The sequence below is a fragment of the Camelus dromedarius genome, chromosome 20 (assembly GCF_036321535.1).
Source record: "Camelus dromedarius isolate mCamDro1 chromosome 20, mCamDro1.pat, whole genome shotgun sequence".
Lineage (NCBI taxonomy): Eukaryota > Metazoa > Chordata > Mammalia > Artiodactyla > Camelidae > Camelus > Camelus dromedarius.
In genome coordinates, this window is record NC_087455.1 from 1,491,547 (window position 1) to 1,559,750 (window position 68,204).

The 68,204-nt window shown below is 60.1% G+C and overlaps 2 protein-coding genes across 10 annotated transcripts in view; one reads left to right on the forward strand and one right to left on the reverse strand.

The window, feature by feature from the left end:
• The first annotated feature begins 7,886 nt into the window (after nucleotides 1-7,886).
• On the forward strand, nucleotides 7,887-39,324 carry LOC116149014 (maestro heat-like repeat family member 5). Its single transcript, XM_064476648.1, has 24 exons — nucleotides 7,887-8,046; nucleotides 9,260-9,408; nucleotides 9,827-9,861; nucleotides 10,399-10,519; nucleotides 11,117-11,233; nucleotides 11,613-11,732; nucleotides 12,189-12,335; nucleotides 13,029-13,151; nucleotides 13,238-13,314; nucleotides 13,942-14,097; nucleotides 19,505-19,799; nucleotides 20,428-20,532; nucleotides 25,576-25,725; nucleotides 26,426-26,580; nucleotides 27,629-27,905; nucleotides 27,983-28,167; nucleotides 28,503-28,640; nucleotides 28,846-28,957; nucleotides 29,202-29,345; nucleotides 29,870-30,046; nucleotides 31,272-31,427; nucleotides 33,392-33,514; nucleotides 38,646-38,748; nucleotides 38,897-39,324. The coding sequence occupies exons 1-24, from the start codon at nucleotides 7,887-7,889 to the stop codon at nucleotides 39,322-39,324; spliced, it is 3,753 nt and encodes a 1,250-aa protein (XP_064332718.1).
• An 11,769-nt stretch (nucleotides 39,325-51,093) lies between these two features.
• ADGRB1 (adhesion G protein-coupled receptor B1) overlaps nucleotides 51,094-68,204 on the reverse strand; it is a 79,292-nt gene continuing 62,181 nt past the window's right edge. For 2 of the 9 annotated variants that reach the window (XM_064476779.1, XM_064476780.1), the window contains exons 24-32: nucleotides 66,863-66,948; nucleotides 64,843-64,941; nucleotides 61,561-61,732; nucleotides 58,257-58,352; nucleotides 56,623-56,677; nucleotides 53,859-54,565; nucleotides 52,726-52,761; nucleotides 52,439-52,543; nucleotides 51,094-51,893 (exon numbers count right to left, since the gene is read on the reverse strand). In XM_064476779.1, coding sequence (XP_064332849.1) covers nucleotides 51,693-51,893; nucleotides 52,439-52,543; nucleotides 52,726-52,761; nucleotides 53,859-54,565; nucleotides 56,623-56,677; nucleotides 58,257-58,352; nucleotides 61,561-61,732; nucleotides 64,843-64,941; nucleotides 66,863-66,948 — 1,557 coding nt within the window. In that variant the 3' untranslated portion in view covers nucleotides 51,094-51,692. Of the gene's footprint in view, nucleotides 51,894-52,438; nucleotides 52,544-52,725; nucleotides 52,762-53,858; nucleotides 54,566-56,622; nucleotides 56,678-58,256; nucleotides 58,353-61,560; nucleotides 61,733-61,853; nucleotides 62,222-64,842; nucleotides 64,942-66,862; nucleotides 66,949-68,204 lie in introns of those variants that run through there. The other 7 variants (XM_064476782.1, XM_064476781.1, XM_064476783.1 and 4 more) reach the window with 7 other exon arrangements.

Here is a 68,204-nt window from a genome sequence, read left to right on the forward strand (position 1 = left end):
GCCGCCAAGATGGGATCTTTTTGAAACTTGAGTTCCTGGCAGCCTCCGCCATCCTGCCTGCCCCAGCTCCCCCAGTGAGGACCATGGGCTGCGAGGAGCAGAATAGTCAGTTAGGGTGAGCACGGTGGGACCTTGGGCAGAGCCGGCACCCCGTGAAGGGAGCAGGCTGGACCCCCAGGCCCCCAGCGTCTGCAGGGACCGCGGCTCGGTGACCAAGGGCTCTCATCCTTCAGGGACTTCCTCGGTCCCCAGGACGCCTCTGGGTCCGGGTGGCCGTGCCCCCGTGCCACTCTCCCCAGTGCTAGACCTAGATTTCCATATACCCGACTCCAGCTGTCCCAGCTCGTGGCGACAGGCGCACACGGAGGGGTCAGAGCCCAGCTCTGGGGCAGGAGATCTTGGCGACATGGGGGGTGAGAGGCTCTCCTCCGGCCTCCCTGCGCCCTTCAGTCTGTCTTTGCCCCTCGTCTTGCCCCAAGCTGCCCAAAGATGGAGCCTCTTTCCAGAAACACTAGGTCCACCCCGGCTTCTCCCTTGCAGGGGTGCAGTGCCTCCTGCCCGGGCACTCAGAAGTGCTTGTCCTTTGCTGGCCACAGCGTGGCTTGTCCCCACCCCTCAGCATACTTGTCCTGCCACCCGCTCACCTCTGGGTTGCACCAGCGCAGCCTCTGAGACACCCCTGCCCCGCCGCTGACATGGAGCGGGCCACGCTGCCCCTCACGCCTGCCCTCCATCTGCCCTCTGCCTGCCCTCCACTCACTCCCTCTGCTCCTCTCACGTCACCTCCCTGAGAGCTCCAGGCTCCTCTGTCCCTCTCCTGCCTCCCCAAGGAAGCCTTCCTGGGCTGCGCCAGCTCTGTGCTTGCCCCATGGCGAGGGCTGTCCCCAGCTTGCCCAGACCTCTGGATCCTTTATCCCTGGTCCCCACCATAGGAACCTGGACTCTCCTAAGAATCACCCCTTATGCCCTGGTTACCCACCAACATCTGTCACCTCCATCCCAGGGTCCCTGAGCCTCCATTTCCCCTACTTCCCCTCCCTTCCTCCTCTCAGGACCCATTCATCCACGTTGGTTGAGGGTGTAGGGCAGAGCTGTCTGGGAGCCCGGGGGGCAGATACGGCCTTCTTCTTGGCCTTGGAAGGGGGACTGAGCTAAGCAGGGGTGGAGCCTCTGCAGGGCTTGGGGGCTTTAAGCCCCTCAGGGCTCAGCTGGCTAGTCAGGCCCCTGGGTGGGGACTTGGCAGGGGGAAACTTCTAAACTCTCCTCCAGGAAGGGGCCCCAGTGCCTCCTCTGATTAGAACTAGGGCTGCACCCTTTGATTCAGACTCCCCACCCCCTGCCCTGAACCAGCCACCGGGCAACTTGCTTTGCCTTAGAAGGGCTGCTCCTGCCCGCGTCCTGGCCTGGTGCTCAGAGATTCAGAGCACAGGTCCCCAGTCCCCACGTATCACCAGGGCCCTCAGCTCAGCCCCTGTCTCAGGTGGCCTCTGTCAGCATGGAAATGACACCAGCCTCCAGGAGCCCCAAGGACTGGGGTGCTGATTCCGATCTGGAACCACCAAAGATCACGCTTCCTTCGGGGTCATGTGGCCCCACTGTGGCCTGGGAGGTCTAGCTGCATCCCGCTGAGATCTGGGGGGGGTGTCGGGGGTCTTCACGAGTCCCCCATGACACACCCCCAGGCCCATCCGGAGGCGCCTGACAATGGCGAATGGTCATGCCACCAGATCCAAAGGGTTTGCGGATATCGGGAAACCTGTGTGTCCCTGCAGTGTCCCAGAGCCTGGACTGGGCTGCTTCGGGGTCCTCTAGCCTCCCCCAAATACCCACAGAGGTCACAGTGAGCCCACGGGGCCTCATCTGGGAGCAAAGGGCCCGCATGGAGAGAGTGGACAGCAAAACACCTCCACCCTGAGGGCTGCAGCCTTCAAAACAGCCCCCACATTGCTGCCACACCCCTGGAAGCCACGTGCCGGGTCTCTCCCTGAACAGACTGGGGGCCGCGGCCCACGCCTCCCATCCTCCCTGAGCCTGGAGTTCACCTCCCCAGGCTGCTGCCGGCGTGGGGGACACTTATTGTGGAAACCTCCCAAGTGACCCTCCCGTGGGCTCCCTCGGGGCCACGTCTCATGTGCCTCTCGCTGGCAGCCACGGGGCCCAAGAGTCCAGGTCATTCTTCTCCGCTTCCTTCTTTGTCCACTGGCCTCCCTCAGCCTTGAGCCACCTACAGGGCCACCTCCACGCGGCCCCTCTGCCCTCGGACAGGTAGGGCCCCTGTTTCATCTCAGCCATGTACAGCTCTGAGGTTTTCTCAGCCCCCAGAATCAGAGAGCCCCTCTGCTGGGCAGAGGTTCCCTCCACAGCGTCTGGACACCAGTTAGGAGCCGCGGTCACTCTCTGTGGACAGGCAGAGGGTTTGCAGAGAAGCTACCCCTTCAGACTGCAACAAAGAAGGCGAGGAGGCATAGACCCTATTAGGGAGCTGCCCTGTCCTGGGAGGAATTGTCATGAGCCCCAGGGAGGCAGCTGCCTGGGAGGAGGGGCCTTTCAGTCTCAGAGCTGTCAGGGGTGCGGGGCAGGGAGGAGGGTTTCCCCTAATTTTCCAGATCCCTCAGGGAGTACACGCAGGGACGGGGCTATTTCTGCCAAGGCCCCTCCCCAGGAGGTGGCAGTTGGTGTAGCCATGCCCCCAATTGCCCTCCACGGTTTGACTGGTGGAGATGCCACCAGTCCTGAGGGAAGCAGCTGCTTTTCTGCTCTTGGGCTCTTGGAAGCCTGAGCCCTGGGTCAGGGAGGCGAGGGAGGGGCCATGCACCCTGGAAGGACCCAGCAAGCCCAAACCCATGGAATGAATGCAGGCAGGCAGCACCCAGTGCCGGCGGTGGGGACATGCGTCCAGACCCTCCTGCTGGCCCACAAGAGCGGGTGGGGCTCCAGGGAGAGGAGCCAGGGTGGGGGACTGTCCTCGAGCCACCACTTTCTTGGGGACCTGTCTGTGTGCAGGGGTCCTTGCAGCCTCCAGACGGTCCTTCTGGGCCCCAGAGAAGCAAACTCGGGGCCACACCCCTGGAAGTCCCCTCAACTGTCATGAGCAGCGGTTGGAAGATGGAATTCTTAGGCTGGGGTGGCTGTTGGGAAGCAGGAGCGGTGACTTCAGGAGCCCTGGGACAGGAATTGACTCACAGAGGGGTCTTTTGGGAGGTACCCCCCTACCCTCACCACCTGAAGTCCCCACGCCAGCCCCCGCCCCTTAGGCTGGGGAGGGGCTGGTGCTGGTGGGGAGAGGTTGGCCGGGGAGGACACCAGCCCCTCTGGCCGAAGGCAAGCTCACTGACCATCGGGTCTCCCAGCATCGCCAGGCCCCTACACCAGCTGCCCTTTTGGGCTGCTTTGCTCAGAGTGACACCCGCTTGCTGCCGCTGGTGATTTTTCACGGTGGCCTCAGTCTTTCCACTTCAGCTCTCCTCAGTGGGCCCTCCTGCCCTCCAGACAGCCTTGAGGGCCCCATACACTGCTCCCGGCCAGAGCTGCTGGGCTTCAGGTCATGCGGCCTGACTTGGCTCCGACCCTGTGAGCTCACAAAAGTCCTCAGGACCTCCCTGGCTGAGTTTAGTCATGGACTGGGCTTCCTCAGAAGATACATTCCTCGCTGGCCTGGTGGCTGCCAGCATCAAGCCGAATGTCCAGGGCCTTACGGACCCAAGCAGCCTGCGGGGTCCTGAGCGACCTCGGGGCATGCCTCTTCCCCTCAGATGTCCACACGGTGGGCAGTGAGCTTGCCTTTGGCCAGAGGGGCTGGTGTCCTCCCTGGCCAACCTCTCCCCACCAGCAACAGCCCCTCCCCAGCCTAAGGCCGCTCCATCCTCTCCTCAGGATCCCCAAGGCCGCCAGACCCTCCAGACCTCAGAGCCGGCAGAGCCCGCACCCTGTGCCGGCCCCCCCGTCCGGCCCCCCGCCCACCCCTCCCCGGGACTAAGGTAGCTACTTGTCTTCTCCTTTTTTCCTTAAACTTCACGTCATCTTTGGTTTTAAATAAGCTTTCTTTCTTTTTTTTTTTTTTTCTGATAAGGGTAATCCATGCTCATTGCAGACAAGTTTGAAATTTTTGAAAAGGGCACAGGAAAAAATAAATCACCCAAATCCCCAAACCCAGAGGGAACTCTGCGTTGTGCGTTAGAACCATATGCCTTTTACATTGCAAGCGGGGTCCCCAGCCGCTTCCCATGTCCTTAGTCTTCAGAAGCATGGTTTCTAGCTGCTGCCCATCCCTCCTGTGTTCTTGAACCTGCGTGGCTATTTGAAATTCGTGAAGAATCCTGGAGCAGTGCGTTTCTTACGCATTTCTTATTTCTTCCAGTGATTCAGTTCCCAGAAAAGGGGTTCTGGGCCAACTTGTGTGTGCTCCTGGGGTCTTACCAGAGGCTCCCCCTCTTGGGGCTGCTGTCTTCTATAACCTTTTAAACAATCTTTACTTACGAACAACAGCTTCTGTACCAATTTCTCTGCTTAGCCTGGAGTGCATTTCTGAGTCCTCTCCTCTGGCTCCTGACCCGCGTGTCAGGGGAGCCTCTTCCCTGCTGGGAAACTTCAGCCAATGGGAAACAGACTGAAAGGACACCGTAAAGGAAGTTAAAGGGAACCCCAGGCTTGGGGGGATGGGGAAGGCAGAAGGTGGGGGTGCCAGGGGCAGCAGGGCAGGAATGCTCCAGGCATTAGGGTAGCTTGTGCAAAGGCCCCGTGGCAGGGGCAGTGGCTGGAACTGCAAAGAAGGCCTTTGTGGCCCTTTGTGGGGGGCAGGCAGCAGGGGGGCCAGCAGCAGACAAGGCTTCAGGGTCGGCAGAGTCCACGGGGTTGGGTGGCTCCTTCCCGAGAGCAGAGGGGAGCTGGGAGGGTGGGCCGCTGCACCGCGCAGTGGCGGTCAGAGGGCAGGGCCTTGCAGGTGGAGGAGGCGCACGGGGTGGGGGCAGTGAGCAGCAGGGGAGCACGAGGCGCCCACGCTCTCCCCTCCCCCAGCTGCTTTCCCAGCTGACCTCTGCCCTCTGGCCTAATTATCCTCATTGGGGTTTGATTACCCTGGGCCACTCTCACATCACCTCCTTGGCTTCACTGTCCCCTTCCCTGATTTTGGTCTTGCCTCGCCTCCTCTAGGAAGCTCCCCTCAGACTCTCTCCCACTGTCACTTCCAACAGCCTTGCCCCACCCTAGGCTTGAAAAGAATGACAAGGCCTTTCTAGCCTCCATGAAAATGGTTTTCGGGACCAGTTTACAGATGAGGGGGTTCAACCTCCGGAGAAAACTGTCTCCTCTAAACAGGGCAACAGCCCCCAAGTCACAGGCAATAACCAGCGTGCTGGTCACGAGGGTCTTTGTGGAGGCGAGTGCTTCTGTGGCGGCAGTGAGGGGCAGGGGGTGCTGAGGGGACACTGGGAGGGTGGAGCCCACTGGGCGGCGATGGCCCAGAAGAGCCGAGCTGGCACCAGAGGGAGGAGTCGCGGCTCAGGGGAGGTGGGGAGGTGTGCAGGGGAGAGAGGACAGGGTGGGCAGGGCCTGGCCCATGGTGGGGCCATCTTTGACAGGCTTGGAGTGTGAGCCCTGAAGGGATGGGGACCTAGAGGGTCTGGGCAAGAAGGGCAGGTCAGATGTCTGGGTTTGGAGGACGGTTGGTTGCCCGTGAGGCCGGATGGAAGGCCAGGCTGGGCCGGGTGCTCACCAGACATTTGTCGAGTGAGGGAAGAAAGGTGGGAGGGGGAAGGGGACCTGCGAGGCTGGCAGGAGGTCCTGAGACACAGGTCAGGTGCATCAAACCATCAAACCGGGGACCCTGAGGACTGGGGTGGCCCCCACCCACCCAGGGCACCGGGCAGGGAGGGTGTGGGAGTCTGGAGGCTCTCGCTGCACACCCCCTCCCAGCACGCAGTGGCACCCCCAGGCATTTGCACTCTGGAGAAGGGAGCCGTGTAGGGCAGTAGGGAAGCAGACAGCTCCTGCCCCCTGCCGCACACTGGGACCAAGCCACTGGGGGAAATGGAGAGGGACGGAGACAAGAGAGAGAACAGGGCACTGGAGCTGAGAAGTCAGGGCCAAGAACTGATGGGGCAGGGAGGTTAGGAGATGCGTGAGGGCTCTTCTGGGGGCCTGTGGAGAGAGGGGGGCTGTGGAGTGGGCTGAATGGACAGCTCTGGGGAGTCCTTAGGAATTAAGGTTGGAAGTGAGAAGGGAGCAGGGGGGTCAGGAGGCCAGGGCCCTGGAGTGGCTGATGGTCAAGGAGCTGCCATCTCCCAGGGGAGGAACTGCGGGGTCAGCGCACTGAGGGAGGTACACCTGTGTTGAGTCTGCAGCTTCTACCTGGGTCCAGCTCAGCAGGGAACCTGTGGGGCCTCCAGGTGGCCACCAAGCCAAGACTGGTAGCAATGTGGTCACTTGGAGTCTCGTTAGAAATGCAGATTCTGGCCTGTCCCAGACTTGGCAAATTAGAAAGTGCAATGGACGAAAGGTCCCTGCCAACCCCTCATGGGCAGGGATGGACAGTCTGGGAGGAGGGAGGACAGAGGAGGGCCCCCAGGTTTCCCTGGGGCCACATGGCCTCCCAGAGCATGTGACCCATCCACCTGGGTCCAAGAGCTGGGTCCAAGAAGGGCAGTTAGGACGCCTGGGCTCTGACCCAGTGGGTCCTCTGGAAGCTTCAGGAGCTCCTTTGGCCAGTCCTCGCGGACCCACACGGCTGGCAGCCTCACGTGGGGGCCGTGCCTGAGCTGTGGATGTGAGGGTGGGGGCGGGGGGTTGCTGCCATGTAGACTCTGGACTTGGGATCACTGGGCCTCTGGGGTGGGGGACGGGGGGCACAGGCTGGGGCCGAGGAGCCTTGGAGGACCTTGAATGTCAGCCCAAGTTAGGAGCCACCTCCTTCCCTCCTTCCCCAGGTCCCGCAGAGGCCTCGGAGCTGCTGGCTGACTGTGGGGGGCCTGGTAAGAATGGAGTGACTGACTCTGGGCGGTCAGGAAGGTTTGAGGTGACTGACTGAGGTGGGGGCCCCGGGTGGCTGGCCCCGTCCTTGTCCCAGGACCTCCTCCCAGGAAGTGCCGCTGTCCATGGTAGCCGCACCCAGCGATGGCTCCCACCGTCCCTCCTGGTGGTCCACCCGCCTCTCATCAGAGGAGCAAGAGCTGGACACTGGTGAGCAGGGCTGGGGTGGGGCCGCGGGGAGGCCCGCCGAGCCGGCTTGGGGCTCGGAGCAGCTGCGCCCTTCCAGGCCTTGGCGCTCCGATCGGCACTCACTTCTGTGTCAGCAGGAGGACGCTGTGATCTTATGTCAGCTCCACCACATCCTGCCCTCTGGGACTCTCTCCTAATACTGCATGGGGGCGGCAGACAGAAACTTCTGGAAGGGCTTCAGTGATGGCTTCAGTGATCCACCAGGGACCAGGGCCACCCCAGTGGGCTCTCACAAAGCAGGCGAGGTTGGCTTTGGGGGCCTTGCTCTCCCCCGTCCCCATTTCAGCACAATGAAGGCCACCGCTGTCCTTGCACCCAGGATGTGAGCCCAGGGGCCTGACACGCAGGCTGTGAGACACCTTGTCCTCCCCCTGTGCTGCCTTCGTCCTGGAGCCTCACCCGCCAAGAAGGAGGCACAGGGTGGAGTCACCCACAGACCTCGGTGGTAGGCACAGAGCCTCCCCAGGAGCCTAGCAAGCACAAGCATTTTGTATTTATTTGGGTTCCAGTGCCTGTCAGGCAGTAGGTTCTCAGCAAGATTCCACTGACAGAGTGAGTGGACGGATGGATGGACGACGGTGTGGGGGGGGACTCCAGCCTGCAGCAGGTTAGAGCCGCCAGTGAGGCCACCTAACAAGCCGTCTTAAGCCCGGGTCTCGCACTCGCGGCGGGACATGGCCCTGGCTGTGGTGGCAGCTGGGGGCTCCCCAGAGCAGACCCTCGTCTCGGCCAGCAAGGGCTTGGGCTTGGGCGTGGGGCACCCTCAGGTGCACAGGACAGAGAGCCCCAAGGCTCTGGGGCTGGCCTGTGAGAGTGGGGGCCTGCAGGAGGTAGGTGATGCTGGCCCCACACCCACCTGCAGTGCCCGACAGGCGGGCCCACACTGCCCCCGGCCACCTGACCCAGTGCCAGACTCGCTTCTGTGCCCATGGGACATGGGCTTCACAGCCATTTTTTTGGGGGGGTGGTCAAAGGAGTACTGATTATCTTTGTGAAACTGTGGGACAATTTGGAAACTGGTCCTCACTGTTATCATAAAGCTTCCAGGCATCATTCTGTCCATGAGAGAGAAATCTTGTTATCTGCACAGTTTGAACTGCTTTTTGTTTGCATTTGAGAGCCTTTGCTAACTTATCTTTCAAAGAGGACGAATCGCCACCTCCCTCACCACCAGCAGCATGACCATGTCTTTCTTCACCATCTTGTTCATCTTTGTCTCACTGACATGAAAGATCTCATCTCCTGGTTTCAGTTTGCGTTTCTTTCATCACGGGTGAGGGGACCATCTTCTGGTTAATTACTGTCCGATGGGGCTTCTGCTGGAAGCCGCCTCTTCATCCCTTCTGCCTGTGTTTGAATCGATGGCGCAAGTCCTTACTGACCGGCTTACAGGCAGGAGACTTCTGTGTGTTGATGGTAAACTTTCACTGAAGAAGATGCAGGTATTTTTTTCAGTGTCTGGTTGGTGGCAATGCTTGCTTGTACGCCAAGTCCATGTCTCTAGCTCTAAAAGTTCCCTCCCTTTGGTTTCTGCTTTGTGCTGTATTTAGAAAGCTTCTCTCTGTCCCAGGATTCAGAATACAAAACCCACGGTCTTCTCTACGTTTACGGTTGTAGTTTGGAAATTCAAATATCATAATTGTCTGCTCTTACTTTGGTGCAAGGAGCAGGGTTGGGATACAGGTTAACTTTTGGTCCCAAATGATGAGCAGTCCCTCGGCACCCCCTCTCCCCTTTGCCCACAATGTCACGTCTCTGTTGTGCACCATGTCCCCCTGTCCCAGGCTGCGCTCTGACTAGCCACCGCACCTCTAGACTGAGTCCCAGCATCCAAAGAGGCCTCTGTGCTCGGGGGGCTGTTTTCTGAGTTGCCCAGCTGCGTTCACACGTCCCCCCACCGCAGACGGCCTGGGCAGAAAGCAGCCGGCTGCTGTGACCTCGGGGCCCAGCAGGAGCTGGGGCCGGGAGGCCTGGGCTCCCCCCCGGGGCTCCCCGCACAGGGCCGCAGGGGTCCCGCACGGCTTCTCTGCTTCTCCGTCCTCTGCAGACCTCTTGGGCAGGGCGGTGGCGCACAGGCCCCTGAGTGGCAGCCCGCCCTGGGAGGAAGAGCTCGTCAGCAAAATTAAGACCTTATCGGCCTTGGAGAAGAGCCTGGTGCTGGAGGCCGTCCGCCACTGCGTCCAACAGGACAGCCAGGTGGGGCCCTGAGGGGGGCCTCCTGGGGCCTCAGGGCCCACTCCCCGAAGCCCCTGACCTCCTGGATGTGTGGCGTAAGGTTCCCAAAGGTAGGAGGGAGTCGGGGCACTAGTGGAGAGCAGTTGGGTACACAGCCCGACACATCAGTGTCCGTCAGCCAGGTGAGGGCCTGGGCATCACCCACCCCATGGGCCCCCGAGGACTGGGCGGCACTGGCCCACCTCTGCGGGATGCAGGAGACTCCCCAGCTCAGGCCTCCCGTGACTGACCACCAGCTGGTGTGGGGGACCTGCCCCAGCTCCTCCCTGATGCCCTGTGTGCTCCGGCACTCTGTCCAGTGTGAAGCCCTGAGCCACCGCTGGAGTTAGTTGAGCCCCCGGGTGAGGTGGGCGCTGTCTTGGCTCCTCTCCTGTTGCAGGTTCTCTGGGGGTTTGGGGCTGAAGGACAGGACCAGTGAGGAGGGATCAGAGCAGGGCATGTGAACTTACAGAGGGAGAAAGTCTCCAAGCGCGTAGCTCGACTCACTCTCAGGGGCCGGGAACCTGGTTGACAGCCCACCATGCATGGCAGATCCTGGCTCCAGGGTGTGGAGAGCTGTCCAGTCATGGGAACTGTCTATGCAAAGGCCCTGAGGCCACAGAGCAGCACAAAAGGGTTGGGGAGCACTCTTAGGAGATACTACGGGGCCAGGCTGGGCTCCCAGCCAAGTTAAAGGATTCAGCCTCTGTCCTATGGGTAGTGGGGTGCCAGGGGTCAAGTAGGGGTGAGTGTGGTCAGAGTCACACTTAGAACAAGCCCCCTGCTGGGCTGCTTGAGGGGTGGCACCCTGACCCTCTCATCGCCCTTTTGGAGAATGGGCTGTGTGCTCTCTGCCCGCCCACGGGGCGGCAGCCTCCCCTGAAGATTCCCAGTGGACTTGGGCCTCCAGCTCCCTCTCCTCACCCTGGTGGGCCCTGTCTGTCCTGTGCCCTCTGGGCTCTGTCCCGCCAGCCTGGGGGGCAGGCGGGGCCAAGCACTGACACTGCTTATCGGGAAGGAGAAGGTGCCTGAAGCCAGCATCCCGAATCTCCTGAAGCCCTTCAACCTGGACCTCAAGTCACCTCTGGAGAAGGTCAGTGCCTGGGCAGGGCTGCCAGGGCTTCCCATGGGGGTCTCTCAGACCCTTCCCCTCCCCAAGTGACAAACATGGCCCAGAATGTCCTAGAAAAGCAAGAGGAGGCTCTGCTCACAGCTTTGATGCTCCAGGACACTCACACCCGGTAGGCGGGCAGGCGAGAGGCAGGGTCTGGCAGGGACAAGGGCCTCGGGGGCGCCAGCTCCCCTCTGCACTGGCTACATGCCTGCTGGGCCATCCCGAGCCCCAGGGGTAGAGCCGTGGTCGGTGGCCAGGACAGCAGTGCCTGCGCCCTGGGCCTTACCCCCTATTGCGGGAGACACATGAGATGCTGATGTCAGTGACGAGAACCAGGAAACGCCCCCGTTCAAGGCGTGTTGCCCAACACGGAAAGTACACATTTTCATCAGGAGGGAAATAACGGGGATTCTTGGAGACTCTGAATGCAGGCTCCACACCCCTCTGAATTGTGGTTGGCGTGCAGAGGAGCCCGGAGCTGGGCGGGGCGGGAAGGGTGGTGTCGCCAGAGGGGCGGCACAGGGCGTCCCCGTGCCCCTAGCCCGGCCCCACACAGACCGCTCTGTCCCGCCCCAGACCCCCCTCTTCCACTTGTACGGGCTGATCCTCCGGGAGACAGCCAGCGAGGACCTGGTGGGGAGGCACCTGGCCGCGCTTCTGGAGCTGTCCCACCAGTCGTCTGGCCATCGGGAGGTGGGTCGGAGGCCTCAGCCAGCCCAGCCCCTCAGGCCCGCACAGCCCTGCGAGGCCCTGAGCCCACCTCCCGCTGGCCTTGCTGTTTCCTGACCAACCACGCTCCCATCCTTCACGTGGTGACTTGACACTCACAACACCCCAGCCCTTTGTCAGCCAAGGTGGGGCCCCGGGTGCAGGGGCCCGGGCTGTGTCCTGGCTCCCTCTTGGCCTGGAAGCCCCATGGAGGTGCAGGCCCTTGAACGTGGGATGGGCGGGGCATCCCTGCCTGCCTGCTTTGCAGGACGCTTGACAGGCAGTGTCTGGGCCCTTTGGAAGGGCGGGCAGGCCACACAACACTGCCTCTCAGGGCTGGGCTCATGGGTCCTCTGGCTCACAGGGCATTGCGCTGGCCGTCGGCATAACGTCCACCTTGCACCTGGAGCAGGTGTGGGCCATGCTGGAGCACCTGGGCCGCACCAAGTTCTTGAGGTCTGCCTTGGTGTCCTCAGCCAGCCAGGTAGAGGGTGGTGTGGGGGCTGATGGGTGGGTGGCCTGGAGAGGGTCACTTGTGTGCTCTGAGTCTGTTCACTGGAACCTGTGGGTGACCCTGCTTGGCCCATTTTCCTGCGGGCTGGAGTGTGGGGCTCAGGCCTTCTCTGTTCTTGGGGTGGCTGGGCAGATGTGAGCATTGTCCCCAGGGCCCCATATGTGGGGTCCAGAGCCTCCATCGGGACTGACGGTCGGGGGCTGTGGGGCCTGCCCTGACCCGGAGCGATGTGTGTGGCCCAGGCCCATGTCCTCACCTGTGCACTTGACCTGGGGGACACGTCGAGTGGCTCCATTTTGCAAGCCACCCCGTCCCGGGCACCGCGCAGCAGTGATGCTTAGAGGGAAGGCGCTGCCTGGCGGGGCCGTGAGTCCACGCTCTGGCGGCCTGCGGTCCCGGTCCCGACTGCGCTTCCTGCCGTGGCAGCCGGACCCCGATGCACACTGGAGGTGGATCGGCAGCACCGCCCTGCTCTGCTACGGGCAGATGGCCCTGCACGCCGGGAAGCACATCCTGCCCAGGGTGGACAACATCGCCTCCAGGATGGTGTACTACTTCTGGAGCAGCGACCACGTGAGCCCCGCCCAGCCCTCGAGCTGCGGTGTGCGCGTGTGCAGAACAAGTGTTTCTACGTCCAGGCAGCAAGTTCCACCTCCTTGCCTGCCAGATGGGGTTCACAGCAGCGCCCGACAAGCAGGGCCCGGGCAGGGGCCAGCTGTGAAGATGGTGGGGCAGGGCCGAGTATGGGGCCCGGGTGACCGGAGGCTTCCGTGGCCACGGTTTTGTGTCCTAATCCTCGGCAGGGGCTGACCTCTGACCTCAGGGTGACTCTTAGACCGTCACCTCCTTCTCACACACATGTCACTGGGCCTGGCAGGCCTGAGTGGGGGTGAGAGGATGGGTCGGTGCTTCAGGCCTCTGAGGTCGGCCTGTGTGAGCGCAGGGCTAGGCTCGCGTGTCCGCTGTCCGTGCGCAGCGCGGCCTGAGCGCACGGGGCTGCGTGCTGCGCGTTGCCGCGTGGGCTGTCAATGTGTGTGTGCTGCGTGCTGCGTGGGAGTGAACACGCTGCGTGGAGACGTGTTGTGTGCCGCGCGTGCGTGCTCCGTGCACACCTGTGTGTAAAGGTGCTGTGTTGGGATGTGTGCTGCACGCATGCTGGTGGGCGTGTCGTGTGCTGTGTGTGCACTGCCTGCACCCTGGTCAGGTGGGCCGGGGCTGGGTGACTGGCCCCTGACTCGGCCTCGGTGCCCCTCTGTGTCCGGACAGGACAACACCTTAAAAACGAGCTTTCTCTCGGCGTCTATCATGCTAGTGAAGGCTCTCAGTCGGGAGGTCAGTGCCCAGAGATACAAGTTCACTCAGATACCAGAGCTGATCCAGTGTCTCCTGGTGAGTGACCCCCAGGGGCCTGCCCAGCAGGTGCGCACGGGGACCGCCAGGCATCACCGCCACACCGGCTCCTTCTCTGCCCCCAGTGCATCCTGGAGAATGAGCCCAACATCCTGGTCAACCTCTTCCGGCAGAAGATCATACTGGTCATCACAGAACTGAGGTAGCTGCCCTCGGGGCCCAGGACTGAGCCCAGCCAGGCCCCCGAGGATGGGGTAGGGGTCAGTGTGTGAGGAGACAGGAGGAGGCAGGGGAGGGCTGGAGTGGGTGGGGCTGGCCCAGGGGCTGAAACAGCGCAGGGCCTCCCGGGGCCAAGCTCTGGCAGGGACAGAGGGGTTGCCTTTGTTCTCCTCCGGGATAAGATGTTAGCATGGGCACAGACTGAGCCCTGACCTGGTCACACAGCACTTCCCGGCCTGTCACACAGCGAACCTTGACTCTGCTCACATACAAGCCCTGATCCTAGACACACACTGTCCTGACCCCGCTCACTCTGAGCTCCGATCCTGGTCACAGTGTGGAACCAACCCCAGGATAATCCCTGCGTTTTTGCACAATAGAAGTCAAAGAGCCCAAGAGGAGTGAATAAATGAGTTGGGGTGCCCCTCTCAGTCCAAATGAGCTCCATGTCCCCAACAGCACCCTCACCCCACACCACAGTCCAGGGCCTGTTTGTAATCCAGACCCACGTCCACAGCCTCTGCCTGCTGGGAACCTGTTTCGGCCAAGTCTTTCGTTGCCAGGCGCGTGGCTGTGCAAACAAGTCTGGAGCCTTCTCTGTCTCTTCCAGCCACCTGCGGCCCAGGCTCAAGCCCACGCTCAAGTCCAGGATCCTGCAGACCTGCATGCAGAGCCTGTACACACTGCCCCCAACGGAGGTGCTGAAGACGAGCCTGCCGCCGCTGGACCCCGCGCTGGATGTTGTGGTGACTGCCCTGTCCCCAGGGCCCTTCTCTGGTCTTTCTGGATGGGGGGTTCTGGGGGCTGGGCCACGTGGCACGTGGGCGAGTGAGAGAAGCAGAGGAGAGAGCTCCGGTCCCTCTTGGGTTTCACCTGGACTCACTGCAGACTTGCTTTGGCCTTGGAAAAGCCTCCCATCTTAGGGTTCTGCCCCCTCAAGCGGGGCTCTGGTCTCCACGTTGCTCACTAGTGCTTTGTGAGGCAGGAGTGACGGGGAGGAAGCACGTCTCCCTCACCCCAGGCCGCCGGTCCACCCGCGTGGTGTCTCTTCCCAAGACCCTGCTCCCCACCTGCACCCGCTCCTGCAGGGGCTCACCCATGCCTGCCACCATGCCCGGCCCGGAATCTGGGCTGCCACCAGCACTACTTTTCTTTTCTCAATTTTGAAAAAAATTTTATTTAGAAGTGTTTAAAAATTGAACATTTAGTATCTTTACTTGGTTTTTTTCCCCAGGGGACCCCAGGTACACAGAACTAAGTGACCACAATCCTCGATTATGACCTACTCTCGCCATTGGTCCACGCGTACTGCACTTGGTTTAGTTTTTCATAATAACAAAACACTTTTCCCCAGAACCGAAGCTAGTACCTCGACTATAACCTACCTGCCTCCCCCAGCACCACATTTTATAAGTTGAAGTACATTTGATCTACAATATGGTGTTAGTTTCAGGTGTACAGGAAAGTGATAGCTATTCATACATATATTTTCAGATTGTTTTCCATTGTAAGTTATCACAAGGTACTGACCACAGCTCCCCGTGCTGAGCAGCGTATCCCCGACGCTTACCTGCTCCATGCATAGTACTTTGCATCGGTTAATCCCATGCTTTAATTTGTCCCTCCCCCACTTTCCTCTTTGGTAACCGTAAGTTTGCTTTCTAAGTCTGTGAGTCTGTTTCTGCTTATATTTAGATTCATTTTTATTATTTTCAGATTGTACAAGTAATATCATATGATATTTGTCTTTCTCTGTCTGACTTACTTCACTTAGTATGATCATCTCTAGGTCCATCCATCCATGGTGCTGCAAATGGCATTACTGCATTCTTTTTATAGCTGAGCAGTATTTCATCCATATCCATACACGTACATGGCATCGGAGGTAAGGGCAGGGGACACGACACTGGACAGAAACTGGCCTTGGCTTCTCTAGTACAACTGGCAAACCACAGACTGGACATATTTGAAACGTACAACTGTACATGTTTTGACCTGTCACTGTGAAATTACCAGCAACAAGACAACGAGTAGACCTGTCATTCCAAAGGCTTCCTGTGCCACCGTGGAACCCTCCTCCTCCCCTCTCTCCACTCAAACCATCACCTGACTGCTGTTGCTACCGACGTGTTGCATCTTCTAGACCCCTGTACTAATGGAACCTCATGGTGTTGAGTTTCCCTCATCTGGGTTCTTCTCACTCAGCATAATGGTCCTGAGACTCGCCCACACTGTAGCGTGGGTCAGTAGCTCATCCCTTTCCACTGCTTAGCAGTGTCTGACTTCACGGACTGACCACCATCTGCTGACTCCTCATGGGACGATGGGCTTTTGTTTCATTCCCAGTTTGGGGCTGTTCCACACAAAGGCACTATGACACTTGTGTAAGGTCTCCACATAGACATCGTTTTCGTTTTGGTCAGGTGAATACCTAGCGGTGAAATGGCCGGGTCCCAAGGCAGGTGCATGTGTAAGTTTTTAACAACTGCCAGACTGTCTTCCCACCAGCCATGGGTGAGACCTCCCACTGCTCCAAGTCCTCACCAAGATATGACATGGTGGGTCTTTTACATTTCAGCCTTTCTGTTGGGCCTGTCGTGGTGACTTGTGGGTTAAATCTTCGTTTCTCTACTGACCAAGGTGTGGAGCATCTTTTCACCTTGTGTCCTCTTTGCTGAGGCATCTGTTCAAATCTTATGCCTAAGTTTTAAATTGCATTGTTTGTTTAGCTATAATCTCAACGTGAGCCTTAATCAGACGTGATTTGAAAGTATTTTCTTCCAATTAGTGGCTTGTCTTTTCATTCTCTTAATAAGTCTTCTCTGAAGAGCAGAACTTCCTTAATTTTAAGAAAGTCAGTTCATCTATTTGTTCTTTTATGGACAGTGATTTTGGTGTCCTATTGTTGACCCTCTGCACCCACAGAGTCCATGTCTGCTGATTCAACTGACCTCAGACAAAATAACTTCCAGAAAGTTCCAATAAGCAAAACTTGAATTTGCCACGCCAACAACTATTCACATAAAAATTACATTGCATGTACAATGATGTACACAGCATTTACACTGTGCTAGGTAGTATAAGTTAATCTAGAGGCAAGTTAAGGTGTGCAGGAGGGTGTGTGTAGGTTATATGCAAATACAACACCGTCTTAGAGAAGGGACTTGGGCATCCAGACTGTGGCATCTGTGGGGGTCCTGGAACCAATCCCCCGTGGGTACTGAGGGAAGACTCTGGGAAATCTTTGCTCAACCCAAGCTGTTGAAGATTTTTCCCATGTTTTATTTTTATTTTTTTTATTGAAGTATAGTCAGTTTATAATGTGTCAATTTCTAGTGGGCAGCATAATGCTTCAGTCATACCTGTATTCATTTTCACATTCTTTTTCATTATAGGTTACTACCAGATATTGAATATACAGAAGAAACATGTTTCTCAATTTCCCGTTTTCTATGCTACATTTTCTCCTAGAAGTTTTATGTCTGAGGTTTTATACACAGGTCCATGATCTGTTTTGAACATGTTTTTAGCTTTTATATGGCACATGGTGTGGGCTGAAGTTTCTCTGTTCTAGGACTGCTTGTTGAAAGATCACCTCCTCTAGTGCAGTACCTCTGCACCTGTGTCAGAAATCAGTGGACCATGTATCTGGGTCTATTTCTGATCTCTTTATTCTGCCCCACTGAGCTGTGTATCTGTCTTTATGTCAACACCACACTGCTTCTGATAGCTTGGTAGCAAGTCTTGAAGTTGAGTAGTGGAAGGCCTTCAACTTTGTTCCTCTTTTTAATGTTGCTTCTGCGATTCTAGGCTCTTTGAATTTCCCCTCATGGGTCATAGAATCAGCAGGTCAACCTCTACTGAACAGCACACGGGAATTTTGGCTGGGATTACGTTCAGTCTCTGGATCAGTTTGGGGATGACTGACACCTCCACACTGTTTTACCTCGTGATCTGTGAGCTCAGCCTCTCTCTCCAGTCACCCAGGCGTCCTCAATGCTTCTCGAGCTTCTCACATATCTTTTATCAGGTCCCTTCCCATATATTTCTTCTTTTTTTTTTGGCATTGCCAATGACATTTAAAATTTTTAATTTCCAATTGTTCATTCCTGGTAAACCAAATACACTCGACTTCTGTATATATTAGCCCTTTGTCCGGAGATGGTCCTTTCAGACCTTACCATTCTAGCAGCTCGGTTTTCAGACGTCTGAAAAAGCCTTTATTGAGTTTTTGTTAATGAAAGACACTGTTTCTGTGAATAGAATTCTAAGTTGACAGACTCTGTTTTAGTGCCAGAAGTGCGGGACCCACGGACTCCTCACTTGCATAGCTTCATTCAAAATAATCTACAGCCATCCTTATTTTTGCTCCTCTACTAACAGCTTTTTTCCCTTTGGCTTTTTTTTTTTTTTTTTGGTTTTTTGGTTTTGCTTTGTTTTTATGATTTCTCTTTAAGACTGGTTTCAGGAATTCAGTATGATATGCCTTCATGTAATTTTCGTCATGTTTCTAGTGCTAGGAGTTTGTTGAACTTCTTGGAACTGTGAGTTTGTACTTTTCATCAAATTTGGAAACATTCTGGCCATCATTTCCATACTTTTTGTCACATCCCCACACCCAGCTCCCTGGGGACTCCAGTACCAGTGCATGAGGCTGCTTGCAGTTGTCCCACAGGGCACTAACGTTCTGCCCACTTCCTTCTACATTTCATTTTGGAGTGAGACGCACGTGGCGGGGGCTGTACTGTAAACTTCACTAATCCCTTCTTCCTTCGAAGTCTAATCTGCCGTTCATTCCTTTGTGTACTTTCTGTTTATACCTTGTGGTCTCCATCTCTAGAAGTTCTAGCTGGGTCACTGTTTGAAACTGAAGTGCAGTGAATCACAGTATGTCCGTCTCTGATGCACAGCACAATGTCCCGGCACACACAGACATCTATTCATTTACACATTTTTTCATTAAAGGTTATTACAAGATATTGAACATAGTTCCCTGTGCTGTACAAAGAAACATCAGTTGGATCATTTTTTTTGTATCTTCTGTGTCTCACATTCAGTCTTCCCTCCAGCTTATCAGCATATGGACAACAGTGACAGGAACTCTTCCACATCCCCGTCTACTGACCCTCCTCTCTGTCACGCACAGGCCGGTCTGGGCTGACTGGCATTTCCCTCTCAACACGGGCCGTGCTCTCCTGCTTCTCTGCACACCGGGTAACTTTTACGTCGATCACACACGAACGCTGTTGTGCGCTGTGCGCCTCCGTAGCCTGCACTTATTCCTGGGCTTTGTTACGGGCAAGTTGCTTGCGAACACTTCGAGCCTTTTCAGACCTTTCTTACAGAGAGCTGTCAGTGGGGCCAGAGCAGCACTCCTGCACCCCTCTCTTCTGCAGCTCTGTCCTGGGCGCGCCAGCCACCTGGCCTCCAGCGGCATTCCACGGACGGGAGGGCGGGGCAGAGGGCAGGCGTGCCCGCCTGGGCTGGGCCCGGGGTCCCCCGGGTCCGAGGGGACTGTCCTCTTCTACAGCACTTCAAGCAGCAGCAACATGACCTCAAACTTGTTTAGATGTTTATTCGTATTCTTCTGAGATTTTTACAACATGTTCTTCCTGCCTCTCTCCAACTGGATGGGAGATTCTTGTGATCGGGGAGCCAGGCCTGCTTCCTACCGTCAGCTCCTTCAGGGGGTGCAGACCACGGGCTCAGCACACACCCACGGAAGGAGAAGGACCGTGCAGCTAGCGAGCCATCACTGAGAGGCGCCGGCTGCAGTCACTTCTCATTTGCATTTACAGCACGCACTGTCTCCTTGGAATATGAGAAAGCTTCCACCCTTAGCTAGGCCAAGGGGGGCAGGTGACAGCACTGCCGTGCAGAGGAACAGCCAGGACTTACTGCACACACGCCACAGCCACTCCGCGCCCTGCGAGTGCCTGTGTGGCGCCGCACCACAGTAACACGGCCACCTACTCAACCCAGCGACCCCCAGCGCCAAGCGCTGTGCTGGTCCGCCGTCCGCCAGCAGAGCGAGTACCGGGCAGCTGCTCTGCGTGCGGCTTTGGGCCTGAGTGCCAAATATCTGGCGATACCCACAAAAAATGTCCCTGGGAGAGCCAAGAAGGGGAAAGGACATAGAGCAGCACCAACCCTGAGGGAGGCGTTTGAGGCAGACCAAGGAGCCGCACGGCAGAGGTGCGGATCCAGAGAGGCGGGCGGCGCACCAGGGCAGGGCGGCATGCGTGGAGCCCTGCGCCTGGCGGGGTCTTGGGGGCAGGTCTGCCCCGAGGAGCCCGCATAGTCCGTGCTCACCCACCAGGGCCAGGACGCTGGGGCCGGCCGGGGTGGACCAGGCACTGTCTGCCCTGTCAGGTGCTGTACCAGAAGTCCGCGCAGGCGCTGGACCTGCTCCTTCAGAACTTCATCTCGGAGAACGAGAGCATGGATGAGATCTGCTTCCTCCTGCAGGTGAGGCCTGGGGAGGGCGCCGTGGGGTGCAGACGTGAGGGCTCCCAGTGGCCGCCCCCCACCCGCCCATGCTCAGATTCCCCAGGGCCCGCCCAGGGCAGGCCCCCCACATAAAGGAGGCGCCAAGACGGGCAGGTCGGCAGGCGTGCACTACACCGCTGACCCGAGTGCCGGGGCTTTCGCCCCCTGTAAGGGCTGCAGTGGGCATCTCGGGGGCCAGGGGCCCTGCAAGGAGCACCCCGGGGTGGCCCACTGACCTTACCGCCTGGGGTACCCAGGGGCAAGGAGGACAGGTCTGAGGAGTGGTTTGTGGGACTCCTTCAAATGCTGGCCTCCCTCTGCTCCCCCTTCACTGCCCCCAGGCCGCAGAGGCCAACTCAGAGCCTGGTGGGACAGCACTCACCCCCAGAGCTCCGATGGCCCAGGGAGGCTGTCACATGGCTCCAGACCCAGTCTCACCCAAGGCTGCTGGGCTGATGGATGGGCAGGGAAAGCTGAACCGTCTGGTGGGGAGGGACTGGCTACAGCCACCCCTCCCACCGCCCACTTCGCGTAGCCACCTAGGGCTGGTCTGAGCTGGAGGGCAAGGGTGGGTCCGCGGGCTGACGGGTCCCTCTCTCCGCCCCAGCATGCAGAACCCTGGCTGAAGTCAAACAAGAGCCACGAGTGCAGGCGGGTGGTGCAGTCCATCTTCCTGCTCCTGAAGTACGTGCTGGACTACGTGAGACTCACCGTGAGTGGCTGCCTGGGCCCCGGCCCGTGCTGGACCCGCTGCCCCACCTCCCTCTTGGCTAGGGCAGTCAGTGTCCACTGAGCACCTGGATGGTTGGCAGGTGCCGGGGACAAGGCCACGCCCTGGGGAGGAGGTCGCAATTCAAATAGGGTGGGGAGACCCTGATGGGAAGAAGCAGGAGACTGGAAAGAAAGGAGGGGGCCAGGCGACCGCCCAGAGCACCCGGGTGGGGCCGGCAGGACCCGGGCAGCCAGAATGAGCTCAGAAAAGGACCAGCTGGAGGACCTACTGCCAGTTTCAGGACAGTAAGAAGCCCTCGGAACCAAGCCAGTGTGGTGCGGGAGAAAAGACAGACGACCAGATGGATGGAAAAGAACAGGAGGTCAAGAAACAGGCCCCCACTTGTACAGCCAATCCATCTTCAGCGGAGGCTCTGAAGCCCTTGAATGGGGAAAGGAAAGTGCTTTCCACAAAAGCGCTCCAGCAGGCAGAGCGTCCCCTGGCGTGGGAACAAAGCCCAGCCCCTGTCACAGCACAACAGAGTTGGTCCAGACGGAACGCAGGGCTCAGGGTCAAAGTCAAAAACAAGAAGAAAACAGACTCTCTCCATGAATTAGGGATACCCAGAGACTTTCTAGACAGAATGTGGATGGCAGTAACTACAAATAAAATACTGGTAAAAAGGACTTCATCAAAACTAGAAACTTCCACTGAGAGCCGGAGATGGGGATACAAAATCTAGTCCTAAGGAAGCAGCAGATAAACCCAAATAACCTGTCCGCACTTTTCAAAAAGTCACAGCTGAGAAAGACAAATGCTGAAGAATGAGTTCAGATTAAAGAAACATGTCAACTACACGTGATGTGTTAAAGAAAAGTTAGTGTTGAAAATAGAAGTAATATACAGCCCCAAGCCAGGGTGAAAACACGTGTGTGTGCGCAAATGCGAGGTACTGGGGCTGCTGATGAGATTTAAAATTGGACTACGGGGTGGGGGCAGGCGCGCATCACTGCAGCAGAGTTACATTTTCTGACTTTGATAACTGCACTGTGATTACATTAAGTAAACGTCCTTGTTCTTAGGAAATGCACACTGAAGTATTTAGGGGTCAAATCCCCAACGTCTCCAGGCAGGGAGAGATGGAGACGGAGGGATGGAGGGTGGGCAATATAAATAATCAGAAAATCTGGATACAGGATACATGGGAATTCTCTGAACTATTCTTGCAATTTTTCTGTGAGTTTAAAATCGTAATAAAATTTAGTTATCCAAAAAAAAGGTAAGGGGTCAGAGTAGGGGTGGTCCTCACTGAGAAGGCGGCATCTGGCAGAGACAAGGCTGGGAGGCGTGGGTGGCCTCCGAGGAGGAGGGGCGGCAGGCCAGCTGAGGCTGCAGAGGACGTTTTGCAGGCCCTTGTAAGGGCCTGAGCTTTTGGACGAGAGAAACGGGAGCAGGCAGGGGGACAGTCCCCTCGGGAGGTGAGTGGAGAGGTCCAGACTGGACACACGAATTTGCCTGTGGGGCCGGTTTAACACTTCAAAAACACATCCAATTACAAGCCTAAATTATCTGAGCCTCAGGGCAGTCCCCGTCCAGCCAAGCCCAGCCCCATCCACCCGCTGGGTCTCTGAGGCCAAAGGTTCAGAGGAAGCACTGCAGGGGCAACCCCCCACCCCCTGCTTTGGGCGTGAAGAACACGTAAAATTTTTACCCTACTTTACTGAAGTAAAACCTGCATGTGGTAAGATGCAAAAATAGTACATACGCAGCTCAGTGACTTCTAAAAAATACAGGCATCGAGACTTGCAACATTTCCAGCATCTCAGACAGCTCCTGCAGGAAGCCCTCCAGGCACCGCGCACCGCCCCGACGCCGCCTGGTAACGGGCGCTAGCCCCGCTCTTCCACCACGCACCACCGTCACGTGGGTCAGAACACACAGACAGCCGGTCCACACGGTACTGAGAGGCAGTCCAGGACAAAACACTGAGAGGTGGACAACAGGTGGGGAGGGCCCCACAGCCGTGCCAGGTTCCTGCCTGAAGGCGTCTTCTGCTCTGAAGCCCCAGGAGGCGGCTCCCTAATGCCGCTGCGCTGAGGAGACAGAGACGGGACTTCAGGGACACAGAGGGGCTGGGTCCCCCAGGCGAGCTCCAGAGAGGGGGCAGCTGTACAGAGAAGGAGCTTCAGGAATCTGGAGGGTACTCTTGGGTCTTCAGCTGAATGTGAAGCTGCACATGGAGGCCAAGCAAAGGGAAACTCCTGGAATTCACAAGAGCTGGGCAACACTGCTTCCCGACCATTCCAGGAACAAATGGCCACACCTTATGAGTTGGCTTATTTCAGTCCTAGAGTAAAGGCTGCTCTCAATGTGCTCAGATGAAAAAATTAACCCCAAGCCTCCAAAAGATCAATTAAATGCCTGCCAAAACAAAATGTAAAGAACACACACGTGACAGGGTGAAGAAACGGGAATGCCCACCCGTGGAAATCAGTCACTACAAGTAGATCCAGAAATGACACAGATGATGGAATGAGAAGATGAAATTTTAAGACAGCTATTATAAATGTCCAAGAACTTAAAGGAAAATATGAACATAATGAAAGAATATACACAAAGTGTCAACAGATAAATGATAACTAGAAAAAAGAACCAATGGAAATTCTAGAAATTGCAAAATACAATATCTGCTATGAAAAACTCACTGTGTTGGTTTAACAGAAGATCAAACACTGCAGAAGAAAGTGTCAGTGAACTAGAAGACAGGATGACAGAACCTACTGAAACTGAAGCATACACAGGAGCAAGGAAGGCTGGAGGAGAAACAAGCAAAGCCCCAGTGACTGCTGGGACACTGTCAAGAGTACCTGAGGCCTGGAAGGAGAGTGACAGGATTCGGGCAGAGATAGTTGAAGATAAAAAAGCTGAAATATTTCATATTTGATGAAAAATATAAACCCATGGCTTTAGGAACATCAATGGACCCCAAATAGGACAGACACAAAGAAAACTACACCAAAGCAAATCACAACCAAAACTGCTGAAATACAACGGTAAACAGGAAAAAAATCTTAAAGCACCTAGAATAAGCACATACGTACAGGCGTGCACACAGGGAAGTGATGGTAGGAGTGCCGCTAACTTCCTGTCAGAGGCAATGGACCACTGGCTTTTACAGATGAGGGGACCAGGGTTAGGGAGGTGAAGGGCTTTCCCAGACCTGGAACAGGAGCCCCTTGTCAGATGCTGAGCCGGTGCCTTGCCCACAAGATGCCGAGACAGGAAGAGGTTGAGAGCTGGAAAGCTGGGAGGGACAGTGGACATGACACCAGGAGGCCGGGCTTGGCTTTGCTCACTGCACACCCTCCCCAGGAAGAGGCCCTGCCCTCCATGCTGGGCCGCCAAGTAGGCCTGCTGACATTGCTGTGGAGGGACAAGGACAAAATCACCCAGAGCCACTCCAGCCAGTGTGTCTACCTCCTCCTCCAGCTTCTGATCCAGCAGAAGAGTGAGTGGTGAGCAGGGATTGGGTGGGAGAGGCCAGCAGAGGCCATATGCCCCACGTCTCCTGGGGCACTGGCCTGGCTGCTTGGCTTCTCTGCGCCTCCCTTGTGGTCTGGAGAGGAGGGTGTCCCTTCTCAGGCTGCGGCAGGCCTCCTGACTGGCTAAGTGTGCCACAGCAGGGAACACGGCGGAGTTCATAAATTTGAATAAGATGAAGAATTTCGAAGCAAGGGTCCGCAGGGAGTCGGAGATGAAGTTCTACAATTTGGTGAAGGTGGGACCTGTCAGAGCTGAAGGCAGGGAGGGGCCGACAGCTGCTCTGTGCTCGCACAGAATCCCCCAACTGCCCAAGAGCGTGGACTCTATCCACCTCCCTGCCCATTTTACAGATGGGCCAATGGAGGCCCCAGGCAACCTGTGCATGGGAGCAGGTTAGGAAGAGCCAGAACCTTGAAGTTCCTTTCAGGGAAAGCACCTGTTTTTCTTCCCTTTAGCACCCTGCCCCCACACCCTCCCACCTCTGACTCTGCAATTGGGCCAATTTGGAACCAGAGTCTAAGGTTCCCATTGACACCTTTGGAATCTCCCTTCTCAGAACCCCCTCCCCCTGGCCCCTTCAGCCCCTCACTAGGCCTTAGCACTTCCCCACTGTCTGGCAGCGGGATGGCCAGATGTCCTTCTCCCATCCCCTCTGCTTCCCCCTCCCCAAGCACACCTTCTTCTCAGGCTGCGTGCTCCCTTTGAGTTAGACTGGGGGTCAAAGGTTTAGGTTTGAGTCCAAGCTCTGCCCCTAACGGGCTGAGTGGCCCTTGGTAGCTCACTGAAAATTTCTATGCCTGTTTCATCATCTTCTGAGGGAGGGTCACCAGGCCTGACCTGCAGCCTACTCTCAGGACAGGCTGTGACAGGAGCAACAACACCCCTGGGCACGTGGACGTCCCTTGGGAATCCCTCCCAGAGAGCCCAGGGCTTCAAAGCCCGTTGTCTCGGGGGTGAAGGGGAGGGGTGTGGAGGCTCCTAGAGACAGCCCCTGGGACAGGAATTTCAGTGCAGTTTACGGAGGACCAGGCTATGTTCTCAGGAGGAAGGAGTGAAGAGAGCAAGACAGGGCTGGGAAGAGCTGAGCAGGGGCGCGGGCTCAGCCTGACCCCAGGTGCTGCAGTGGGAACTGCACCATGGAGTTGGTCTCACCCTCTGTACCCCAAGTCAGTCACTGGTTGCAGGCTGGGGGTGGGGACTTCCGACCTCCTGGGCAAGGCTGCTCATTCCCATTGTCCCCAGAGCGACTCTCCAGAGAAGGGGCTGCTCTGAGCCTGCAGCAGCTACATTTCCAGCTGCCCACAGAGGCAAGCTGGGTGAGACACCAACAGCCTCCTGGGGGCAGGGGTTCAATCTGGGCCCTTCTGGGGTCTCTGCAAGTCTGTGCACCTGGTGCTCGTTCTGTCCCTGGGTAAGAGCAGTGCCCCGCAGTCCTGTCTCCCAGCCCGCAGGACCCGGGAGGGCCCCCTACGGCTCCTCAGCACAGCCCCTCTGGCACAGGCCTTGGATGGGAACCTGACGGTGGCCCAGCACACACAGCTGGTCCTCACGCTCCTGCAAGGGCTCTGCAGCCGTGACATTCTGCGCTGCAACCTGGCCGCGGAGCTGCTCCTGATGATCGTCGAGGGCTGGAGCGTCAAGCCGGAGCAGGTGGGCGCGGCGTGCTGGCCCGGCAGCACAAGGGTCTGCCAGGGAGGGCATGGGGTGCAGGGTGTAGGACAGCCACGTGCATGTGTGGAGCCCCGGGAGGCAGTAGGTCCCGAGGCTGCTCCTGGCCACTGGTGGCAGACAGCGTGCCTGCAGCTGCCTGAAACAGCACGGCCCTGGGTGTCAGCAGGGCTGCGCCCTGTGATGCCCAGGGTCCCTGTCGAGCCAGACCTCTCAAGGTCCTAAGGCCTTGCCCTGGGCAATCAGAGGGACCCCTGCCTCCATCACAGTCTCGTTCAGTAGGAAAGAGAAAAATCACTACCCCCCACCGCCGTCACCTCACTAGGATTTAACTGCCCTCGGTCTGGCTTGGCCAACCTAGTCTGCAGCCCACTCAGAAAGTACCATTCTGCAGGGGCTGCCAGGCCCACTGGCCCCTTGAGTTGATTCCCATTTCCACAAGGACAGGTTTAGGGGGGCACTGTTACTGTTGCAGTGTCAGTGTCAGTGTCAGTGGCCGCACCAGCTGTGAGCACATGTCCAGACGCCCCATCGTGCCACAGGGACCACACAGGGGTCAGGCTGCGGGCTGAGGAGGCCACAGATGCCCTCTCAGAGGAGGTGGACCCTGGCCCGGCAGGGGAGGGAGGCTGTAGCTGGAGGGCTGCTCTGAGGCTCCCATGGCCCGCCCTTCCCGGCACAGGTGGCTGAGATCCTGCAGGGCCTGTTCCAGGAGCTGCCCTGCATCATCTTCAGGGATGTCCTGCAGACCATGATGAAGGCTGTGACGCTGCTGGGGACCCAGCACACGCAGCAGACTGTCGAGGTGATGCTGTCCCTGTGCCACCCCTCAGAGAGGTAGGGCACCTGCACCCATGACCCAGACACGAATACCTGTCTGTTCCCCGTGGTCCGCCCTCCAGTCCACGGACCCTTTCCAGACAGACTCCGCTCTAGGGAAGGCAGAAGGGTACAGGAGCTCCGGCCCAATTCTGCCCTCCTTCCTAGATGCCAGGACCAGGGCCGGGGGATCTCTGAAAATGCTGCCAGCTGAGGGGTTAAGATGGAGGCTCCAGAAGTCCCAGCAGGAGGGCTTTTGGTGTGGGAGTGTCCCTCAGACTCAGAGCTCCCAGAGGCAACCAGCAGAGCAGCCGGCGGGGTTACAGGACAGCCCCAGACAGTTCCCACCAGCTGCCTCTGGGCGCTAAGCTCACAGTCCCAGTCGCCCCTCTGGGCTACTGTGGCGTCTCCAAGCTGCACCATTCTGACTGCAGACGCAGGAACAGCAGCATCTGAGAGCTCGTTAGAAATACAGCCTCAGGCCTGGCCCAGCCCAGTCGAGTCAGAAGCTGCATTCTAACCAGAACTGAGTGGTGTGTGTGCCCTTTGAAGCCGGGGGGTGCTGGAGGCCATGGTGCCTCCCGGAGCACCTCAGGGAGCAGCGGCCTGACACGGGGCCACGGCACCTCTGACAGGGAGCAGGGAGGGGAGCTCCCGGGGCTGCGGAGGCGGGAGCACCCTCCAACCCCAGGGCTCACTTGTTCCCCAGGCTGCCTGAGGGGCGAGCCCTGCTGCGTACGACCCCCACTTTGTGAGTGAGGAGACAGGCTGGGGAAGGACAGGGTTTGCTTGCGTCACAGGCCATGGGGTGCAAGGTGGGGCTGAGCACAAATGGCAGGGAAGGCTCGCCTGTGCACAGAGCTCTGAGCAGGGCCCCAGCCCTGCTGGTCATCACAATACAGCCGCCTGGGCACGCCCAGATGGAGGGCTCCCCTGTTCCCAAGGGGCCTGGCCACCTCCACTGCCCCATATGCAGCAGGCCATCCTGCTGCCCTGGGGTCATGTCCCACTGGCCTTTCACCCAGTGTGGCCAGCCAGCTGGTGGGACTGGCCCCTGCCTCCCCAGGCACGTCATGCCCCTGTGGAAGGCCCTGGCCGCCAACAGCCGGCTGGCCCGCAAGGTCGTCACGCTGCTCTATGTGAAGCTGAAGCTGCGGCCCCCCCGCGAGCTCATCAGGTTCCCCGTGCAGGCTGAGCTCATGTCCCTGCTGGTGAGCCCCTCTGCCACCCTCTACAAGGCTATCAATATCCAAGGGCCCCGGGACACCAGCGTGGCCTGGCAGAGGGGCTCCCCAGATGCTGAGTCCCAGGGTGGGGCTGGCTCCAGGCAGGGCAGCCCTGTGGTGGCTGCTCCCACTCCTCTGCTCACCGGGGCCAGGTCCTAGGTGGGGACCAAGGGTGGCGCCCTGTCCTGCTGCAGGCCCTGGGCGCCATTTATGAGCTCCTCTACATCCGGGAGTACAAGGCCACAGTGCGCTGGGCCTTTGCGGGGATCCTCCTGGGCCTGCTGACACAGCTCCACTACCTGTTTGAGCTGGACGTGGTGGAGGGCATCGCAGACCACCAGGAGGAGAGCCTGGAAACGCAGGCCCTCAGCCCCTGCAGGTGAGACGTACGACAGGCCCGAGGCCCCCAGCCCAAGCCTTCTTTCTGGTTCCTCCTACACACGCCCAGAAGCCCTGGTAGGCACCAAGCCTTGGGCTAAGTGCTGGGGACCCAAAAAGGAGGAACTCTCGTCCCACCAGGGTTGGGGGCAGGGGACAGAATAGCCAACACCTGTTAGGAGGGAATTCCTGCCAGAAGGGAAGCTCAGAGGGCAGCAGGCAGCTCATCCAGGCCCAGATGGGAGAGTGTGGGTTGTGGTGGAGAAGCCAACCTCATGCTCCAGGTGGAGAACCGGGCCCTCACTCACCCCTCTAAATACCCCCACTTTCCCCTAGGACATGCCTGGAGGCCCTGAAGGGTCTCTTCTGGACCACCAATTACTGGGAGGTGTTCGCCTACCTCAAGCTACTGAGGGGCTGGGAGCTCTTTGAGCGCCTGGAAACCTACACCGAGGGGGTGGCCCTCTTGGCCAGGTAAGGACCAAGCCTGGGAGGGGCCCGGCTCCAGACTGCATCCCTGATGGGACTCCCCTCCCGCACCCCGCATTCAGACCCTGAGCTCCAGACTGAGTGGCTTGGGCCATCGCCCTTGGTGAGCAAGGTCTGCCGGGGGAGAGGGGTCCTCCTGGCCAAGGATGGAGCCCTCAGTGCCCCCTTGTCTGCCTCTTCCATCTGACAGGGCCATGGCCCACTACGACTGTGAGGTCAAAGCCGTCTTGGGGCAGGCAGTCATCTTCCTGAAGAGCCCGGAAGAACGGGACAACATCGTGGCCATCCTCATCATAACAGAGGTCAGCCCCTCCTGGCCCCCACCTCTGCTCCTCCAAGTGCCCTCTGGCCCTCAGGAAGGTCAGAGAACTGCAGCCCCATTCCTACCCGATATAAAGGCATCCTAACTTCCACCTTCCACATCAGACCTACCTGCTGTATGGAAGTGCTTCCTTATGTCTAACCCCACTCTCATGCTAGGTTATAGGTCGATTTTCCCTGACGGCCATAATTAACTGGGGGGCTGACTGTGCCAACCCTACCTAGTTTCTCAATGGCCAAGAGCTCACCCAGTACATGTCTCGGAAAACCATGGACAACTTCCTGAGCCTGGGCCTCAACAACCCCAACCAGCTGGTGAGGGCCATGAGCCTGAAGGGCCTCAGCAGTATCCTCCTGCAGCCTAAGAAGGTGAGAGGAAGGTGCGCCCACTCCTGTTCCAGGAGGCTTTAGGGAGGAGGAGGGTGCACTTGAAAAGGGCCTCTAGAGTAGGTGAAACCTCAAGGGTTGGATGAGGAAGGCAAGCCAAGGCCCGGGCCAGGAGACGGTAGGAATGTTGGGAGACCCTGCTGCACTGCATAGCGCTGAGAACCCGACACTTCCTGAGCTGGAGGAAACTCGGTGACTTTGAGGTCAGCGACTTTGGCCCCCTGCCCAGGCAGGGATTTCTTACCTGAGGCACTCCTGCCAGGTGGTCCAATTCATGCTGCACCCGGCTACGGAGAACTCATACCTCACTCCACGGGGGCATCCTTCTTCCTCCTGCCTTTTGGGCCTCCGTGCTCCCAAGATGCGGTCAAGGGCTGGAACCGAGGTCCGCAGCTGAGCTTAAAGAGGGGCAGTAAGTGAGAGGAGAGGCAGTCTCTGAGGCTGGGCCGGGAAGCCTGTTTAGGAGGGAGCGGCGCAGGCCAGGGGGCGGCTGCATCTCCCTGCAGGTGGTCCTGCTCCGGAACCGGCTGGCCGTGCTGCTGGACAGCTTCCTGAAGCCCGAGCCCAAAGACCTCCTGGGCTTGATGGAGATCCTGGGCGACATCCTGCACCGTCTGGGTACCCAGGGCGTCGGCGCCATCAGCCTCAAGATCGCCCAGCACCTGCTGCAGCTGTTCGAGAATGTGAGCCAAATGCTCCGAACCCCTGCGCCTGCGCAGCCCCCTAGCCAACTCCCCCCCAATCCGAGCAGCCGAGGCTACCCCGCCCCCCGCCCCCGCCAATCAGAGCAGCCTAAGCTGCTTCCCTCGGACTTGTGGGTAGAGTCCACGGCTGGCGCTCCGGCGGGAACCTGGCCCCAGGGAAGGAAGGTTCCGCCCGGCCTCGAGGCTGCCTCAGCGATAACTATGTGCTCCCAAACCACCCAGAGGCTGCGGGCGGGGTGGAGGGCAGGGCGAGCATAAGTTCGCCACGTGGAAAATGAGTAGGTAGAGCCAGGGTAAATGGTTTCGGGGGTTCTGAATAAATCAGGTGAGGTAAATGTGGTGAGGCTTAAACCAAGGCGGGGCAGCCAGGCTGCAAGGCAGACCTCAGGGACTGAGGGCATACTGTGGGGAGAGGGCAGAATGAGGGCTTAGGGCTGAGCCCCAGTTGGGGGTGGCAGGTGGGAAATTGATGCTGCCATTCCTGGAGGTGAGGAAGAGGAAGATGGAGACTGCCGAGAAGGCAGATGGCACTGCCCTCCATGAATGTGTCCTGGAGACCTCAGGTGCTGTTGTCTGAGGTGGTCAGATAAGGCCAGAGGAGGTGGGGCGGGAGGAATAAAAGGACAGTTGGATTCAGTCCTCACCACAGGCCAAGGACAAAGGCACTGTTGTCCATCCCTTCCTACGAAAGGGGAAACTGAGTCACACACAGGAGGAGCCTTACTCAGGGTCACAGAGCTAGAAGGTGACAGGTCTGACACCAGGGCCTGTGCTCTAACCCCCATCCTGGTCTGCCTGGGAGCGGAGGGGTGGTTCCTATCAGCCTGAGGTCCCCTAGACAACAAAGGAAGAAAGCAGGAGAAGACGTCAGTGCATGTCAGGCTGCAGCCGTCGGAGGGGAGACGCGAGAAGAGGGTCGGCCCTGGAGAGAAGGCCGTGCAGCTGGTGTGGCGGGGGTGGCTGGCGCATCAGGGGCGGCCTGGACAGCGGGGTCAGTGGAGTAGAGGGGTGAAGTTGGCTAGCGCTGTGCTGACAAGGGGCAGATGTGATGGCAGATACTGGCCTCTGCAAGTCACTGGGGTGGAAAGGAAGGTGAGAATGGGTGGCAGCTAGCTGGGCACGTGGCTTGTGGGGCTGGGGCTGTCCTGGGCCCAGGGTTCCAGGATATTTCCTGACTGAGGGGAAGGCCTGCCTGCCTTGCCAGGAAAAGGAAGGCGTGCGTGGAGGAGCCATCTTCCTGTACGGAGATGTTATCTACAGTGGCGGCAAGAAGTTTCGGCAGGCGCTCAAGAGCCACGCCTTCCAGGCCCTGGTGCCGCTGCTCTTCCACCTGGCGGACTCCTGCCCTGATGTGGTCATGGTAAGTGACCCGGTGTGCCTCTGGCTGGACAGCATCCTCCAGCCGGGGGCAGCCTGGGGAGCAGGACAGGGAGGACCCACCTGCCTGCAGATAGATCAGGCACCTCAGGACTCAGCCTCCGTAAGTGGAGACCAGGGCAAGGCTGCCATCCTGGAGAGGCCACGGTGGCCAGACAGGGAGGACCAGCCTGGCCCTGTAGGTTAACATGCAGACGGAGAGAAGGAAAAGCCCCATCCAGGGTGGCCACTCCCGGGCTCCACCTGCCCCCAGGTTCTCCCCTGATCCAGGGCTCTGTGAACCTCCTCTGGCTTCAGAGGCCTCCTGCCAGCACACACATACATAAAACCAGCCTCAGGAGCCTGGCATTCGGGGCCCTTCGCACTCCCCCTCCCCAAGGGGGCTGCTGGTCCAGACCATGCCTTGCTCAAGGGCACCTGCCCTAGGAAAAAGCACCATGCTTAACTCCCACGAAAGATCCATGGGGCAGCCCCAAAGCTACCAGCCATTCCACAGGGACCCAGCTCTGTGGGTCATGCCTTGAGCAACAAGGCAGTGGGCAGGGCCTGCTTGGGCCTCCTCCTCCTTCTTCCCAGCCCTTTCTTGAGCTCTCAGGGAGCTGCCTGAATTCCCGCCTCTTCAGTGCAAACTAGTTCCATGCCTTCTTTCTGCCCGTGCCCCAGATCCATCAGACCCAAGAGCCCTCTGGGCCCATTGCTGATGGCCCTGATGGGCTGGGAACCCCTCAAGTGAGGGAGAGGGTCTGCCTCAGAGGTGGATCTTTAAGGTCAGCCCCCAGCCCAGAGCCTGACGTGAGGCAGCAGCTGAGTGAACGCTCAGCTAAATGGATGGATGGATGGATGGAAGGGCTGACAGGTGGATAGAGGAAAGGCAGGTGGGCACGGTGCGTGAAGAGCGTAAGGAGCGATGTGGCTGGGCGGGAGACCGAGGGGCACGGCCAATAAATTAAGAAGGAAAAGAGGGCTAAGATAACCAGGGAGGCTCCCTGGGGGAGGCAGGCTTCTAACCAGGCTTCTGAAGTGATATAATCTTAGGGTGAGCTGCCCAGGGGCCAGGGTCTCCGTTTGAGGGAGCATGGTTCATTCTCCGAGAAACTGGCGCACAAGAAGTCGAGGGTAGGCCTGGCCTGGCCAGTGGGGGCGGGGGAGTCGAGGAGGAAGGAACAGAGGGTCCTCCTTTGTGGTCAGGAAGTGCCTGAAAGAAGGTTGCCCAGCCCTCCAGGGACAGAGGTGTGAGCCGCAGAGCCCCCTGCGGTGTGTACTCAGGAGGGGAGGCGAAGGGCTTTGGGGAGTGAATACCAGGAAGGCCTCTCTTTGGCATGTGGACGGCTGTCTTCTCCTTGTGTCCTCACTTGGTCGTCTCTCTGTGGCTGTCTGATTCCGGATCTCCTCTTCTTATAAGGACACTGGTCATACTGGCTTAGGGCCCACTCTCATGACTTCATTTTAATTTAATCACACCTTTAAAGACCTTTTCTCCAAGTACGTCCATGTCCTGGAGTCCTGGGGGTCAGGGCTCCAACCCGTGTGCCTCGGAGCAGGTGTGGCGATGGGTTCTGCCCACCACAGGGACACAGGGACCCTCTAAAGGAGCTGTGAGCCCAGGGGCCGTGGTGCTGAGGCTGGTGAGCAAAGAGCCAGTGCTCTTGCCTTGGGTGCCCATCCCCTGGACCCTCAGAGAGAGGACTGAGTGGCCAGGTTACCACTGGCCTTTCTGGGATCTTCCTGTGAATGAGAGCAGGACACTCGTGGGGCCTGGAGTAAAGACCGTGTCGTGGGGGCGCCCCTTCCTCCCACGGTGCAGCTCCCCTCCAGGGCCCGTGCAGGCTACACGGCCCGGGCACAGCTGTGAGCGGGGTGCTTGCTGGGCGGGGGACCCTCGGGGGTCTGCCCGGAGCGGGGCATCGTGATGGGCAGGTGGTGACGCACCTCTCTCGGCACCCGCAGAAGGCCAAGCTCACCTTCCTGCGCTGCGCCGTCTTGCTGAGGTGGGAGTTTCGGAAGGAGCTGTTTGGCAAATTGGCCTGGGGCCGTGGCCTGGGTGCCGAGAACGACATTTTAATCTACATGGTAAGATGCCAGCACCCTGCTGGAGGGGGAGCAGGAGGCCCGGAGGGTGGAGACCGGCTGTGTGCAGGCAGGGCCCTCTGGTCCTCGGCTCACCGCCAGCCCCTCTCAGGGGCACCCAGGTGGGGGTATGCATATGCCGAGGCCCCCTCAGTGCTGTCTGACTTGGTCCTGGGCATGTTTATTAGTGCCTGCTGCATGCTGGGCCGGAGACTTCAGCCTCTGGGAGGAAAGTGTGGTTCCTCGGTGATGGAGCTCGGGGCCTCCAAGGTGGGCCGTGTGGGAGGCCGCACCCCCACCATGCGCCTGGACCGGGACAGGGAGCCCTGCCTGGCGGCACCCCTCGCTTTGCCATCGGGGGGCCCTGGGCAGACGTGGGGAGGGCACTTTAGCTCCCAGACCCTTGACCCCGCAGACGTTCCTGGGACCCCATCCCTTGCCCAGGAGCTCTGTGTGGAGGTGGGCGTGAACGGGCTGAGGAGAGCTCCGTGTCCTGGCGGTCAGTGTATTTCTGACTGCAGTCGCTCTCTCTGCCCTAAGAGTGGGAGACAAGCGGACCCTCAGCGCCCGCCCTGCTGGGGCTCCCCTGGCTGCCAGGGGAGCAGCTTGGCCGAGGGCTCCTGTGGGCCTCATGCCTGGTCCATGCCGGACCTCATCCAGGTGTCCGAGGCGACCTGGGGACCCTGCTGAGGCTGGGAGAGAGAGGCTGAGCCAGGTCTCCAAGTGGGCACCGCCCTCCCAGGGTGACAGGGGTCTTGTGGGGCCAGACCCCGTCGGGAGCCAGCCAGCCAGGGCGCCTCCACCCGACTCACCTGCTCAGATCCTTCACCCACCGCGTGTGGCGTTGTTTGTCTTTTGCTCAGAAACGCGTGCCAGGTGTGACTTCTCTGTGCGCTCTGGGGGCGGGGCCTGGGCCAGTTGTCTGTATTGCCGTTAATTCTGCCCAGTGTATGACTCGTCCTTGTACTCTGCTAACGGCGTCTCTGGTTGGGCAGAAGTTTGGAGTTTTAATGTAGCCGAGTGTATTACTTTCCCACGGTTTGTGCTTTTGGGTCTGATTGAGAAGTTCCTCCCTGCTCTGTGGAACAGTGCTGGTACTGTGAGGGGTCCAGGAGGACCAGCAAGAGGGGGCTCGGGGACTGGCTTGGGAGTGCCTTTGAGCTCTAGTGCAGGGCTTGGCCCCTTGCCCCTGGGTGATGGGACCCTGGCGGCCCAGTTCATGCACCTGGCTGCCACCTGGGGTTCACTACGGTGACATGCCGGCTGTGGCTCAGGCCTCGGAGGCCCAGGGGCTGCCACACTTGCTCCTTCTGGCCTCGATCACGACTGTGAATGCTCTGTGTCCAGATCCACTTGGGAGATAGACTCCATACGGCGATTTGAGCAGGAAGAGGGTAATGTAAAGAATTACCAGCTGCAGCAGGGGCCCAGCGCGACAAGGGGGAGGCTGGGAGGGGGGCAAGGGGAGCCGGAAGGGCGCAGGGACAGCAGGGACCCTCCTGCGCGGCACGCGCCGTGCCGTCGTGACACTGTGATGGCTGCCGCCTGAGGGCTGATGGGAGCACCCAAGGGAGCCCCCCACCATGGGCTGAGCGCCGGGCCTCGAATGCGCATGACTTGCTCCGTGTCAGAGAAGAGGTTCATCTCCACGTGGTGCAGAAGATGAGCCCTCGGATATCCCAGAAAGAGTCTCAGGAGCTGGCACGGGACACTCACCGCAAAGCTGCTGAAGGAGGTCCCAGAGGAAGGTGCTGCCCCTTCGAGGTGCTGGCCACCACACCCCACGCGCAGGGGCCGACGTGCACCATGACCTGGTGCGTGGACGCTGCCCACCCGGGAGCCTGGCGCCCCCCACAGCTGGCGAGTGAGGACCCAGAGTCAGGGCGCAAGTCCCTTCCACCTGCAGCGTCTCGGGTCTCTCCGTGGTGCCTGCCGCCAGCACTCTGGGGCCCGAGGGCCCAGATCCGGGTTTCCAGAGCAGCCAACATGGGTGGATCTGGAGCTGAGAGGCAAAAAATAATCAGTAACGGGGACAATGAGGCGAACCTCCCACCCTCTATCGCTGTCGGACGGTCCTGTTGTCCGCTGTCTGAACCTCACCCTCGGTCTCCATCTTTTCCTCTTGACGCTGTGTTCGGGCCGTTTTGCTTCCGGGTCATCTCCCAGCTCACTAGCTCCGCCTCCCTTCCTCTTCACATGCCCATCCGTGTCGCCCCCACGGGGGCCGCGGGTTCCCTTTGCTTTCTCTGTTGCCTCTTCCATGAGCCTGCCTGTACTTCCTTCAGTCTTGTCCTCTCTTATGAGTAATGTAATTGTTTAAAGATCCCCTGTGTGACCTCTGCTTGGTGGCCGGCTTCTCGGGAGCTCCATGGCTCCAGGCCTTTCCTGGCTCCTGCTGCGGTGGCCTCCCCTCCATGGGCTTGCCGTTTGCACTGTGGCCCTTTCTCCACGGGCGTCCCGTCGGGTCGGGCTGGAGATGGCCTGCTGTGGGGTGTCTGGGGCTGTGGGGCATCCCAGGTCCTCCCCGCCCAGGGTGGTTCCGCCTGCATTTCTCTGCGCTGGGGTCCCAGGATGCCCACATCATAATCCAATCCCAGGTCCTCACGAGGCTTTCTCTGGGCCGTGGTTACTGTTTCTCAAGAAATGTTCCTTTTCTCTTGCTCCTAACTGGGGCCGAGATAGAGAGAGACTCTCAGTCTGACTCTGCCTGCTTGCAGAGTCCTCCTGCCCTAGGTCCTCAAGGTGCCTGTTTGGGGCCAGGGTTCCCCTTCTTTCTCTGCTTGCCTGGGTCTGCGGGTCAGTCTTCTTTCCCTGGGAAGCTGCATCAGGCTCCCAGAGCCGACGCCTGCCCCACCACGGGAGACGCCAGAGCACCAGCCCCGAGCCTACCGTTCAGGGTGTGTCCTGGCCGCCTCTGCCCTGGGGTAGCTGGTCTCCCTGGGCTTGTTCTGCCAAGGGCTTGAAAGGAAGTGTGTCGTTGATAGTCTTTCGTCGGGGGGCGGGCGTTTCCGGGCACGAGGAGGTCCGTGCACTGCCATTTGCCGCCTGCTTAGTGCCCAGTGCATTCATCTCGTTGACTTGTTACACAGTCCGCCTGGGAAATGTTCAGCGGTCAGCACCACTGCCATCACGTCCGCCCATCACCGACGGCGGCGCGTGGGTTTCACAAAGAACATTTCCCCGAACGTTTATTTACGAACCAGTCACAAACTATTGACACACCTCTGAATGTGGAGTAAAATCCTAAGTTAGCTGCAAAGGTCTGTCTCCTGCCTGTTTCACGCTCTGTGAAAAAGACCCAGCATCACCAGGACGAGAAGGTGAAGGTTTGAACGTTAAGTCTTCACCGCCTTCCTTTCTTATGAATCTTCTTTCCCCACCTAGACACCCCTGGGTTTCAGAGGTTTTGCCATTGTCACACCTTCCTAGAATTTCTGCAGTTTTATTCAAAGGGAAACAGTTGCTGTCCGTCGGCCGGGGTTTCGGGACCGGGTCTCCGCAGGCTGCCTTGCGCCACGGGCTGGACTCTGCCGGGTGCTGCCGATGACAGGGGCCCTGCCTGCAAAAGGCAGCCCCTTTCCAGAACTCTCCCTCACCGTCTCTCAGCGGCACGGCCAGCATCCTTTCCTGCCGCACTGTCGAGTTCTCACACATCGACCCAATCTGTAAGCGTTTCTGAAAGCTGCTTCAATCTGGGGTTTTGTCACAGTGGAGGCGTGTGGGCTGCGTGTTCGTCGCTGGTGTCTGATGCAGGAAGTCCACAGCTCCGCGCTGGGCAGCTGTCCTCCTGCGAACGCGTGGCGCCGGGGCTGAGCCTCTCCCCACCGGCTCGCCCGGGCCATGGCCTCCTGCGCCCCGCACCGGGGCCGGGTGGGTTCCCTGATTGTTTCCTGACACCACACGTGGTGGCAGGTGCACGTCAGCACCCTATTTTCAAAAGTCATGAACAGAAGAAACAAAATGTCCACATTTAAACATTTCCCCACGTTTAAATACCAAGCACCAATGAAGCCCATTAAATTCCACTTTCCCAGCTCTCACGCCGTAACCCTCTTTCTGTTTTCCCTGCGTTAGCGCCTCTCTCTGGAGCAGCATTAGGAATTTCTGGCCTGTATTGGTTTCCTGGGCCATGTGACAAAGTGCCACAAACTGACTTATACAGCAGAAGTGCATTACCTCGCCGTCTGGAATCTGGAGTCCGAGGTGGAGGCATTGGCAGGGCCGCGCTCCCTGCGAAGGCACTGGGGACAGCTCTGTCCTGCGCCTCTCCAGCTCCTGTAGCCCCTTGGGTCTCAGCAGCAGCAGCATCACTGTGGCCTTCCCACAGGGTCTCCCTGAGGAGCCTCTGCCCCTGCTCCACGCCCCCCCTTTGTATGAGGGCGCCAAGTGTGTTGGATCCGGGCCCACCTGTATGATCTCACTTAGCTGGACTGCCCCTTTAAAGGCCTTCTCCCCCAGTAAAGTCCCATTGTGAGGTCCTAGGGGTAGAAAGGCAGCCCTGTGGGTCATCCTGGCCAGCGAGGAGCCAGAGTGAGGAAGGTGCCCCCGCTGCAGGAGTGCCCCTCACCCGGGGAGAGCGTGGCCGGGGCAGGAGCAGGCAGTGGGCCCATGGGTTGGTCTCTCTGGGAGGTGTGGGGAATGGGGTGACCTTGGGGTCCGAGGCACCGGGATGTATTCATCGGACTCGTGGTTGTGCATGTGGCAGAAAAGCACGGTGCCCCAACCCTGGTGCAGGTGCCCCGTCTCCTCGCCCTCCGCATGGAGGAGCCCCAAGGACTGCCCGCATCCCATTGGCTCTGACAGGCCTGGACCCATTGCTGAAGCCATCCTGGGAGGGGCAGAGGTGACTTCCTGGAGGACTCCCTGGAGGGAGAGTCAACTGGTCTGCAAAGTCCCAGGTCCCTTCGCACAGGCTCCCGTCCTGACAGGTGGAAGGAGAGCTGGTCCTGCAAAGCCACGGCTCTGCCCCTCCCCGCCTCGTCCGTGCCGGGGCCCAGCTTCCTGGCCCTGGACCCAGGGTGTGGTGGCCCTCCTCTTTCCAGGCTGGGAACGCTGAGCAGCATGGGGCCTCAGGCAGGACCGGAGGGCCACATGGACCCCAGCCTGCCACCAACTCAGCTCTTCTCCACTCCAGGTGGAGAGCAACTTTGGCAACTACCACCAGTTTCTCATGCGGGCGCTGGTTTATCTGGTCAGTCCTGACAGGCATCTGAAGCTCGTGGCCATGAAGTTCATTGGTAGGTGCCAGCCCCCCAGCCCCAACCCTGAGGTCCGCTCCAGAAGGGGCAGTGGTGCTGGCCCCCGGCTGGGAGCACCGGCCCCTCAGCCAGACCCCGGCCTCCCTCAGTGGCCGGGCACCCACGGCCCCACCTCCTTCCCACCCAGGGGGACTCCTGCAGGACTACTTCGCCGACCTCTGCTTCTGCCTGAAGAAGGACGACGTGAGCACCCTCAGGAAGTGTGAGCACAGGGCCGCCCTGCGCCGGGTTGGGCCTCCCCACACACACCTCACGTGGGCTTTGGGGACAGGGCCAGGTCCCCTGGGGCCCACCCCTCCGATGGAGCCCCCAGCAGGGCAGTGTCTCCCACAGACCAGTGTTTCCCGGGGCAGGGTCCCGTCCCCCCACGGGCGCCTGTCCGCAGCGCCGCGGCAGGCTGCCCCCCCCCAGTCCCACCCCAGGGGCTGCGCGGTCAGGCCCCGGGTCTCTGCTGCAGACTTGGAGCTTCTCAAGCAGGACCCCGACTCTGAGAGCCGGAAGTTCTACAAGATCTTCTTTGAAGATGTCGTCGAACTGTCCCAGTATGTCACCTGACAGCTGCAGTTGATTGTGTTGTGTTGTGTTGTGCTTTTTTAGTTCCCTATTAAATGTGACGTGTTCCGTTCCCGCTGGCCCCTGGGCCTTGCCTCGCGCGCCCCTCCCCCGCCCCTTCCTCAGCTGGGCCCTGTGGCCGCCCCCTCAGACCCTGACGCTAACCGGCCCGGGGCCCAGAGAGCCTCGCAACTGGAGGTGCTCGGTGGCCCTGCCAGGTGTTTCCTGTGGCCTTGTGAGCTGAGAACTCCCCAGAGGCTGCTGGGCCCAGAGCCTGGGGGTCATCCTTGACGCCTACTCCCTGCCCTCTCAGGTCTGACCGGATCTGTGATGCTTCACGCCAACATCTAGAATCTTCCCACGTGCCCCACCCTGGCCCAGGCCCCCCACCTCCCTCCTTTGCCCTACCCACTTATAACGCACACCTCACCCACGCCTGGCCTGCCCTCAGGATGGTGTCTGAATCTGGATTGCGGCCCTGGGACCCTTGGCCATCTGGTCCCCCCACCTTCCTCTGCTTTCCAGCCCGAGGTCTCGGCTCTGCCTCCCCACCTGCCTCACCCTCCCTGGGCCTGGGGGGCGGCGCCTGGCCCTTTCCAGACAGGCCTGCCCTCCTGCCCTGGGCCCAGACGGCTGGTCGGGGGGTGGCATCTATAAAGTTCCAGGCACGTGGTAATCCCTGAGCCACTGTGAATCAAATGAACATATGAGAATGGTGTCGGGATGCGGCTGAAGCCCTCGCGAGACACCAGGGCCCCTGGGAGGAGCACAGGAACACGCAGACAGCTGTGTGGGAGCAGGCGGACACGGCCCAGGAGCCCCGGAGATGCCCCCCTGCCGCCAGGAAAGTGAAGGCGCTTCGGGAGAAGGCACCTGAAACCAAGCTGAGCAGGGGGACAGGATGCCCACTGCTTTTTTGTTTTTCTGTTTCTATTGTCTTGGCACCTGGCATGCAAGACAGAACCACTTACCAAAGGTGTACAGCAAGGTGGGAGGCTAAAGGCCCAACTTTCTAATCAGAAGGCCAGAATGCGGGGCCCCCTAAGAGCTGGAAAGATTAGGGAAAGCGTGCAGAGGAGGATGTTTAGGGGAGCAGCCTGTGTATGTTTGCATCCACCCTAAACAGCAGAGCATAAGCTTTCAGAAGTGGTCTGAAGGGCAGACCATTGCCCGGCCCCAGACTTGTCCGTGGGTGATGCCCATGCAAGACACGCCTGAGCCGCACTGGGAAAGCCCTCAGACCGGCCTGGCGCCAGAACCACGGCTCACAGGCGGTGAGACGGCGGTGGGAGCCCGGCCCAGCCGACTGTCTGCCAGAACAAGCAGCCCAGTCAACAGTCTTTGTGGGATTTAAACAGGAGGCAGAGGCTCACAACCAGGTGTTCACACTGTCCAGAACGCAGTCCAAAATCACTGGACATGAAAAATCAGGAAAATCTCAATTGCAAGGGAAAAGGCATTCAACAGATACCAACCAAGAGATGGCACAGACATTGAAATTGTCAGACTTTAAAGCAACTGTTGTCATTATGATCTGAGAAGCAGTGCAGTGAATGGAAAGCTGGAACATCTGGACAGAGAAATAGAATAAAATGCCAAGACAGTGTGCCATTGGCAAAAGAATACGCAAATAGGTCAATAGAATGGGAAGGCCGGCCCAGAAGTAGACCTGCCCAATCAGAGTCACCTGATCTTTGGCAAAGGAGAAAAGTCAGTTGAACAGAGAAATGATAGTCTTTTCAATAAATGGTGCAGGAGCAATCGGAATCCGTGGCCAAAAAAAAGAAGAAGAACCCAGACACCGTCCTTACACCATTCACAAACATGACTTCAAATGGGTCTTGTAGTTAATTGTAAAATGCAAACCTTCAAGACTTCTGGAAGATAACACAGAGAAAATCCGGAGGACCTTGGAAGTCACAATGAGTTTTCAGGGAAAAGAAAAACAACACAAAAGCACAATCCATGAAAGAAAAAATGAGGTTACAGTTTTGTTTTTTAATTTAAAAAGTCCTTCTGTGCAAAAGATACTCCTGAAAGATTGAGAGGCCAGCGAGGGGCCGGGGGGAAAAGCCTTCACACACACCTGATAAAGGGCTGCTGTTCCACATATGCAGGGCGCTGCGCAAACTCAGCCGCAAGACAAGCAGCAGCGCCTCGTCCCTCTTGCTGAGAGGCTCAGGGAGCCCAGCCCGGGCCGCGCCCGGCGCCCCCAGCTGTGCGGCTTAGATGCCGTCAGACTCACCGAGCACTCACGCCGGCTAGAGCTTATTGTGTATAAATTGTACCGCAGTAGCGCTGACTGAAAAAGTAAAATCCAAGGGTGCGCACTGGTGTTCGCTGTGACGCACAGAGAGCGTGTTGTGTATGCCTTCATGTAGTCTGTGATACACCTTCAGCAGTGCTTTTTATTAAAATAAACCATGTCAAGAAAAAAGAAAAAGACATAACAGATCAGATGCGCACGTAGCAAACCAGATAGATTTTTTTTTAAGAAGTGCTTAATGGAAGAAAGTAAAGCGAACGAGATATCTAATGATATAATTTAAATAAATTTAAAATACGTACACTTTGATCATCGTACCACAGTTATGTGAAATGTTACCATTAGGCAGGAGACCTAAATAGACATTTCTCCAAAGAAGACACACAGATGGCCCACAGGCACATGGAAAGATGCTCAGCATCACTATCAGAGAAATGCAAATCAAAGCTACAATGAGGGATCACCTCACACTAGTCAAAATAGCCATCATCAAAAAGTCTACGAATAATAAATGCCGGAGAAGGTGTGGAGAAAAAGGAACCCTCCTACACTGCTGGTGGGAACGTAAGTTGATGCAGTCACTATGGAAAACAGTAGGAAGTTTCCTTAGAAAACTAAAAATGGGGGAGTGGGGTGGGTATAGCTCAGTTGTAGCATGTACAAGGTCCTGAGTTCAATCCCCAGTATCTCCATTTAAAAAAAGACCTAAAAATAGTCACCATATGATCCAGCAATCCAACTCCCATGCATTTATCCAGAGAAAACTCTAATTTGAAAAGATACATGCACCCTACTGTTCATAGCAGCTCTATTTACAATGTCCAGGACACAGAAGCAACCCAAATGTCCATTGACAGATGAATGGATAAAAATGATGTGGTATAAATACACAATGGAATACTACTCAGCCATAAAAAATAATGAAATAAGGCCATTTGGACAATATAGATGGCCCTAGAGATGATCGTGTTAAGTGCGTTAAGTCAGACAGAGAAAGACAATGTCATGTGGTATCACTTATGTGTGGACTCTAAAAAAATGGTACAAATGGACTTATTTATAAAACAGACTCACAGACATAGAAAACAAACTCAGGGTTGCCAAAGGGGAAAGCAGAGAGGAGTGTATAAATTAGGAGTTTGGGATTAGCATATACATTCTACTATATATATAAAGTAGGTGACAAGGTCGTGCTGTACAGTGCAGGGAGCTATATCAAACATCTTGTAATAACCTATAATGGAAAAGAATCTGAAAAGGAAATACACACATGTATAACTGAATCACTGTGCCGTGCACCTGCAACTAACACAGCTTAGTAAATTAACTACATGTCAATAACAATAATAAAAAATGAAAATAAAAGATACTGTAGTAGGAAGAAATATTAATCATGTTTAAATGTAGCCAAAAAAGATGTTAACGTTAGTGGAACATGTGAAGGGTATACAGAACCTCTCTGCACTCTCTACAACTCTTCTGTAAGCCTAAGATGATTTTGGAATAAAAAGATTAAAAAAAAAAAACACCTTTTCCCCCCAGGAGCACTTACAAACAGAAAAAGGCACATTAACTAAATTAAAATGGTTGTTTATAGGTTGTGGGGAGGGTTATGTGGATAAAAGGGAATAAATAAACACGTCAGTAAACCAGAATGAGACTCTCCTGGGTCAAGGCGGGTAGGAGACCTCCACCTTCAAGACAGTGTTCACCCTCAACGGGCTGGGGGACTTAGAAGGAACATACTTCAAGGAGGAAGGAAGGAGGCGTGAGATCTAAGGTGGCAGGGCGTGAGACAGTGATTTACAATACGAAATATATTTTTGGTCTTCCTTTCTTGGCACAGAGCTCCCGAAATCCTTGGAAGGTCCTAAGTGATGAGAGTTTAAAGGAGTCTTTTGTTATGTTAAGGAGGTGACTTTTGGACCCAAAAGTAGGATGGGGCTGGTGGCCAGGAGAACCAACCATGTGATTAGAGGGTTGGAACTTTCAGCCCCACCCTCGGACCTCCCTGGAGGGGAGCGGGGCTGAAGGCTGAATCAGTCGTCAATGGCCAGTGATTTAATCAGTTATGTCTATGTAATGAACCCTCCATAGACCCCCAAAAGGATGGGGTTCGGAGAGCTTCTGCGTTGATGGCCACGTGGAGGTTCAAGGAGACAGAAGTGTTCGGAGAGACCGTGAAACGCCAGTTCCTTTCCCACGATCCTTGCCCCGTGTTCCTTCATGGTAAACCAGTGATCCGGCGAGTAAAATGGTTCTCTGAGTTCTGTGAGCAAATTAATCAAACCTGAGGTGGGGGCTACGGGAACCTCGGGTCTGTCACAGTTTGGTCAAAAGCACAGGTGACAACCTGGCCTTGAGACTGGTGTCTGAAATGTGGGCTAGGGGGAGTCTTCTGGGACTGAGCCCCTAACCCCGTGGGTCTGATGTCCCAGGTAGACAGTCGGAACTGAGGTGGACTGTGGGACACCCAGCTGGTGTGTGGAGCAGTGCCTGTTGGTGGGGGGAGCCCCCCTACACTCCCACGAAGTGGAGCTGGGCACAGAACGCAATTAAATGGTGAGCAAAGAAACTGTTACACATAAGTAAATATAACCAAATGTTGTCTATTTTTAAAAAAAGATAATAATGTCTAATTGGTGGCAGTAAAAAATAACTAAAATAATAGAAAACACCACCCTATGAGCCCCAAGAAAAATGACGAGCATGTTCTGAGGTCCATGGATTGTCCGAAAGGGGGCTTAATACACCGATACGCTTTAGTCCTTGTTAAGTGAGATAACTGGTTACATTTCAAAGGCAAGCTGGAAAGGAGTAGGAGGAATCCGTGTAGTTGATAGGCCAGTGAATGATAAAAGTGGAGTAAAGGAAATATGTAAAAAAGGCAGTCACTTCTAAAACTCGTGTGCACAGGTGGCCGTTGTGGTGGTGGGAACACAGCTGTGGCGCCTGGGGGCCTGGGCGCAGAGCCCAGCGCTGGCTGACTTCCGTGGCTTTGGGCAGGTCGTGCCCCCTCTCGTCCGCCAGTGCCCCCTCTGTGATAAGTGATGATGATAAAGGCGGGGCAGAGGCCTGCCGTCGCCCTCTGGGTCCTCACAGGTCGTCCTGCCATGGGTCTGGTCCTCACTGAAGTCCACCTGCCCTGGGAGCCTCTGCCGGGAGCCCGGGGGCCCACCACCGCTGTCCCTGCAGGCCTGGCATGCCTGGGGGGTGTGCAGTGTTGGGCCACTGAGACCAACAGGACCGATGAGACTGGACTGAGGCCGCCTCAGCCTCAAATGTCCGAGTGGCCTGCTGCCCTTGGCATATACTTCCACTCTGCAGCCGGGACCCCAGCCTGGCCTCCTCCCTGGCCTCTGCCCGTCCTGCTCACTCCTCTGTCCCACTCCTCCAGTGGTGGCCACATCCCTGCATATACCTGGAGGCCAGGGAAGGCGGTCTGTGGCCCTCCCCAGTGTGCTGCTGGGCTGGGCCTGCTCCCCAGGGTCCCTCTCGGCCCGCCCAGCTGTCAGAAGAGCAGAGCTTACGCGCACTGTGGGGTTCGGGGTGGCCCCTGTCCTGAGGGGGACCAGACCCCCAGGCCAAAGCCTGATGCAAGCAAGACACAGTGACTCTGAAGAGACCAGGAGGGGCAAGGACGGGAAACTCCAGTGAGACTGGGTCCAGGAGAGCCTCTGACAGCCAAAGGCAGAGACTGAAGGAGAGAGGCCGACGAGGGCCCGGTGAGGGCTGGGACACGGGATTTCTGGGGCTGAGCCAGTAGCAGTCCAGACCCAGCCCTGCGACCTGGCCACACCTGCTCCTAGCAGCTCAGTGGTGCCCTGGGATGGCACAGAGCCCTCTCTGGGCCTCAGAAGCCCCCTCATTCCTTCTGGGTGAGGCCTGAGTAAGGACCCTCCCTTTCCTTCCTGGCCACCCTCCTCCATCCAGGAGGTCGCCCTTAGGAGGGACCGGGGAGAAGCCTGTCAGCTGCTTCCCCTCTAAGGACTGGGGGACCGTGAGCCTGGAAATGGTCTGAGAGTGACTACAAAGAACACAGACGAGGCGGTGCAGGGGCTGGTGGGGCAGGAAAACCAGCAGGGGACAGGGCCCGAGGTCCTGGCAGCAGAGCTGTCTTGGAACCCTGGCCTCCAGGCCATCCCCGCCCACCATCTGCCTCCCAGGGAGCTCCCAGGGACAGAGGGAGGAGGGGGCCTCCCTCCCCTCCCGACTCCCCTTCTGGGGTGGGGTCCATATGGTGTTCCCAGGGAGCCATCTGAGCCTGGCGACACCTCCTCCGCCTTCCTGGGATGGCAGGCCACCCCCTGCCGCCACTGCAGCTGGCTGCCCCCATCCCCAGTCGGGATGTTGCCTCGTTCCGAGGCCAGGCTTGGGGTGCAGGGGGTGGGGAGGCCCTTCCCTCTGGTCCCCTGAGCTTGGAGGAGTAGGTCTTCTGAATTTGATTGTCCTAAGGTTCCATATGTATAAATGTAGGTTTCCAGACCAGTAAATTTTAGGTTCTGTGTTTCTAAATTCTGGAACCCCAGTGCTCTTTTGTCAAAAGCTGTCCCCAGCCCAGGCAGGCTCTGGGCATCCAGCCTGAGCCCACCTCGCCAGGCCCCTGGCCGTGCACTGCCCCAGGCCCACCGCCTGGGGCTGGCGTCCCTGGGAGGGAGGCTCTGGCTGCACAGCCGGGAGCTGACGTGAGCAGTGGCGTCTGGCTCGCTTCCGCCTCTGCCAAGGCCTTACTGGGAGGCCCTTCCGCTCCGGGGGGGCAGTGCCTGGCATGTCTGAGAGCTATTCAGAGACGCCCCTCCGCTCCTGGTTATTTTTAGGGCCTGACAAAGTAACCTGGGGAGCCCGCTGCTCCCCACGCCTGGAGAGGTGTGGAGTCAGACTGCCGGCCTGGGAGCGATCTTAGTCCCCAGGTCCTGCTCCCCCGGCGCCCAGGGGGACCGAGGCCCAGAGAGGTCAAGGCCTCCTGCCCCAGCCAGCCCTGAGGCCAGGGAGCGGGGGCCGGGACCACCACTGGCTCACCCTGTGAGGGGGTCTCACTGCCTTGGGGCCCCTCTGTGGGCCTCTCTGAGCAGACCTGGACAGGGGCGCCGATGCCCCAGTGGGCAGGGGCACACCAGGCAGGGACATGGAGGAGGTCCTGCAGGAGCCAGAATCGCCCGCACCATCTCCCAGGTGTCTGCAGGGAGGGGACTGTGGGATCCCCACTCTGCTGGGGGGCCAGAGACCTCCCCTGGCCACAGGCAATAATGGCAGAGCTGGACTGTAGGGGGGTCCTTGTGACCCCTCCCTTCCCGTCCCTGACCCATGCACTCTGAGGTCTGCAGGCAGCTCCAGGCAGGCCTTGGTGGCCTTGAGCCAAAATGCCAACAGGTCCCTGCCGAGGACGGCGGCCCAGGCCCCCAGGTTTTTACGTCTGTCAGAAAGGGTGGCCTGGTCATCTTCCAGGGCAGTGGAATGGCCAAGATGGGGGTGGGTGGCAGTTTCTGGGCTTCTTACGTGGGACCCCAGCTGTCCTGTCACCTTGGGGAGCCACGTGGGGATGGGCCAGGGAGGTGGCAGCTCTCCAGGCCTGCATTCTGGTGACACAAGCCTTGGTTTTAGGAGGTTGCAGTGAGCTGGGGGTGGGTGGAGCAGGGTTGGGAAGAGCGGTCTGGAAGGTTCTGGAACAAGTTCTGGAGCATGAAGCACACAGTGGATTTGCTATGAGAGCCTAGGGAGGGTCTGTCCTTCACCTTGAATGAGACCAGAAGGAGCCAGCAGAGGTTGAGAGGTGTCCAACTGGTGGTCAATAAGCAGCCCCGACAGCGGCGGAGGGAGTGGTCCACCAGGCTCGGGGCGCGTAAGGACTGAGAGCAGGTCTGCTGATGGGGGCAGGAGCCCTTCCTGCTGCAGCATGAGGTTAGACCAGAGGAAGGACTTCCTGACAGTGCATGTGTTTGTGGCTGGGTTGGGGCCAGGAAGCGAGGTGGGAAAGGTGGTTGAGAAGACCTTGCCAGAAAAGCTTCTGCCGCTTAGAGGCAGGGCCGCCCAGGGTAAGAGTGGGGGCTTCTTGGGTCTCCTCGCCTCCTGCACTGCTGGAGCAGGTGACAGGGAAGAGAACGAACAGGTGGGAACCAGGTGAGGAGGAGCTGCCTCCAGTCTTAGGGGTGTGGGTGCTGGTGACACACACAGCTCCTGGCGGCTGCCGCTCCTGGCAGCTCCAACCCCAGGTGACTCAGAGGGTCCAGTCACCGTCCTCATGCCTCCCTCTTTCTGCCTGTCCACCCGTCCATCCTCCAGATGCTCCATCTGTGGGAGTGGGGGACAAGGTGACCCGGTCAGATCCTGATTTTCAATCCCAGAAGTACCACCATCAGCAACATGGATCATGGTGGCTGCCACCTTAGGCATCACCAGCACCAGAATCACTCCCCACTGCTGCCACTGTCTCTATCTCCAGCTCTACCACCTCCACCACCACAACCACCACCATCAGCACCATCATCATCACCGTCACCTGCACCATCATCATCACCGTCACCTCCACCACCATCACCACCACCACCACCACCACCACCACTGTCAGCAGCACCACCATCATCACCGAGACCTCCAGCTCCATCCACAAAACTGTCACCACCAGCCTTGGCTGAACACCCCTGCCCACCATGACCACCGCCGTCCTCTCCGTCGGGCTTGGTGGCGCCACCGACGGCAGATGAAGGCGGCAGAGGGGGCGTTCTTAGCCTCGCCAGCAACAGGCCGCAGGGGAAGATGGCACGTGTGCAAAGACGCCAAGACAACGAAGAGAACACAGGTCCAGGAAGATCTTTCTAGTGGCCTGGCCAGCTCTGGAAAGGAGTGGCTTCTGGTGGAGGGAGCCGATGGAGATGGAGGGGCCAAGGCTGCCCTTGCATAGCTGATACACTGAGGGGAGGGTCCAGGAACCAGAGCCAGGAGAGCCAAGGGCAGATGCAGCTCCACCCTCACTACACGTGGGATGCTGGCAGCATCCCTTGGCCACTCTGAGTCTCGGTCTCCTCTTCTGCAGGTGGCATCAGGACCCCTGCTTCGTCCCGTGCTGGCGGCACAGCAGTCTAAACCGCTGGATGAGGGCAGAGGTCCCGCCCCAGCGCTGAGCGCCTCAGGGTCCGTGGCCCGGAGCACCGCCCGGGACAGCGCTCACCACAAGAAGGTGATGGAGGGTAGACCCGGGCAGGGCCCAAGGGTTTTGACGAGTCTTGCAGGGACACCCTGGCAGGCTTCTTGCATGGAAAGCAAGGGAGCAGAGAGAAATTTCTGACTAGTCACTGCCTGAGCAGCTGTGAACATCAGGTCCAAGCAGAACAGAAGGTGTGGCCTCTCCCAGAAAGACAGAGCCTTCTTGGAAAGAAGAACCAGGATCAGAGGAAAACTGGAGTCTGTTCACAGGCTGACCCTAACTCTGGTCACTCTGAGCCTGGACCCTGGTGCCACACCAAGCCCTGACACCAGCGGCCCACACCATCTAGGCACTCCTCTTGCGTACAGGGAGTGGGTGGCTTGGGTCCATCTTGTCTTTTTTGTTTTTTCTTTCAGGTTTTCTTTTGCATAAGGTCCTGGGCATGAATGGGACAGGGGAGGTCAGGGAGCTGGCAAGACCCTGCCCTGGTCACTCCAGGAGGATGCTGGTGAGCCCTCTGCAGAAGTCCAGCCTTCCAGACCCTGGCCCGGTGCCCTGTGCTGCCTTCACTGTTGGGGGCCGGCCGGGGGAAGTGGGGGACAGTTGCTGGGGGCTCAGGACTTTCTCCACTTGGACCCCCCTGCTCCTAGGCGCTCTCCAGCTTCCTTCTGTAACAGCCAGAGGAAGCGGAGACCAGCACAGGACATGGCCCTCATCTGAACGCCCTGGGCCAGGCGGGCTTGGAATTCAAGTCTCTGGGTGTAGAGAGCCAGCAGTGAGCACGTGTGGGATTTCACTGAGACCCCAGGGCAGGGGCTTCTCAAACCTGCGAACGTGTATTTAGTGGTTAATGATCTGTAATAAGTGAGCTGTAACAAGCTTCAGTTTGGGTCTGGTTTTGCTGCCAAATCTCACCCCGAATGTTGGCTTTTTGGAGGGTTCAGAATTGGGCTCGGCGACCGTGCCCTCGTGAGGCGCCGGCTCCCTGCTGTGTGCGACTGGGCGGGGTTTGCACCGCATCCTCTTGGTGGCCATGCTCCCCTCCCTTGCTGCTGTCCACTCACTCAGGCCAGTTGTGGTCACTCAGCCCCTCCCAGCCATGCATGGTCGCCAGGATCCCTCTCCATCCTCGGTCACCCGTGGTCACCAGCGATCACTGCGGTCACTCACATGTGTGGCAGCACCTGCCAAGGCCCTCTCCAGGCCCATCTCCACATGCTGCTGAGGACCCTGGAGTTGGGGAGTGGTGGTCACAGGCGCATCAGCAAGATTCCCACAAGCTGAGCCCCGACTTGGGGAGCAAGGCTGCCATGGGGACCCCGAGCCGGGCAGCCCCCCCGCCCCTCAGCCGGGGCTGGCATTGTTTTCATTCTGCATGACTTGGTTGGGGGCCCATAATCTTGGGGTGTGGGCCTCCAAATGACCCACCTGTATACCTCCTCCTTGGGCAGGTGGCCCCTCTGCTGCCTCTTGGGGCCCAGCGCAGCCCTCCTGGCTGGCTGAGGCCCTGGGGCTTCCCGGGGTGGGGAACACAGCTTGGTGGGGAGGGAACCTGCTTAACCGCCTCTCCCAGGCTCCTGGCTCCCCAGCCAGCGCCGTGGGGCGGCTCAGGCTGCCCCCTGCTGGAAGCATGGAGGAGACACAGGCCCCTGCACTTCCACTCACTGGGTGAGCACTTCATAGCTCAGACCCAGAAACCAGCAGGGGCCATGGGCCAGGCCGAGTTGGAAGGAGGCAGAGAACTGGAGAGATGGGGAAGGGTCCTGGCATGTACCCAGCACCCGCAGGCATGGGGGCGGCTCTGGGTGTGTTCACATCTGTCCGTCATACCCATGCCTTGACAGCTGAGACCACCGAGGCCTGGGGGCAACAGGCACCTGGTTCCAAGTCCAGCCAGTCCAGCCCAGCAAGGGGGGGAGGCAGATGGGACAGGGATGATACAGAAGAGGGTGGGGTCCTGGAGGAGGCCCACCGAGGCCAACGGAAGGACGGGGGTCCCAAGTTCTGAAGGCTCCTACCCTTTCCAGATCCTCTGCCCCCACGTTTCTTTCTCCTGTCTCAGACTGTTTTTAAAAGCACCCTCTGTTGTTTTTGTCCAGCAACGACTCTGGGCACACGGGGAGGTCAAATTCCTGCCCCTGTGGGTTTGGAAGTCTGAAAGCCCAAGGAAGGGAGGGGCGGGGGAGCAGGCCCCGGTCCCAGGTCTCTGTCCTGTTCCCACAGCACACGGGGTGGAGCAGCTTGCTGCCAGGCCTCCCTGGCCCTCCCTGACCTGGGTGGAGGGGCCAAGGCCAGCAAAGCCCACCCCCAGCCCACAGGATCCGGGCTTGTGTGCTGCACAGAGGATGGCCACACAGAGAGGATGTGGGTTTTTAATTCTTTTTATTGAAGAAAAGAAAAGGAGAGAAAAAATAGATTCCCCACCCCTGCTTCTTCCCGGAGTGGGCTTCTGGTCCTGCCCCTGGGGTGGCGTAGGGGAGAGGGCCGTGCTCTCCGCCTGGGTCTGGGGAGCGGCCCCAGGGCCCTGGAAAGGTACATGGGGCTGGCTGCTTCCCGAGGGATGGGGGTGTCTAAAAAACGGTGCCAGGCCGGCCAGGCTGAGCAGGCTGGTCCGCCGCCGCAGCAGCTCAGGTGGGCATCCCGGGGAAGCTGGCCACACCGGCCTGGCCATTGTCCGCGGCCACCGGCCTGCCTGCCTGCCCTCCGGGGCCGGGCCCGAGGAGGGCAGAGTCTGAGGCACCTTCAGGCCTCAGGAGCCCTGTGCCCACAGGGGCGCCACCGCCTCCTGTCCCGTCTGGCTCTGGTCCCAGCACTGCGGGCCTCTGCCTGGCCGCCGTCCGAGCGCCCTGAGGCCTGGGCGCGGGCCTCGCCCGCCGCCCGCGAGTGTGTCTGTGCCCGTCCGGCAGGAGCGGGCAGAGCAGCGTCCCTCCTCTGTGGCCCGGTGCATGGCCGCTGCCCGGCCGCTCAGACCTCGGTCTGGAGGTCGATGATGTCCTGGCCCACCAGCGGGATGGTGGCTCCCGACTTCTCCCACTCCACGCTCCGCAGCTCCAGCGGCGACGGCGGCGGCGGCTCCAGCTCCTTCCTCGCCCACGCGGGTGTCCCGTGCGCTTTCCGGAGGCTCTCCCAGGGCCGCTTGTTGGGCGTCTGCTGCTTTTCTGGCTGCTGGCCGGCGGGCGGTGGAGGCGGTGGGGCCCGAGACGATGCCGAGCAGGTGGGGAGTGGAGACAAGGAGGCAGACAGTGAGAAAGGCAGGTGTGGGCGGCAGGGAGACCCCAGCCCAGAGAGGGAAGTGCAGGAGCAGAGCCCTTCCCAGACCGCACGAGGGTTAAGGCCCCCCACCACTGGGCAAGAGTGGTGGGGGGCTGCAGGGAAGGGCAGCTGGAAGCCCCTGCCGGCTCAGGGCCTCTCGCTTGGCTGTCGCCCTCCTCTGGGAGGCAGCCTTGCCCCGGCTCCCCCAGCCCAGTGCACCACCTGTGCTTCCAGACGGGGCCCCTGGGACAGACCCGTCTGCCTGCCCTGTTCCTCTGGGTATGTAGAATGGGCTGGGTCAGGCCAGCCCTCCCAAAAAGTTGAACGAATGAATGAATGAAGTAGGGTGGAAGGAAGGAGAGAAGGCAGCCTTACCTACAGGGTTTCCCACAGCCTCGCCCCGCCCCTGCCCTCAGGCCCGCCCGCCCGCCCCACACCCCGCCCCGCTTCCTGCAGACCTTGCTGTCAGGGCCCAGCACCTCCTTGTCCTTCTCCGAGTGCTGCAGCTTCCTGTTCAGGTCCTGGAACATGTCCTGGTGCCGCTTCCGAGTGTGCATGATTTTCTGCAGGGGGAGAAGGGGAGCAAGTCCTGAGCCAGGAGGGGGCTGCCCTGCCCTGCCCCAGCCCAAGGCAGGCTCCTGGAGCCTGGCCTCCCGGTCAGGGCGGGGTCCTCCTCCCCAGACCCCTCCCTGCCTTTTGGAAGGCCTGGGCCCAGGAGTCTGGGGCAGGGGAAACCAGAACCCACCTCAAAGTCCAGTTCCGCATATCGTGATTTCCGCCGCTGTGGGGAGAAGGGGTTTGCGCGCATTCACAACCAGATTCCCCCAAATCCCTCAACCACAAGTCCTTGCCGGAGGACAAAGGAGGCCAGGGACCCCCGCACCTGGATGCCTGCCCTCGGTCCCAGCCAGGCCCTGGGAGACACGCCTCTAGTTGCACTGAAGCTATGGCTCTCAGTGCCCAGGCCCCTTGTAGGCCACCCCTGCCCGGAGACATAGGAAGCCCAGACGGGGGGCTCTGGGGGAAAACGGTGGGCAGAATGAGGGGTCACTGGGCCTAAGGAAACAGAAGCCAGAAGCCCTAGAAGGCAGGGCAGGCTGTGATGAGCCCTGACTTACCTTCTGTCCCACGTCAAGGACAGTGCCAGGGCTGGGCAAGGGTGTCCAGCTCAGGCTGCCCAGGACACACTCCCAGGACTAAGAGGTCTGGACACAGGGCCGTGGCATGACTGGGTGGCCACAGAACCAGGACCCAGGGCTGCATAACCAGAGGCCATAATCCAGGAGGTGGGAGCCCAGCCTGGGGAGGGTGGGGCTCCCCAAGGGTGCTGGACCTGACTGCTCCCCACCCTTCCTGTCTCTGAGTCCCCATTCCACAGGCTGACCGAGGCCTGGGGGTCAACTCCAGGTTTTGGACTGGTCTAAGGAGGGGCTGGCTGGCGTGAGCGCCCAATCACGGAAGGGGCTAGATTCAAGCTGGTTCAAGTCCAGCTCAGCGTCCTGGCTGTGGGCTCCTGAACCCCTGTGCCGTGGGTGAGACCACCACCAAGGGTACAAGAGGCCGTTTAAGCACAGGCACCAGCTCCCAGTTATGAGGGCCCAGAAAGCCGTGTATCTCTTGCCAGCAGGGGAAGGCAAGTTCTCAGTCTCTCTTCTTAACAATGGGACTCTTGCCGGCAGGGGTGAGCCACGATGCTGGCCTCCAGGCACCCCCCTCCTGGGCTCCCTGAAGCTGGCCGCCAGCCTCACCGGGGACGCCCTACACCCTCAGTCCCACCTGCTGAGCCCCAGCCCAAATCCACAGTGCCCACAATGTGCCTGTCCGTTGCCGGCTAGGGCCCACCCGGCCCCTGCCTCCCTGCGCCTGGGCTGCCCTTACCTCCAGGGAGCTCACAGACAAGGTGGTGACGCTCTCGTTCTTGGTCCCGGGCCCCGTGCCGGGCCCCGGGTGGGCAGCGGGCTCCCCGGGCTCTTTCAGACTAGGGGGTGCCGGCTCCAGGGCAGGCGGTGGGGGCAGGGGCTGCTGGGGGGGCGGGGGTGGGGGCGGGGGCGGGGGCGGCGGGGGCTGGGTAGGGGGCGCCTCGGGGGGCCCGCCTCCAGGGGCCTGGCGGGAGGGTGGGCTGCGGGCGGGGAGACCAGCGTCAGGCGCCATGCTGAGGTGGATGAGGCGGGTCTGGGGCATCTGGTCGATGTGGATGCTGTACTTGGGTTCCTCCTGGGGCTTGGGCCGCAGCGTGGCTGTGGCCGTGGGCAGGATCACGTAGCTCGTGTCCAGGGCCTTCTCCTGGGCCCGGCTCAGCTCCGTGTCCAGCTTCTTGAAGATGTCCCCATCGCCGACAAAGGACGACTTGGGCGCCCTGTCTTTCTTGAGGGTCAGCGAGTGGTTGGGGAAGTCGGGCAGGGGGCCGCCCGGGCAGCGGGGCGAGCCATGCAGGTGCAGCTTGGACACGTTGGCTGGCAGGCTGTTGAAGTTGGGGGGCGCCTTGGCGTGGGCCAGCTTCAGCTTCTCCTCCTCGGGCAGCGATGGCCGCTTGAGCGTCCCTGTGATGGTGGCCGTGCGGCAGGCTGCAATGTCCTTGTTCAGCACTGCGGGGACAGGCCAGGGGGCCGGTCAGGGCAGAGAGGGGTGCTGGGTCCCGCTCAGGAACAACCTGCTGGCTGGTCTCGGCAGCCTCCTTCGGGTTTGGTGCTACCGCAGCTGGGGCTCCCCTGTCCTTTCAGACGAGGATGGGACGCAGGGGTGCCTCTCCTCCCTGGAAGAGGACAAATGACCTCCACCCACAGCAGCTGGAAAGGGCAAGTGAGGGGCGGCCTGCGCTGCCTGGAGGTGCCGGGACACAGCCTCTCGCTGGGCTCCCGCTTGCCCACTGCCTGCCTCGCTCCCACCTGTCCGCTTAGCCTCTTTAGGCCCACACAGAGCCCCAAGCTGCAGGCCCAGCTGCCCACAGCCCACTTGGAGCCCATCCTCTGGAAACAAGATCTGACCACAGGGCCCTCCCCACGCAGGCGCTGGCCAGGTGATCAGGCTCCCATGCCACACCCTTGCCCAGCCCCCAGCTGCCCGGGCCGATCATCACTCACCCAACCCCGGTCCTCCTCCGCCCTCCTGACGGCCTCAGGTCGGCACCCCTTCTCTTCCCTACTCTGGATGCCAACACCAACACCCAGGTCTGCAGTCCTGCCCTGCCCCTGCCCCACGCGGCCCAACAGACCTGCCATCTTTCCGGCCAAACCTGCCCTCCCCCGTGGTCAGGAAAAGCCCCCCTCCCTGGCAGGTCCCTCCCCCTGGCTGTCCACCTCAGAGCCAGTATCGAGTCCCGTGGACAGAGTTGTGGGCCTCCCTTGCACAGATCCTGCAGCAGGCCCCCCTGCACTTGCCAGGGCTCCCACCTACCCTGGGCTGGTCCCTGCCCTCCCTACACTCAGCGCCTGGGACTGTGTCTCTGGTCCCACCCCCAGGCATCAGCCACTCCACTGCTCTGGAGGCCACAGATCAGGCTGCCCGACTAATGAGTAATAAAAACTTTTTTTTTTTTTAACACATCAGTCCATGGGCTGATGTGTTCACAGAGAGCCCCTGCTTTTTTTTTTCTTTTTTTTTTTTGAGGAAGGAACTTCGGGCTCAGAGAGGCCAGCACCACACAAACAGGGCTAAGCTCAAGTGCCCAAAAGCCCTGAAGTCTTGGAACCATCTCTCCGGTGGTTGGCTAGAGCACGTGAGGCTAAGACAGGGCAGGAAGGATGCTCTGTTCACCTCCAGTCTAGCCCAACCCAGAGGTCGTCCCCTTCAGGAAGCCCTCCTGGGGTCTACCAAGCAGCAGCTGACACTCCTGACTTGGGGCTCTCCCATTCCCTCTGCATGGCTATCTCTAGAGAAGACGCTCCTCAAATATCTACAGACCAGAGGGAGCAAGACTAGTTGGTCCTCCAAAGCCCAGAGAGACACTGCCTATCACTGGCCCCAAACACCTGGCTCTCAGCAACGACATTTGGACAGCTTCCTTTTACTGGGCAATTGATTCCCTTTTTGCACTTTCTTCCAGGAAGCTCATTGCTAACCCAGGGCTCAGCAGTTGGTTCTTTTCACCATTTTCCTCCTGCTCCCACAGATGTCCCCCAAGTCTGAAAGCCCGACCAGGCCCTACTCCACGGCTGGACCAATAGTGAAAAAATGAAGGCAACACACAACGTGGGCCCTTGAGGGCGGGCAGGCAGGGTGGCGGAAGTGGGGCTCCCTGAGCTGGCCCAGCCTCATGGCCCCTACAAGAAGGATCGAGGGCAGAGATCAGAAAGATGCATGAATGCAGAGGACTGGGCATGTGCTGAGGGAGAGAAGTGGGCCAGGGCCGGGGCAGCGGAGGCCCGGACGGTCCCCTCCAGTGCTAAAAACTCCACCAGCACCTGCTGGGTACTGAGCCCAAGGACAGGTTTCCGGAGGCTTCTGCTTATGCCCCGCAGACCCTGCCGGCAGCCTTGAGGGAGTGGGTGGGGGATGGGAGGCATGGAGGTGGCCAGCGCAGGCCAAGGTCTGTGGTCAAGCCTCATGGTGTGCGGGTGGGATGAGGACAGACGAATGAGCGGGCAGATGCACGGAAAAAAAGAAAAGGAAGTGGGCCCAGGAGAGGGCCACCTGTCGCTCTCACCTGTCAGGCGCTCACCTGATCTACAGGCCAGATCCACGTCCTTCTCAAAGTCAGTCTGCAGAGAGAGGAGGGGGAGTGAGGGCCCAAGGGCGGGTGGGCGGGGCCGGGCTGCTGCCTGAGCGCCAGGCTGTCTGTGGGCCGGGAGGAAGGGGCTGTGCTGGAGCTGCTCCCGTGTGCGTGCTCGCGTGTGGGTTGCTGTGCATATGCACACGTGAGTACCTTCTTCCTCCAAGGCGTCTGCAGATCAGCCACAGCTCACTCACGCTCTTGGACCCTTTGGACTCAGTTCCCCCCACCCCGGCCTCCTGGGCCCCCAGTACCAGAACCCCCCTGCTCCGTCCCTCCAACAGGAGAGGACACATGGAGGGCCTCACACCTGAGCCCCCTGCTGCCCAGGCCGCCACCGCTGATGTGCCGGAGTGGGGGCCTGCCCCATGTCACCTCTTTAGTCCTCACCGCAGCCCAGGGGACCAGGAAATGGAGGCCAGCTGGCCCAGGAGAGCAGAGCGGGGTTGGGAGGCAGATGTCTGGTGCCAGGGCGGGACCAGCTGCCCCTGGAGCAGTGGCTGTGGTCTCTGCCGCAGCACCCTCCCCGTCCCAGGCTAGGAGCTGGGGGAGGCGGGAGGGTGGCCTCGGCCCTGCCCTCGGGTAGCTCAGCCTGTTGGAGAACCCGGCTCAGGCCACCCGAGGGTGGGCTGTGGCCTTCCCCAGGGACTGAGGGGCCCCAGGGGATGACCAGGCCCTTCATCAAGCCTGGAAGTCCCTTCCTGGCAAATGCAGAGATCAGCTTGGCAGGAAGTCTACACAGTCTTCCCCTAGGGTCGGAGAGCAGGCCAGAAGAAGTGTCAGGGAGTCACTGTGTCAGTGTCATCCCGCCCCTCTGACCAGTGGGCCCAACTCCTCCCACTGTGGGCCCCTGCCTCACCCCCGCTTCTGCTGAGGCCCTGTCTGTGACCCTCACAACCACCGTGAAGTGGCCAGGCTCACCGAAGACTGAATGAGCACTTCCTGCCTGCCAGGGGCACCCAGCGGGCAGCAGGCACCAAGTGACAGCAGGGAGGACACTACCGAGGACACTACCAGGGCCCGAACGGGCAAGGCAGCCTGATGGGGGTCAGGGAGGGCTCCCTGGAGGAGGTGCCACTTGCAAGGTGGCAGCAGGAGCAGACAGGGGTGTGCAGTGCGTGGGGCTGAATGGTGTGCATAATGCCAGAGGACCAGGCAGTCAGATCCTGAGAGGAGCTGGTTGAGGACAAGGCCAAGGTGGGGTGGGGGGTTGGTCCCAGGGGGAGGGCAAGTGAGCCAAGTTCCGTTCCTGGCTGAGCTCGAGGGCAAAGAGAGGTGTGGAAGGTGCAAGGATGAGGGTCAGCCAGCCAGGGAATGGGGTCTGGCCAAAGGGCACTGCTGGTACCAGAAGGTGGGCTTGGGGTGGACCCTAGCCCTACCCAGACTCCTGGTCAGTTTGACCCTGCCCATCCCCAAACCCTGGAGTGAGGATTTCACCTCAGCAGGCCTCAGTTTCCCCAACCTCAAAGGGGGCTCGGAGGTCCTCCGAGTGGGCTGCTGGGGCCTAGTGGAGACAACCAGTGTGGGCGCCAAGTGCGGGCAGCCTGTGCCCCAGCCCCGAGCCCTACCATGAGCTGGGCGTGGCCGTTCTGGAAGGAGCCCCCCGAGTCCCCGTTGCCCTCCTCCTGGCGATCCACCACGCGGCACTTCACAGCGTCCTGGACCTGGGGGGGAAGAGCACAGGCGGTCAGCGGCTGGCCAGCGCCCGCGGTCGTGCCGCCAGAAAGGCGAGGCTGAGAGCGGCCTCCCAGTGAGGGGCGCCCCGTCTGGACCCACACAGGCCCCGAGCGGTGGGGAGGGGCCCGCGGCGGGTGGGGTCCTGCCCCCAAGGGCACAGGCTCGTCTGCGGGGTGGAGAAGGGACAGCGACCCAGGGGTGGCCTCGCCAGCAGCCGGCCCTCTGAACCCTGAGATTCTCTCTATGCCCTTTTAGGGGTGAAAGCGTAAAAACACGGAGCTCTGGGCCCCTGAGAACAGGCTGCAGGCCCTCCTGGCTAGAATCTGTCGGTAAGAACCCACTGTCGGGCTAAGAAGGGTCACTTGGTGCCCAGACTTGTCCTGAGCCACAACCCCATGTCCTCGAATTTCCAGGGCAAGCTGGGGTCAGGCCCTCACTCCCTTCGAAGAGGCCCTGCCCGAGTGTCCGGGAGGCCCCTGGGTGGGGGACGGGGTGCCGTGTCACATTACTGAGAGCAGCGTGTTCGGTTGAGGGGGACTGGACCACCACGGCCTCGGACCCGCCGGAGGGACGGTGAGGATGGCTCCGGGAGTCAGGAGGAGCTGCTGGAGGATGAGGGGACCCACTGGTCCAGAGGCGCTGCTGGTCAGCGCGAGCGAGGAGCCCTGGCTGGCACCTCCACGCGCTGGGCACTGGGGGCAGCAGTGAGCGGAGTGCCCTTCTCGTGGAACAGATGCCTCCAGGCCAGGACGAGCAAAGCAAGTAAACGGTGGTGCAGGCTGCACAAGCACAGAGGGTGGGGTGGGCTGGGCACAGAGGGCTTCCCGGAGGTGTCCTGCGCAGAGGTGGGGAGAGCTGGGAGGAGGGCATGGACCCATCCCCACCCACCCTGGACACAGAGTCTGTGCTGTTGTGAGGGGCTGCCCAAATCCAGTGCACCATGGCCACACAGCCGGGCAGAGGCAGGTCAGGGTCTTGCTGGCCTCAGAGCCACTGACACCAGGCAGCCCCCTGGGCCTCCCCCTGCAGGTGCACCTTCCTTCCACCCTTGTGCTTGCCGACCCGGGCGGCAAACATTTGCTAAGCCCTACTTCGTGCCCGGCGGAGGCAGGCCACGGTCCAGGAGACGGCAGACACGAAAGTACATTCTCCATCGGCACCAACAGGAGCTGGGACTCCCAGATGCCTCGGGTTCCCTCCTTCAGGAAGGCCGTTGGGGCCAGCCTCACCCACTCCGCTCTCCATGCCGGCACAGAGGAAGACCCTGCTCGTCCACCCGCTGGAGTGGTCCATGCCCAAGGCCCGGCCTCTGCCCCCCTGGCCTGTCTTCCTCAGCACAGCACCCCCAGCTGCGACCTGCCCCAGGTGGCAGGGCCCCTGCAGCCCGGACCCCACATGTGGGACCCCGGGGCTCATGGAGGGAGGCAGATGGAGACTGTCTGGCCTGGCCACCACGGGCGTGCGTGGGATCTAGGTCTAACCCCACATTCTAGTTTCCCGAAGGAGCGGGCCCTCAGGGCGCCTGGCTCCGGCGGAGCGGTGTCCCAGACCTTCCTGCCATCCCTGCCTGCACCCTGCGCCTCCTGTTCTCAGTAAGGGGTCCGTCAGAGCCCACTTTCTAATTGTTTTCCAGGGTCCGCCTTCTGGCCCTTCAGGGGCACAGCCTCTGTTTTCCCGTCCACCGAGCCCTGCAGCTCCCCCTCTGGTGTCTACAGCCTCTCTGTTTTGTCCTCAGGACATTCCTTTGTCCTAGTTGCTGCTCGTTTCACAGAAGCCAGGCAGCCCAAGGCCAGGAGCCTGGGTCACACCCCCTTGGTGTCCGGCTCTGTGCTGGCCTGGAGCAGGGAGTGTGCAGCAGCTACTCTGTGGGGCTGTCGTGAGAATCTCTAACGCGAGTACACTGAGGGCACAGGGAGCGCAGTTTTTCCTTCTGGGGTGTCGATGTGAGGTCTGCAAAGCTGCCTCTTCCTGGGCTGTCACTGTGGCTTCACTGCTGGTGGATCCGTGGCTCTTCTGGCGGAAACTGTCCCCAGGTCCTTAGGGCTTGAGTGGTCGCTCGGGACCGACTGGACTGCTCTGGTTTGCAGGCCATGGGGGGCTGTTTCCACACCAGAAACGTTGAGTCTTCACCCTCCTCTTTCCTGTGGTTGGAGCCCCTGGAGAGGGGTGTTCACATCTCCCCCAGGTATAAGCTGGGGGGCCTCAGTTGTTCCCAGTGGGGCACCCCCATCTTCAGCTGTGCAGCCCCCTGGATGGGGATGCTCCAGGTGGCGGAGGGTGGGTGGGCAGCACTGCCAAAGCACACAGGTGACGGATCGTCCACTACAGACCCCACCCCCGGTGTCCAGGGCCCCATTGACCCCACTTCCAGAAGCTTCCTGGTGGGCCCAGTTCATGCCCACGTGTCCTTCCGCCTCCAAATGCCCAGGTTCTGCTGCTGCTGCCTCCTCTCCCATTCCATCCTTTTGAACTGCTCTGCTTTAAAATCCTCTCTGCCCTCTTTCCAGGAGGTACTAGGGGAGTGGAGGTGACTCCACACCTGCCTACCCACTCTGCCCCTTCTGCCCCAGGGATGTCCCGGTGCCAAAGGAGGCTGCAACCTCGTGCCCCTCAGGTCCCTTCGCCGCTCCCCACACAACCTCAAAGTGGGCGCCTGTCCGCCTATGTCCAGATGGACGTTTTCCCCATTTCTACCCCTTAAGCCAGGAGCGCATCCCCTTTACCACTGCTACCAGCCAGGGGGCAGCTGGGACAGTCTGGCAAAAACCCTGCTCTTGTACCTCTGGAGAAGTCCAGGAAGTGCCAGAACAGGAGTCTCGGCTGCCATGCAGCCGTGTTACTACCTCCAGTGACTCTCCTTCCCGTGGGCCCCGGAGGCACGGAGCCCACCCCGACCCGGGTCCGAGCCAGCATGGGGCACCAGGATGCCTCTGGGAAGAGCTGACCGTTCTCAACAGCCCTTGCTGTGTGCTGGACACAAGTCCAGACTCATAGAAGCGTTCAGAGCGAAGAGGCCACCCTTCCCCACTTCCTGGCCTCATCCCAGAACCTGCCCACGGCGGGCACGTGCGGAGGCGGTGTCTCGGCGCCTGGAGCAGGCTGAGCGCCCGCGGCCCGCACACACTGCGGGCCCCGGCCCTGAAGGAGGGCCCCGGTGAGGGTGGGCGCCCGCCCAGCTGCCCACCCGGGGCCCACCTCTCTCCGCAGGATGCAGTGCACCATCACGATGACGAAGCCCTCCAGCGAGTCGAAGACAGCGAAGAGGATCTGGAAGAGTGCGGAGCGGCGGTCGGTGACAGCGAGCACGGCCGACATCCAGGTGAGCGCCAGCAGCGGCAGCACCACGCAGGAGCTCCACAGAGAGGCCCTGCGGACAGCGCGGCGGGCGGCGTTGTCAGCTCAGTCCCAGGCCGTGCTGCCCGGGCCGGGGCCTGGCCTCAGCCCGTCTCCCTCCCCGGGGCTGGGGCCTGGCTGCCCGTCCATCCCACCTGGGGAGTCTGGGCCCGCCGACCCTGGGCCGCATCCTCTGAGAGACCTCTCCTGCCCGGCCCTGCTGCCTCCTCTCCTGGGGCGCGGAGTTCGGCCAGCAACACCCCCAGCCCAAGGCCTTCCAGGGCAACGGGGACTCGGGAGGGCGGTCCCGAGGGGCCGGGCAGCAGTCAGGGCGGGACGTCTCTGGAAGACGCAGGTTCCTGGCTGTCCAGGAGGCCCCAGGGAGGGGGGGCGCACTGGAGGGAGAGGGACGGCTGCTGGGGAGGAGGCCCCTCCTCCCAGGTCCCTCAGGCCCCCAGCCAGGGGTCCAGGGCTCGAACTGCAAGATGGCCACGGGGAGGGCGTTTGACCAGGCCTCTGAGCTCTGGACAGAGAGAAAGAGAGAAAGAGGGAGGTGGGGAACCAGAGAACTCTTCAGGAGAGGTAAGGAGGTCTGTGAGGGGAGGAGACAGACAGACAGACAGGAACAGACGATAGGTGCTTCTTCCTCCTGGTGGGCCCTGCTCTGCTTTCCCCAGGGGACGAGCTACCTCGGGCCTGCAGCCCTCGCCCCCTCCTCCAGGGAGTCCTCCAGGAGCACCCCTGAGGCAGGCATCACCCTCTGCAGCCCAGCCCCTCCCTGCACCACCACAGGCTACACGTATGGTCACTCTGAGCCTGTTGCCCCATCCACAGTGGGGACACTATGCCACAGCAAGAGGCTGTTGTGGCAGCAGAAAAAGTGCCAGCAGGATGCCTGGAGTGAGATGGGTGTTGGGAAATGTGACTGACCACCCCCACACACTACCACCACTTTTAGGGCCACTGTGGCCCGAGGACCGCAGCCAGGGCGAGCTCCGCCCCTGGGCCGGGGACTGCCTGCAGGGCCCCGGAGGCTGCTGGGCTTCCTGCCCCATGCCACTAGTACCCTGCTCCCCTCCTCCCTGACTGGTCACCGGAGTCGAAAGGAGAGGCAGGAGCAGGTGGGGCAGAACCGCAGGGCACCAGGGCTGGTGGGAGACAGCGGGGCCTTGGCCAGGGGGCCAGAGCTCACCCCACTTTGCTCCTCCACTCCCTTCAGCCTGGCTCACCCACTGAAGCCACTTCACCCACGCGGTGGACGACCTGTAAGGGGCCCAGCCCTGCAGAGACAGCTCTGTCCTCATCTCTTAGACAGCTCTCTGTGGCCAGGCACAGCGGCCACACCTGCCTCCTCCATCTCCTCCTCAGCCTCTCTAGGACCTCTCTAGGACCCAGGTCCCCGATCCCAGCCCCAGCCTGTGTCTCTTCCAGGATGGAGCCTCTAATTCTGCCCCCACCCAAGACCTTGCCCAGGCCAGGGGACGGCTCCCAGGTCCCCTTCCTAGCGGCTCAGGCCAGAGCCAAGAGTCGCCCTGAAGCGCCCACCCCTCTTCCCCTGGGCTCAGCAAGGGGTCCAGAACAAGAGCTCACGGACCACCCCCCACCCCGTCGCCTCCACACCCAGGGCCCCGCTGGCCTTGCCCCACTGCCCCTTGGCACTGCGGGCAAGCGGGTTAGGCAGAGGCCCGCGGGGCCGGGCGCCTGCCCCTGCAGGCTGCCTTCCCTCCGCAGCAGTAATGCCTGGGCCTGGCACAGGGCCTGGCACAGGAGGGCACGCAAGAACTTCATACTCCCACGATGCTGGTCCCCTCCCAGCCTGGGCCTCAGTCTCCCCGCTGTGATGGGTGGGGCCCCGTCGTCTCTCCTGTCTGAAGCAGGCCTTCTCTAGCCGGATCCCCAGGCACAGCCCCCGCCAACCCATGTTCTGAGCAGGAGGGGGCAGAGCCTCCCCACTGAAACGTCTCATCCTGCCGTGAGGCATCCTCCCTCGGGCCTGAGGCTGGCAGAAGGCCGGGGCTTGGGGACGCTTAAATTACTCAACTTCCTGCAGCTTCTGAAACATTTCTGCAGAGAGCCCCTTGGAAGGACCTCCGTGCAGGTCCAGGCATGACTGTCCGAAGGAGAGGCGGCTGGGGGGCGGGGGGTGCAGGCCAGAGGCAGCTGCCCCAACCGCCCCCTTTGGAAAAGCAGATGCCCCCGGGGGAGGGGTTTTGAGAGTGGATGGGGACGGGGGCAGGGCCACTGACTAACTTGCTGTGTGACCTCACAGGTAACGTTCCCGCAAGGCTCTCGGCTCGGCACCCCCCATCAAGGTGAGGCCATGTGTGCACCCCACAGAGCCTGCCTGTGAAACAAAGGAAGGGCTGAGCTGAGACCCGGGGGCGTCTGGCCCGTGGACCCTGCACGAAGGAGCAGCTCACCCTCTCCCCAGAGGTTTCTGGCTCCACTGGACAAATCCCTGCCCAGGAAGCGAGTCTGCCTCTGCCCACGCGCTCCCCACGGCCAGGAGGACCCTCTACATGGGGCCTCTGAAGTCCTGGCCCCGGGGCCCAGATCGGGACGTAAACACAGGAGGGGGACCCGTGTGTCTCGGGACAAGACAACGGACACTCTCAGGTCAGCTGAGCCGAGGTCCCTCGGGATTTAGCACCCATCCTGGGCCCCAGCTGCGCTGTCCCTGCCCTGCTCCCAGCCCCCTGGTGGCAGCCCAGGGTCAGCAAATGAGCCAGCTGCCCTGAGCACATGGCCTGCCTCTCTCACACTCACGTCCAGTCGTGAGCAGCACACACTCCCCAGCCTCCTGCGCTCATACTCATGGTCCTGACACACGCACACACTTGTACACTCAGAGCGTTGTGGCCCCAGCACAACCACTGACCATGGCCACCAGCTGACCGTGTTCTTGCAGCCACACACGCCCACAGCCCGAGGCCTGGAGCACGGGTGGGAGCCTGGCCGGGGAGGGGGCAGGACAGGAAACGAGGTGGCCAAAGCTTGGGGAGGCCGGGCAGGGGCTGCCTAAGACCCCAGAGTGGATGGCGGAGATGACAGAAATGAAAGAAAAAGCTTAAAACAAACAAAATGTAACTCAGGAGAGCAGAGCCCGGCGGGCGGGTGGGCGGGCGGGTGAGGAGAGGCACTAACATGGCGTTACTGGCGGCTTCGGAGGTGGCGTCGGCCGCAGAGACGACTGCACACTCGGCACATGTGAGGGCGCGCCCGAGGCGGGCCGGGGGCAGCTGACTGCAAGCGAAATCAAAAGACTGAAACAAAAGCAAAATTGTTCTGGCAGAAACCGGTGTGGGGAGGGTGGGGAGGACGGGTAACAGCAAAACCAACCAGAGGGTCCAGCCCGAGCCTCCCCGGGCGGCGTGGGGTCCGAGGGGGAGGGCAGGTGTGGTCAGGCTCCAGGGGTGGGGGCGCCGATGGGAGGCCCGGGTCCTGAGGGGCTGCTGGTGGGGCTCAGGGTCCTCAGGCCCCTTTCCACCTGCTGCACCCAGGGCCTGGGGGTAGAGCCGGGGCGGGGTCTCCGGGCCGGATGCGGCTAGCCTGAGGGGAGGGCAGGGCCGGTCCCCGACTGCTTCCACGCTCAGCTGAGGACCGTGCTATCTGCCCACATTCACACGAAGCAGCAAGACACCTGGATGAGGCCACCGTCTCTTCCTTCTGGCTCCCCCACGTGTGGTCTCACCACGCACTGCCCCAGCCACGGAGGGCTTTGCCCGACGGTCAGTGGTGGCGTCTGTCAGCTACCTGGGCTAGGGCCTCCCGCCACTGCGTGTGTGTGTGTGTGTGTGTGTGTGTGTGTGTGCGCGCACGCGCGCGCAAGGCTGTGTGCAGTCACACGGCTGATTCCGGGGGTGCTTCTCAGTGGTGGCACTGCTGCGCTCAGGGGTGGGCCCCTTGAAGCAGGCGGCTGCCCCGCCCTGCTGGGCTCTCGCCCGCACCTGCCCAGCTCTGGCCCTGCTCTGCCAGCCACGCCCCTGCCTCAGGCTCAGCCTGCTCGGCCGGCAGACCCCGCCTCAGGGGTCACCACAGGAAGCAGACAAGTCAGGGACAGCCAGGTGGGCGCACGGCGCCTCCCTGCTGCCTCGACCACACGTGCACTCCTTGGTGTGTGACACACTACTCTGGGAGCACGTGTGGGTGACAGTGTGTTCTGGCACTGGCTGGGGCGAGGCCTGCCAATCCCCACTTCACAGACTCAGCGAACAGGCCCAGGGCGCAGGGGACCCAGGCCCACAGACGGCCAGGCCAGGCTGCCAGCCACTGTGGGCTCTCCAGGGTCACATGCCTCCCCCAAAGCAAGTTTCTAGCCAGGACAGAACCCACCAGGGATCCAAGGGGAAGGTTTCCTGGAGCTTTTGTTCATGGTGGGAAGCAAGAGCAGGAACAGGGGAAGGGGGAGGGACACAGAGAGAAAGAGAGACAGACACCGAGCAGGACTGGCACGGGGGGAGGCAGAGCGGGGGGGGACCCCCAGCAGACACCAGCCAGGGAAGACAGACAGACAGAGCAGAACGGCAGGCAGAGGCGGGTGAGGAGGGCTCAGAGTGCTGGGGCAGGAGAGAGGGGGCCTGTCCCGGCCCACAGGTGGCCCTCGTCTGAGATCTCAGGGCTCCTGCGCCCTGGGAGCCCCAGGTCCCTGACAGCAGGAGACGCAGCGCTCTCCCACGCACACCCTCCCTCGGGGCCGGGCATCGTGGCCACTCGGGACCACCCACCTGCGGGCTGTGTGCCCTCTGGCCATACCCTGCCCTCCCTGAGCTCAGATCCCCCAGGCAGGAGCAACATCGGGCCCTAGTCCCTGCACTGTCCCGAAGCTGAAGGCATCACAAGGACAGGCAGGCCACATCTTGGCTTGAGGTCACCCAACCCCATGGAGGGGAAGGGCGAGGCCAGGGGCACCCTCCCACCACTCAGGTGGGCCCAGTGGGGCAGGGTCTCTGAAAGCAATCAGTTTCATCATTTCTGAGAACTTACAGGGTCCCTGCTTTGTTATGGGCCAGACAGAGAAACTGAGACACAGGGCCGGGCTGGAGCTGGCCCCACAACCCTCTGTGCCTCAGTCTCCCCACCTGCTTGGCGGGGCAGGGGCTCAGGGGTGGCGGGCTCGGGTCTTTCCAACTCAAGGTAGGGAGAGCCGTGGCTGTCCCGGTCCTACCCTGCCCGCTCCTTCAACTTCTTGTCCGTGATGCCGTCTTTGGACACGAGCTTGTTGAACACCAGGATCCCGATGACCATGTTCACCTGCGGGGCAGGGAGGGGTGGGTGTGGGCAGGGCGCCGGCCCAGGGGGCCAGGAGGTGGGGCCTCGAGGAGGAGACAAAGCCACTCGGGGGCTGGGCTGGGCGGGTCCTCTGCCGGCTCCATCCAAACTCTCGTCTACCCCTCTATCTCCTTCCAGAGCCCCAGCTGTTGGGTGGGGTTCTCCGAGCCACATGGTCCCCACTGCCTGCCTGTCCACCACAGGCTGGGCAATGAAGCTCCAGCCTCCCAAGTGAAGGGTCCCCGGGGTGGGCGGCACTGAACAGCCCAGAGGCCCCTCACCATGCCGGCTGTGGTCGGCAGCAGTTTGTGAAGCTGGGACTCCGGGACAGAGTCCAGAGGTCAGAGGTCAGCCTGGGGTCAGAACGGGCCTGTCCCTTCCCAGAGTGGGGCCGACTAGAACACCCAAGTGCACGAGCAGGCTGGCCCACCACACTGCTGGCGAACATGCCCTGCTCAGACCACAGAAGGGACCTCAGGTGACCCTCAGTCCAGGGCCGCCCAGGCCCAGGCTGCCCCTGCGCTCCCTTCTCTGCAGCCCTGTTCCTCGGATGCCTCCCACACAGGGAGCTCGTCTCCCAACCTGAATCAGACCTGATGCCATCTTGGGACACCCCGTGTCCTGGTGCTGCCTGGGGCCACACTCTTCTCTTCACCGGGCAGCCCTTCAGAGACCTAAACTCAGGGCCACCACCCTACAGGTGTCTTCCCTGAACCCCCCACACCACCGGGCACCTGCCCCTCAGGAGGAGCTTCTAGGGCTTAAGGCAAATCTGCTGCTTGACTTGCCACTTACAACAAAGAGGAGCTGTCCACAGGTGTCCCCGCCATCCACCTCCTCTGTGGCCCTGCAGACCCTGGTCTCCCCTTTCCTGCTGGCGAAGGGGCTCCCAGCTCACATTCTCACTTCCCTGAATGCCCTGCCCTCGGGCTTCTACTCCACAGAGAGGCTGACTGACCCCTGGCCTCACTCCTGCATCTCGGGGACCCTGGGCCCAGAGGTCTGGGAAGCCAACTCCCCGTGGCCCCACAGCTCCGAGCGCTCACGGCCACACACCCAGAGGCTGGCCTGGCCCTGCCTCCTGCTCACTGGGTGGAAGCGGCTTTCCTGGGTGGCCTCCTTTTCTGATGTGGCCGGGGCAGGGAAGGGCAGGACGCTGGCTGCCACCACCCTGCCTGCAGTAGGCTCTGTGCCCTGCCTGCACCTGCATGTCCCCCTGGTGCAGGAAGGGCCCCAGG

Coding starts and splice junctions, on each gene's coding strand:
- LOC116149014 (XM_064476648.1), top strand. CDS start 7,887: ATGGCCCTGGCTGTGGTGGCAGCTGGGGGCTCCCCAGAGCAGACCCTC. Junction 13,152..13,237: donor AGCTGATCCAGTGTCTCCTG/GTGAGTGACCCC, acceptor CTCTGCCCCCAG/TGCATCCTGGAGAATGAGCC. Junction 30,047..31,271: donor TGCTGCAGCTGTTCGAGAAT/GTGAGCCAAATG, acceptor CTGCCTTGCCAG/GAAAAGGAAGGCGTGCGTGG.